This window comes from Aotus nancymaae, unplaced genomic scaffold (assembly GCF_030222135.1).
Source record: "Aotus nancymaae isolate 86718 unplaced genomic scaffold, 86718_ANA_hifiasm-v0.15.2.pri h1tg000004l, whole genome shotgun sequence".
NCBI classification, from domain to species: Eukaryota; Metazoa; Chordata; class Mammalia; order Primates; family Aotidae; genus Aotus; species Aotus nancymaae.
In genome coordinates this window covers 64152174-64224262 of record NW_026988415.1, presented here as the reverse complement: position 1 = coordinate 64224262, position 72089 = coordinate 64152174, and the positions used below count along the sequence as shown (strand labels likewise).

General features: G+C 37.9%; 1 protein-coding gene across 2 annotated transcripts; it reads left to right on the top strand.

Annotated features, from left to right (window-relative positions):
- The first annotated feature begins 41970 nt into the window (after positions 1 to 41970).
- Positions 41971 to 51288, top strand: TBX22 (T-box transcription factor 22). Of its 2 annotated transcripts, XM_012455725.1 has the most exons (8): positions 41971 to 42106; positions 42694 to 42874; positions 43700 to 43801; positions 45559 to 45733; positions 46669 to 46833; positions 47522 to 47586; positions 47943 to 48028; positions 50035 to 50633. In XM_012455725.1, the coding sequence occupies exons 1-8, from the start codon at positions 41971 to 41973 to the stop codon at positions 50631 to 50633; spliced, it is 1509 nt and encodes a 502-aa protein (XP_012311148.1). The 2 variants fall into 2 exon arrangements, with proteins under 2 accessions (XP_012311148.1, XP_012311149.1); XM_012455726.2 differs by lacking the exon at positions 41971 to 42106 and having other exon boundaries at positions 42694 to 42937; positions 50035 to 51288.
- Positions 51289 to 72089: the final 20801 nt, after the last annotated feature.

Below are 72089 nucleotides of genomic sequence, written 5' to 3'. Positions count from 1 at the left end.
ATAAATTATGAATAAACTATGGCTCATCCATACAATGGATTAATATACATATGGAAAAATAAAAGAATAAGAGATTTTTCTAGGCACCAATTCAGAAAGATCTCAGGAATATATTAAGTAAAAAATGCAAGGTCGGGAAATGGGTACATTGCACACAAACATTTGTGCAATAAAGAGGCAGGATAAGAATTTAATATATATTCATATTTATTTGTATTTGCATACAGAAAATCTTAAGAGAGACATTAAAAACAAACACAATAATTTACCAACTATGAGGTAGGTATGGGATTTGTGGAAATTGATGAACAGAAATATGAAGAGAAAATTTGTAAGGCAAAGAAGACAATGCAATCTAATCACACTGAGGGTACTTAAAGGTTGGACTGCACATATACATTTATGATTTGTGAAAAAGTAACTTATCAACCCTTTAGAAAACACTCACAAAAACCAATTACATATTTCAAACATAGTATTGACACCTAAATGTAACTGCAGTATTACAGTCAAGTTAATCTACCAGCTTAACAATAAGTGGTTGCAGTATTTAACTGTTTTAGAAAAAAGTCTGACCAAAGAAATAGCATTGTATTTGAAAGTCTTGGGATTTTTGCTTGGAAGGTCTTAAATCCCAAATTGGAAATTGTTCCAAACATGTATTACCAAGACAAGAAGGTAGTGAATAAAACAAAGAAAATCGAAAAAGTGAGAGTAAAAATACGGTCACGGCAAATTTACCATCGATTTTGTTTTACAACTGGCCACTGGTGAGTAGAATAATCATACTTTTTATAATTTTAACATTTTATGAACATGAGATACTATTTAGGAACACCTTCAGCCATTTGAACCTTACGGATCTCATTTTACAAATCAACCAGATAAGAGGCTCATGCTGTGTTTACCCTGGACAGTAGAACAAAAGACATCATTTAATGCAACTGCCACATTTTCCCTTGCAGAGAAATTTAGATTTAAGTGTGACTGTAGATAAGACAAAAATTGGGACTTACACTTATGCACCTACAACTTACCACTAAAATATGTGGCAAATCATAACACCAACTAGATATTATTATTATTATTATTATTATTATTATTATTATTATTATTGAGACGTAGTCTCATTCCGTCGCCCAGGCTTTGGTGCAGTGGCGCGATCTTGGCTCAGTGCAACCTCCGCCACCTGGATTCAAATCATTCTCCTGCCTCTGCCTCCAGAGTAGCTGGGACTACAGGCATGTGCCACAATGCCTGACTCATTTTTTTGTATTTTTAGTAGAGATGGGGTTTCACGATGTTGATCTCGACCTCCTGACCTCAAATGATCTGCCCACTTCGGTTTCCCAAAGTACTGGGATTACAGGTGTGAGCCACCATGCCCAGCCTCTTGTTTCTTTTAAATCAAGATAATTTTGTTTTCATTTTGATACAAATCCAAACAAAACACCTCGTTAGTCTTTGGTATGAAGTGGAGTTCTGGTCATTCTTGAAATATCTGGATAATTATTATGTGTCATTGTCAGTGTATCATCAAAATGCTGCTTGGGAGCTTGTTTAGTAATGTCAGTCTTATTAGTGGGAGTAACTCTGGTTTCATTATACAGCTAGATGATTAAAGTGAATAGGTATTATTATTTATTAAATTAAATAATATATCTCAGTTGGGTCAATTTGAGTAGATTACTTTAATTGGAGAGAAGTGGTGAGCTGTTCTTTTTGATGTTTTTGCCTGTCCTTCACTGATGATTAAAGATCAAACAATATATCAGTATTTTCAGTGAAAACTCCTCTGCTAACTGCTTAAACTGAGATTTTTTTTCTTTTCTTCTCTTCATATAGTCTTTGCACTTCTTGTTAGTTATGCCATTTTGCTACTGAGCACTTTAAAGACATGCCTGTTCTATCAGAAAATTGCGTGAATAGAACAGGTATCATAGGTGCTCAATATATGTTTGTTGAAATCAGTTAAACTTACTACAAATAATGATTTACACATCAGGTAGAAGAAACTCTAAACCTTGATAATTATTGTTTTTGCTAATAGACTCAACAGACGATGAGTGCCAAAGATAAGCTTCAATTAATTCACTTTTGTAAGGTGCATGATCACAAGCCCTACATAAAAACTATTCAGAATAGGTCCCTAGAGAACAATAATGAATCTGGCAATGGTAAGAAGACAATCTAGTGAATAAAAACAAAACAATGACAACACAAAATCAATAGCAGTAAAATAAATGGGTAAGTCATCTACCAAGAGTGGAGGAGCAAGAAGTTGGCATAATTTGAAGGGATGGTTTGAAATAATGCTGTGGGAAAAAAAAGTAAAATAATTCCAGCATTATAAATATAAAAGCATTTCTATGAAGACTTTAGAAGACCAGGTCTTCTAAAAGTCAGTGCCTTGAAAGAAGAAGGTGGTGAAAGTCTTAAATATTAAAATATCCTAAAGAATCATAATAATCAACAAAATGAACTAAAACAAAATATGACAAGTGAGACCTAAGTAAACTAAGGAGCTTCTGTACACCAAAATAAACTATCAACAGTGTCTACCAACAGAACACCTACAGAATAGAATAAAATATTTGCAAAGTATGCATTTAACAAAGATCTAATATTCAGAATCTACAAGAAACTTAACCAATTTAACAAGCAAAAACAAACAACCCTTTAAAAATGAGCGGAATACATCAACAGACACTTATCAAAAGACATACAAGAGGTCCACAAATGCTTTGATTTTTATGATCATTAGCAAACTCCTTGATGATGCTTAGTGATGTTAAAAATCACTAATCATCAGAAAAATTCACATCAAAGCTATAATCTGATACCATCTTCACACCAGTCAGAATTACTACTATTAATTTTTAGTTTTTTTTATTTCAATAGTTTTTGGTGTACAAGTGGTTTTTATTACATGAAGGAATTGTCCAGTGGTGATGTCTGAAATTTTAGTGCACCCATCACCCAAGTAGTGTACATTGTATCCAATATGTAGTTTTTTAGACCCCACCGGCTTCCACCTTCACTTCTTCTGAGTCTCCTATATTTATTATACCACTCTGTAAGCCTTTTTGTACCCAGAGCTTACTTAGCTCCTACTTGTGAGAACATGTAACATTTTGTTTCACATTTTTAGTTACTTCACTTAGAATCATGGCTTCTAGCTCCATCCAATTTGCTAGAAAAGACATCATTTTGTTCTTTTTTATACCTGAGTAGTATTCCATGGTGTATGCATACCATATATTTTTTATTAACTCATCCATTGATAGGCACTTAGGTTGCATCTATACATTTACAATTATAAATTGTGCTGTGATAAACATACGTATGCAGGGGTCTTTTTGATATAATGACTTATTTTCCTTTAGGTAGCTACCCACTAGTAGACTAGTGGGACTACTGGATTGAATGGTAGGTCTACTTTTATTTCTTTGAGAAATCCCTGTGTTGTTTTGCATAAAGGTTATACTTATTTACATTTCAACCAGCAGTGTATCAGTGTTCCCTTTTCACTATGTCCATGCCAACATCTATTGTTTATTGAATTTTTAATTATGGTCTTTTAATTCTCACTGGGTTAAGGTGATATCTCACTGTGACTTTAATTTGCATTTCCCTGATGATTAGTGAGGTTGGCCATTTCTATATCTTCTTTGGAGAAATGTGTTATTTGCCCACTCTTTGATAGAATTGTGTGTTTTATTCTTGCTTATTTATTTGGGTTTCTTGTAGACTCCTGATATTAGTTATTTGCCAGATGCATAGCTAGGCCAATGTCCAAAAGTGTTTTTCCTAGTTTCTCTTCTAAAATTTGTATTGTTTTGTGCCTTAGATTTAAGTCTTTAATTCATGTTGAGTTGATTTTTGTAGATGTAAGAGATTGGAATCAAGTTTCATTCTTCTACATGTGGCTATCCAGTTTTTCCAGAACTGTTTATGGAATAGCATGTCCTTTATCCAATATATATTTTTGTATGTTTTGTCAAAGATCAGTTGGTTATAAGTATTTGGCTTTATTTCTGAATTATGTCTTCTATTACATTGGTCTATGTATCTACATTTATACCAGTACCATAGTGTTTTGGATACTCTAGCCTTGTAGTATAATTTGAAGTTGGGCAATGTGATGCTTTTAGATTTGTTCTTTTTGCTTAGGATTGCTTTGGCTATTCAGGCTTTTTTGTTTGTTTGTTTCATATCGTGTTAGTCCTTTTTCGAACACCTATAAAGAAATACCTGAAACGAAAGAAAGAGTTTTAATTGTCTTACAGTTCTGCAGGCTGTACAGGCTTCTGCTTTGGGAGAGGCCTCAGAAAACTACAATAATGGCAGAAGGTAAAGGGGAACCCTGCACATCTTTACATGGCCACTAGGAGAGACAGCCAAGGGAGAAGTGCTACATGCTTTCAAACGATATTTTTGAGAACACATTCACTATCACAAAAACAACAAGGGGAAAATCTGACTTTATGATCCAATCACCTCCCACCAGGTCCCTCCCCCAACATTGGAGATTACAAGGTAACATGAGATTTGGGTGAGGCCACTTAGCCAAACCATATTATAGAATTTTAGAATTTTTTTTTGAATTCCATAAAAAAAATGATATTGGTGTTTTGATAGAAATTGCATTGAACTTATGGATTGCTTTGGGCAGTATGCTCTTTTTGACAATTTTGATTCTTCCAGTTAATGAGCATGGGATGTATTTCTATTTGTTTATGTCATCTATGATTTATTTCTATAGTATTTTGTAGTTCTCCATGTAGATTCACCTCCTTAGTTAAGTATATTTCTAGCTATCTTATTTTTCTTGCAGTTATGGTAAAAGTAATTGAGTTCTTGATTTGATTTGCAACTTGGACATTGGTGGTGTATAGTGCATTTTGTGTACATTGATTTTGTAACCTGAGACTTTACTGAACATATTTATCAATTCTAGTCATCTTTTGGTGGAGTCTTTAGGGTTTTCTAGGTATATAATCATTCCATCAGCAAAAAGAGGTAGTTTAAATTCCTTTTTTCTAATATGGAGGCTCTTAATTTCTTTCTCTTGCCTGAATGTTTTGGCTAGGACTTCCAGTACTTTGTTGAATACAAGTAGTAAAAGTGCACATTGTAGTCTTTTTTCGAGGTCTTAGGGCTAATTCTTTCAACTTTTCCCCATTGGGTATGATGTTGACTGTGTGTTTGTCACAACAGCTTTAATATTTTGAGCAATGTCCTTCATATGCCTAGTTTATTGAAGGTTTTTATTACAAAAGGGATGCTGGATTTTATTGAATGTTTTCCTGCATCTATTGAGATAATCATATGGCTTTAGTTTATAATTCTGTTAATGTTATGATGACATTTATTGACCTGCACATGTTGAGCCATCTCTGCTTCCTTGGGATAAAACCCACTCAATCATGGTGAATCATCTTTTTGATGCGCTGTTGGATTTGGTTTGCCAGTATTTGGTTGGCTTTTTTATTTTTAGCATCTATAGTCATCGGAGATATTGGTCTGTAGTTCTTTTGTTTGTTATGTTTTTCCTTGTTTTGGTATTAGACAAATACTGGATTCTTAGAATAAATTAGAGACCATTCCCTCTTTCTCTATCTTTTGGAATACGTTCATCAGGATTGGTATCAACTCTTTAAATGTCTGATAGAATACCAACTGTGCATCTCTCTGACCTTGGGCTCTATTTGGTTGGCATTTTTTATTACTGATTGAATTTTACTGCTTTTTATTGTTCTGTCCAAGATTGCTGTTTAACGCTGATTTGAGCTTCAGGAGTTGTGTGTTTCCAGAAATTCATTCATTTTCTCTAAATTTTTAGTTTGTGGGCATAGAAGTGTTAATAGTAATATCAAATAATTTTTTGTATTTTAGTGATATCAGTTGTCACGTCTCCATTTAATCTCTAATTGAACTAATTTGAATCTTATCCCTTCTTTTCTTGGTTAATTTAGCTAATGATCTATTGATTTTATTTATGTTTTCAAAAAACCAACTTTTTGTTTTATTGCTCTTCTGTATTTTTTGTTTCAATTTTATTTAGTTCTGCTGTGATTTCTGTTATTTCTTCCTCTGCTAGCACAGGGTTTAGTTTGTTTTTGTTTTTTTAGTTCTTGAGGTGTGATGTTAGGCTGTCAATATGAGATATTTTACACTTGTTGATGTAGGCATTTAGTGCTACAAATTTTCATCTTAGCACTGATTTTTCTGTGTCCCAGAGTTTTGTGTTTTTTTTTGCATTTTAGGTTTTGGGGTACATGTGAAGAACATGCAGAATTGTTGCATAGGTACATATATGGCAGTATGGTTTGCTGCCTTCCTCCCCATCACCTATATCTGGCATTTCTCCCCATGTCTTTAGGATATTGTCCCAGAGATTTTGATAACTTGTATCACTATTATTCACTTTGATAATTTTTTAAATTTTCATCTTGATATTATGATTAACTCAAAAATTATTTAGGAGAAGATTGTTTAATTTCCATGTATGTGTCATTTTAAAGAATCCTTTTGAAATTAATTTTGGAGAGAGATCCAAGATGGCTGATCACTAGCAGTTCACGCACATAGCTCCCAGTGAAAGCGCAAAGAACGAGAGGACGCCACACTTTCAGACAAATATTTGTTGCTCACGGACCAGGAGATTCCCAGTGGAGGAGCCCCACGGGTCGCCAGAGTGACTCTTGTGGCCGGCGCGGCGGTTTTGCTGGCGCCTTAGCGCAGCAGTTCTAGGTGCAGGGTCCGGAGATTCCCGGGCAGAAAAGCACCATCAATCTTAACACCGCTGTTTTGGCCGGCTCAGTGGATTGTTCAGATTTCGGCGCTGGGAATCAACAAGTTGGACGTGCGCTCAGAGACCTAGTTAGAAAGTCAGTAATTACAAAGACGACAGAGGGATAAATATATAATGAAGAGAAGAACCCAGCCTAAAAAGACAGAGAATACTCAAAATCAGAATGCCTCTCCCTCTACAGGGGATCGCAATTCCTCATCAGTAACGGAACAAGGCTTAATGGAGAACGAGTGTGTTCCAATAACAGAAGCAGGTTTCAAAATGTGGGTGATAAGAAACTTCTGTGAATTAAAAGAACTTGTTCTAACCCAATGCAAAGAAACTAAGAACCTTGAAAAAAGGTTTGACGAAATGCTAACGAGAATGGACAATTTAGAGAGGAATATAAGTGAATTGATGGAGCTGAAAAACACAACATGAGAACTTCGCGAAGCATGCACAAGTTTAAACAGTCGAATTGATCAAGCAGAAGAAAGGATATCAGAAGTCGAGGACCAGCTCAGTGAAATGAAACGAGAAGACAAGATTGGAGAAAAAAGGATAAAAAGGAATGAGCAAAGTCTCCAGGAAATATGGGACTATGTGAAAAGACCTAATTTACGTTTGATAGGTGTACCTGAACGTGACGAAGAGAATGAATCCAAGTTGGAAAATACTCTTCAGGATATCATTCAGGAAAACTTTCCCAAGCTGGCAAGGCAGGGTAATATTCAACTCCAGGTAATACAGAGAACACCACAAAGATATTCTTCAAGAAGACCAACCCCAAGGCACCTAATTGCCAGATTTATTAGGGTTGGAATGAAGGAGAAAATACTAAGGGCAGCCAGAGAGAAAGGTCAGGTTACCCATAAAGGGAAACCTATCAGACTTACAGTAGATCTCTCAGCAGAAACCCTGCAAGCCAGAAAAGAGTGGGGACCAATATTTAATATCCTTAAAGAACTTTCAACCTAGAATTTCATATCCAGCCAAACTAAGCTTTATGAGCGAAGGAAAAATTAAATCTTTTGTGAACAAACAAGTACTTAGAGACTTCACCACCACCAGACCTGCTTTACAAGAGCTTCTGAAAGAAGCACTATACATATAAAGGAACAACCAATATCAGCCTTTCCAAAAATATGTCAAAAAGCAAAGAGCATTAACACAATGAGAAATGTACACGAACCAATGGGCAAAACAGCCAGCTAGCATCAAATGGCAGTATTAAACTTATATATATTCTAATTGGATAAAAAGCCAAAACCCATCGGTATGCTGCATCCAGACCCATCTCACATGCAACAATACACAAAGACTCAAAACAAAGAGAAGGAGGAAGATTTACCATCCAAATAGAGAGTAAAAATAAACAAATAAACAAAAAAGCAGGAGATGCAATTCTCGCCTCTGATAAAGTAGACTTTAAAGCAACAAAGATCAAAAGAGGCAAAGAAGGACATTACATAATGGCAAAAGGATCAATGTAACAAGAAGAGCTAACGATTCTATAGATCAACCAGACAGAAAATTAACAAGGACATCCAGGACTTGAACTCAGACCCGGAACAAGTAAACTTAATAAACATTTATAGAACTCTTCACTTCAAATACACAAAACATACATTACCACCTCACACCTAAACCAAAAGTGACTACATAATTGGAAGTAAATCACTCCTCAGTAATCGCATAGCATTTCATAGGTTTAAATGAAATATTGGTTGGCTGCTTGTTTGGTATTTTCTTCCCTTATTCCTTCCTGTCTACATCATTAAGTATAATTATTGGTATAAAAGTGGTTTTCAATACCCATTACTAAATTGCATTCTAGCCTGGGAAAGAAAGCAATACTCCCATTCTCTCTCTCTCTTTCTTCCTTTTTCTTCCCCTTCTTCATTCTTTTTTTTTCTTTCTTTCTAAAAACAAAAACAAAAACAAAAAAAATAATAATTCAGGAAAAAAGACCTATTAAAAAAAGAAATTAATTTTTAGTTTAATTTCACTTTGGTCTAAGAATATACATGATATAATTTTGATTTTTAAAAATATATTGAAACTGGTTTTGTCGCCTATTATATGGTCTATTTTGAAGAATGTTCCATGAATTGATGAGAAGAATTTATATTCTGCAGTTTTCCATTAAAATGTTCTGTAAATGCCGTTCAGGCACATATTTTCCAGAGTGCAGTTTAAGTCTAGTATTTCTTTATTGACTTTCTGCCTCAATGACATGTCTAGTGCTGTCAGTGGAGTGTCGAATTTTCCCCCTCCCCATTATTATTTTGCTTTACATTTCTTTTCTTATGTCTGGTAGTAATTGTTTTATGATTCGGGGAGCTTCAGAATTGGGTCCATCTGTATTTAAAATTATAATACCTTATTGTCATATTGATCCAGTCACATTTCCAACCCATCTTTCCAGCAACCCAGATCAGACAGGCCCCTGCTTTAATTTGCAGAAATGCGAATGTTTCATGTAGAAAGGGATGGTGAATATACTCTTCACTCAAGCCTGAACCTGAAAGGTACTTCTCCTGTGGGGATCTGGTCACCCTGAAGTGTTTTAAAAGGCTGTGTAGAGGGGCACCAATGTCTATCCCCCAGGAAAGAAGCCCTAGTGTTGTCTGCAGTGATGAATGAGGGGAAAATAAGCCCCTTATACCATGTACTTCATGAACACCAGGACTGCCTGACTGTTGGAGTGGAGGCAGAATCTTCCCACTGAACCTAGCACTGCACCTGTGCCTCTGCGGAAAGAAACTTCCACATATGGAACATTCTGGGACTCAAATCCTTCCATATGGATAATTTTGTCCCATGGACTACTTACTTGATGTGGTGCCCACCCCTTCCCTCAGGTTTAATAGTTCCTGAGGGTCAGACTACAATGAATGCTACTGGCCCTCTGTGTCTAGTCACAAAGTGAGGCTGCTACAGTTCAAACTGGTGCTGTGGAATGTCTGCAAGGGGTCCAGTGATGTTAATCGTCCTCAAAACTCCCAGCAGTGGCTACAAGTACCAGTTCTGATGGGAGTGACATAGACTGTGAGAATTCTTGGTTATAAATAGCTTTAGTGGGTTGGCTTTCTCAAATGCCAGATGTAGTAATAATGAACTTGTCACAAAAACTCAGGACCTCATGGTTATCCAGGGTGATGCAGGCAATTCAGATAACTAAGTTTACACACGTTTTCTCTTCGCTGCACCCTGTTATTGTGCCTGTAGATGTTGTAATAGACTATGTCAGATGGCGTCCTGCCAAAAAGTGACACTTGAAAAAGAGCACAAGATGCACTGATAGTCATATAATTCTGGCTTGCCTTATGTTATCGGGGAGGCATTCTGGTTACTCAGGCAATGGACGGGGCATAAATTTCAAAAAAGTTTCTGTGTTTTGGGTTAAGCTATCAGGGTGGGTAGAGGGGCATAGCTAGGTAGGGGCTAGGTTAAGTAAGCCCATGCTCTGACTCTCCATGTGTGGGCAAAACAGAAGCCCCAGTGAGAACCAGAGTGTGAGTTTCCTGCTGCAGGGGTAATGTTCCAGGGAGGAGCAGAGTGCACCCTCTAAACCAAAAGTATATGAGACAGGTTTCAGTCAGTTTATAAATTTATTCTGCCAAGGTTAGGGACATACCCATGACATAGCCTCAGGAGGTCCTGAGAAGATATGACCAAGGTTGTTGGGCTACAGCTTGGTTTTATATGTTTTAGAGAGACATAAGAAATCAATCAACACATGTATAATGCACATTGGTTTGGTCCAGAAGGTAGGACAACCCCAAGTGGGGGCTTCCTGGTCACAGGTGCGTTCAAAGATTTTCTGATTTGTAATTGGTTGAAATAGTGTATTTAAAGGCCTAGAATGAATAGAAGAATGTCTGAATTAAGATAAGGGATTGTGGAGATTAGGATTTTTATTTTACAGGCAAAGCCTCCAGGTAGCAGGGTTCAGAGCAAATAGACTGTCTGAAGGTCTTTGTTCTAATTTTAAAGTTAGCTGGTTGTTCCTAAATTCCAAAGGGAGAAGAGCATAATGAGGGATGTCCTACTACTCATTCCCATCATGCCCTGAACATGTTTCAGATTAATTTTGGAATGCTCTTGGTTGAGAGGAGGGGTTTAAAAGAGAGAATGAGAGTTGTTTGAGGGGGCTTAGAATTATACTTTTAGTGTACACTCTGCTTCAAAGAAGCGCCGGCATGAGGAGTGGAGAGTAGCAGGTTCCAGAAAGCCCCACCCAGCTTCCATGCATTTGACAATGCAGGACTCACATCCACAGTGTTTGACTGGCAGCAGGTAACCATGTTCTAGAAAGTCTGTTGCTCAGAACTATAAACTGCCCCAGCCTTCCCACTGGGGAAAGCATCTCTGGCTTTCTTACCACACCCTTCCCAATCTGTGCATGAAGCAGGGTCACCCAGTTTCTGCACCTGTTACTGCAGCACACTTCTCCCTCACCTCTCAGTTCTTACCAAGGGGGTTTATCTCCAGTAAATATTATGTTACTAATCTCAGGTGGGAGCTTCTGTCAACCTGTAACTGCCATTTGAGTTAGCTGGCAGATTTCTACAATGTCCCCTGTGAATTAGAATCAGAAATGACTTCCCTCTGTCTCTGCTGGAGTCTGGGGATGTACACAAAGTCTGTCCTGATGCCGCTTCTTCTCATATACTCCCCATCACTCACTAAATCAGTTTCAGGGCTGAGTGAGGTTTAACGCCTTCCCCTGTAGCCAGGATTGCCAGGTTACCTGCTGGGAGTATGTATCCTGGAGGCAGTTTATCCCCCTTTCACTCTATGAGGACTGACAGTTTTCCACCTGTCTCACAGTGTAGGCTGTAGCCCAATGCTTTTTTTCAGAGGGTCTGTTATTTCTTTCGGTTTTCCTGTTAAGTTCCCGTGTTGCTTCTTGAAAACAAAGTTAACCATGTGAATCTCTATGCAGTATTTTTTTTTCCAAGAGAAAGAAGCATGCCAATAATGCCTCCAATCCTCCATCTTTGAAAAAATAATGGCAACTACTAAAAGTCAAAAGCAGCAAATATTGGCAAGGGTGCATAGAAAGGAAACATTTTATATGTTGTGGACTACTTGGTGGAAATATTTCCAATTGCTGTGGAAAGCAGTCTGGACATTTAGCAAAAGAATTAAAACAGAGCTACCATTCAACCCATCAGTCCCATTTGTGAGTATGTACCTAGAGGAAAATAAATTATTCTATGAAAAGGCATATGCACTTGTATGTTCATTGCTGTGCTAGTCACAATAGCAAAAACATGTAATCGACCCAACTCTCATCAACTCTGGATTGAATAAAGAAAATGTGGTACATATACACCCCAGAATACTACACAGCCATGAAAATGAATGAAATCACTTCTTTTGCAGCAACATGGCTTCAGTGAAAGGCCATAATTCTAAACAAATTAATGTAGGGACAGAAAACCAAATACCACATGCTTTCGCTTATAAGTGGGAACCAAGCACTGAATACACATAAACATAAGTAGAAGAACAACAGACATTGTGGACTCCTAGTACTGTGCTCACTACCTGGGTGGAAGGATCCATACACCAAACCTCAGCATCACACAATATCCTCATGTGAGAAACTTGTACACATACCCCCTGTATCTAAAATAAATTTGAAATTTAAAAGATTGCAGAGACATGAAATCAACACAAGTGTCCATTAATGGTGAGCTGGAAAAAAAATGTGGTACATATACACTATGGAATACTATGCAACCATAAGGAAGAATAAAGCCATGTCTTTTTGCAGCAACATGGATGCAAGTGAATTATTCTAAGCAAATTAATGCAGAAACAGAAAACAAAACATCATATGTTCTCATTTTAAGTGAAAATTAAACATTGGGTACTTGTGGACATGAAGATGGCAACAATAAACCCTGTGACTAATAGAAGTAGGAGATAGCAAGGGAGGCAGGAGTTGAAAAACTAGCTGTTGGCTACTATTATCAGTACTTGGTTGGCAGAATCAGTTGTACCCCAAACTTCAGTGACATGTAATATACCCATGTAACTAACCTGTAAATGTACCCCCAAATATAAAATAAAAGATGAAATTATATTTAAAAAATTAATTTGATGTGCAATCCATGATTGAATCATAGATCCAAAGTTATACATAAAAGACACTGAGGGAACAAATAGAGTTTTTTTAATATAAGCTGAATATTGAATAATATAGTAAATTGTTAATTTTGTTAGGATCAATTATTATACTTTGGTTGTATGGGAGAAAGATGTCATTCTTAGGAATTGAATGTTGATGTATTCAGTGCTAAAGTGTGATGATATCTTTAACTTATTTTCAAAATAGTCTGAACATGACAACAAATCAAAACAATAACAGGCTGGGCGGGTGGCTCTCACCAGTAATCCCAGCACTTTGGGAGGCTGAGGAGGGCAGATCACACGAGGTCAGGAATTTGAGACAAGCTGGACAACATGATGAAACCTTGTCTATACTAAAAATACAAAAATTAGCTGGGCGTGGTGGCATGCCTGTAATCCCACCTACTCAGGAGCCTGAGGCAGGAGAATCCTTTGAACTTGGCTGCAGTGAGCCAAGATCACACCACTACACTCCAGACTGGGTGACAGAGTGAGACTCTGTCTCAAAAAAAAAATATGTAGCAACAAAAGTAAACAATTCCTCTCTCTCTCTGCCTCCACACATCACACTTACATACACCCATATGCATTTATACATTTATGCATGAAGCAAATCTAACAATATTTTAGCAATTGTTTAATCTGTATCACTGATATTCAGATGGTTATTATATTATTTTCAATCTTTCTATATGTTTGGATATTTTTATAATAAAAAGTTGAAAAAAAAAAACTAACCTTAAACATCAAACCAATAGTGGAATGGACAAATAGATAGTATTAATGTGGCAACTGTTATGGCAGTTGAACACTTAACAATGGGTTGAAAGAAAGCTTATTATTTCATACAACAAATATCACTACTATGTAACAGAGATTTTGCCACATGTAACAGTGAACTGGGTAGATAGGTTCCCGTCCTTTTTATAACAGTAATTATTGAGATATATTTCATATGCAAAGAACTGCACATATTTATTGTGTCCAATTTGATGATTTCCCTTGGGCTCCTTTTATTTGGTGTGGTAGGAACACTTAACAAAATGTCTCCCTTCTTAGTAAATTTTGAAGTTCAAAATACCATATTGTTAACTGTAGGCATGATTACCCATTAAGCAACAATGACTCATTTTCCACACCCCCTAGTACCTGGCAAACACTATAGTATTCTCTGTTGCTATGAGTTTGACTATGTTAGATACATCATATAAGTGGAATTATATAGTATTTGTCCTGTTATTGGCTTATGTCACTTAGCATAATGTCTTTCAGGTTTATGCATGTTATTGCAAGTGCTAGGAATTTCTTCTTTTTAAAAAACAAATAGTATTCCATTGTATGTATATATCATATTTTCTTTATTCATACATTGGTCAGTGGACCTTTGGGTTGTTTCCGTATCTTAGCTATTGTGAATGGTGCTGCAATAAACATTGGAGTGCAGATATCTCTTCAACATCCTAGTTCCAATAATTTTGGATGTATACCCAGAAGTGAAATTGCTAATCAGGTGACAGTTCTACTTTTAATTTTTTGTGGCATTTCCACACAGTTTTCCGTAATGTCTGCACCAATTAACATTTCCATCATCAGTGTACAAAAATTCCAATTTTTCTGCCATCTTTTTTTTAATAGTCATCCTAACAAGTAGGAGGTTATATCTCATTGAAGTTTTGAATTGCATTTTTATGAAAATTAAAGCATCTTTTCATATGCCTGTTACTATTTGTATATCTTCTTTGGAGAAATAGTTAAGCCCTTTGCTCATTTTTAATAGGATTGTTATTACTATTTCCTATTAAGTTGTAGGCCATCTTCGCATATTTTGGAAATAAATCTCTTTTCAAATATGTGTTACAAATATTTTCTTTGTTTCTGTAGGTTGTATTTTTATTCTGTTATTTCCTTTGCTGTCCAGAAGCTTTTAGTTTGACACATATTCACTTATTTCTTTTTTAACTTTAATCTTCAGAGGTGCATGTGGAGGATGTGCAGGTTTGTTTCATAGGTAAAGATGTGTCATGGGGGTTTGTTGTAGAGATTATTTCATCAGCCAGTGTTAACTCTAGTATCCATTAGTTATTTTTTATTATCTTTTGCCTCCACCCACACTGTACCCTCCCATAGGCCCCAGTGTGTGTTGTTACCCTCTATGTGTCCATGTGTTCTCATCATTCAGCTCCCACTTATAAGTGAGAACATATGGTATTTGGATTTCTGTTCCTAGATTAGTTTGCTAAAGATAATGGCCTCCAGCTCAACCCATGTCCCTGCATAAAAAACATGATCTCAATTTTTTATGGATACATAGTATTCCATGGTGTATATATACCATATTTTCTTTATCCAATATGTCATGTATGGGCATTTAGGTTGATTTCTTGTCTTTGCTATTGTGAATCATGCTGCAATAAACATACACATGCATGTATCTTCATAATAGAATGATTTATAAACTTTTATATTTTCATATCTTTATTTTTGTTTTTGTTAACTATGCTTTTGGTGTCATAGCCAATAAATCATTGTCAATATCAATGCCAAGTCTTTCTTCTATGTTTCCTTCTGGAGTTTTAAAGGTTCAGGTCTTAAGTTTCAGACCTTTATCACTTTGAGTTGAGTCTTGTTTATGGTGTAAGGTAGGGGTCCAGTTTTACTATTTTTCACATACATACCCAATTTTCCCAACAACATTTGTTAAAGAGATAATTGTTTCCCCATTGTGCTTCTTGGCACATTTTTCCTTTAACACCTCTTTCAGATTCAGTCGGTACATGTGCAAGTTTGTTACATGGGTAACCTGCATGTCAGTGAGGTTTGGTGTATAGATTATTTTATCACTCTGATAGTGAGCACAGTACTTGACAGATAGTTTTTGGTCTTTACTCTCCTCCCACCTTCCACCCTAAAGTAAGTCCCAGTGTTTATTGTTAGCTTTTAGGTGTCCATGTGTACTCAATGTTTGGTGCCCCTTTATGAGTGAGAACATGTGTCATCCAGTTCTGTCGCTGCAGTAATTTCTTTAGGATAATGTCCTCCAAATCTTGTTGAAAAGAACATGATTTCATGTTTCATGGCTTGTGTAGTATTCCATGGTGTATATGTACCACGTTTTCTCTGTCTAGTCTGTTATTGATGAGCATCTACGCTATGTTGATACCTTGTCTCTGCTATCATGAATAGTGCTGTGATAAACATATGAATGCATGTATCATTATGGTAAAATAAGTTATATTGTTTTGTGTGTATATTTAGTAACGGCATTGCTGGGTCAAGTGGTAGTTCTGTGTTAAGTTCTTTTAGAAATTTCCAAATCTGCTTTCACAGTGGGTGAACTAACTTACATTCTAACAAGCAATGTATGAGTATTCCCTTTTCTCTGCAATCTCATCAGCATACATTATTTTTTGACTTTTTAATAATTCTCTTTTTTTTCAGATGGTTTCATTCTTGTCACCCAGGCTGCAGTGCAGTGGCACCATCTCAGCTCACTACAACCTTCACCTCCTGGGTTCAAGCAATTCTTCTGCCTCAGCCTCTCAAGTATCTGGGATAACAGTCACCTGCCACCAAGACTGGCCAATTTTTTTTTTTTATTTTTAGTAGAGACAGGGTTTCACCATGTTTGCTGGGCTGGTCTTGAATTCCTGACCTCAGGTGATCTGCCTGCCTTGGCCTCCCAAAGTGCTGGGGAGGGATTACAGGCATAAGCCACTGCACCCAACCAATAATAGTCATTCTGACTGGTGTGAGATTGTATACCATTGTGGTTTTAACTTGCATTTCTGTAATGATTAGTAATGCTGAGCATATTTTCATATGCTTGTTGGCTGCTTGTATTTCTTCTTTTCAGAAGTGTCTGTTCATATCCTTCACTCATTTTTTTCATGAGGCTGTTTGGTTTTTTGTTTTTTGGTTTTTGGTTTTTTTTTTTTTTTTTTTTTTTTTTTGCTTCTTAATTTAAGTTCTCTAGGATATTGGAACATTTTCAGATGCATAGTTTGCAAAGGTGTTCTCCAATTCTGTAGGTTGCCTGTTTACTCTGTGGATAGTTTCTTCTTTTGCTTTGCAGAAGCTCTTTGCTTTAATTAGGTCCCATTAGTCAGGTTTCCTTTTTGTTGCATTTTGGAGTCTTCATCATGAAGTCTTTGCCAGGGCCTATGTCCAGAATGGTATTTCTTAAGTTTTCTTTTAGGATTTCTATAGCTTTTGGTTTTGCATTTAAGTCTTTAATCCACATTGAGTTGTCTTTTGTATATGGTGAAAGAAAGGGGTCCAATTTCCATCTTATGCATCTAAGTGGCCAGTTATTCTAGCACCATTTATTGAATAGGGATCCATTTTCTTATTGCTTGTTATTGTCAACCTTGAGAAAGGTAAGATGGATGTAGGTGTGTGGCTTTATTTCTGGATTCTCTAACATGTCCTATTGGTCTATGCATCTGTTTTTGTGCCAGTACCATCCTGTATAGGTTGCTGTCATTCTTTTTATTATCAGAATTAATTTATTATAAATTATAAATTAAATTATTATCCTATTTATTTGTGACCTACAAGGTTTCTTGCCTGTTTTTGGAGGCTTCAAATTCTTGGCTGGATTTTAGAGTTCCTACAAAGTTACTTTCATCAGTCTGTTTTGGCTTACTTGATGTTTCAGGGGGTAGCAAGGGCCTGGGGCTTTTTTAACATGCCATATTATTTATGCGACTGGGTATTAACTTTGCTCTTTATTTCCCCAAAACTGGAAAGAGCTCAAATGTTCTTCAATAGATGAATATCAAATAAACTGTTACACAATATTATAAGACACTATTCAGCAAAAAAAGAAAAAGAATAAACAATTATAACAACTTGACTTATGGTGAGTGAAAAAAAAAAAGTCAATCCTCAAAGTTTACATAGTTTATAATTCCACTTATTGAGCATGGAAGAAACAGGTGTTATTAAAAGCAACAGAAATGATCCTTTTGGTTATATAACTACTCTGTATTTTGACTGTGGTGCTCAAATACACATGTGATAAAATTGCATAGAACAAAATACACACATACATGATAACATATAAAAATTATCACATGTAAAACTGGTGAAAATGAAAAAGATTGGTGAGTTGATATTTATTGTAACATGGTTTTTCAGGATTTAACCATTGGAGAAAATTAGGTAAATGGCACACAAAATTTTTTAGTATTATTTTTCACAAATGTAGATAAAAGTACATTTACCTCCAAATAAAGGCTTCATTCAGTTATCTTCACAAATGTCACTTGTTCATATTAGCCTACATCAATTTTCAGTGCATTACCCTGCTTTATTTTGCTTCAAGCATTTACCACTATCTGACATTGTGTTGTGTTGTGTTGTGTTATGTTGTATTGTATCTGACATTTGTTTCTCTGTTTACCCATTTAGAATGCATTAACTCTGAGATAAGGTCCACTCTTTTTGTTAATGGTTTTTTTTCCAATTTACGACTCTCACCAGTGCCTAAAACGGTGTTTTGCAAGGGTAGGTACAATTAAGTACAGAGTAAGTATTGGTCTTTACAACACTTTACCATATTAAATTATGTAAAGAGATAATTAATTGATATTAGCATAAAATTGACTCAAGAATTATTTTAATTCTATCATTTTAATAGTGAAAAAACTGAGGTTCAGAGAATTTAAGGATTTTGGCCTAGTCTCCAGTCACTCAAAAAAAATCCAGACTAAAACCAAGTTATACTGACAGCTGATTCATTTTTTTGTGACATCATCACAATTACCTTTGTGTGTGGCAGTGGGGGAGGTGAGATAAGACTTGTACTAAACAAAATGTTTACACTGTAATTATCCAAATAGATTGGAATAATAATAGAAACCTCTAAAGTCAAAATTCTTACTATTCCCATAGCCCTCCTGTTACTATATAGAAATAATTTCCTGACTGTGATATGAAAATCCTAATACATTAGGACTCATAATGCAATAGTGGTTAAAATCTGATACATTCACTGTTAGTGACTTGTAAATGTTAGACATTTACAGAGCATTTGGGGTATTAATTTGAGAGGAAATAGTATAAATACTATAGTTTGATTAAGTTCTTTTTGTAATTTCTCCTTCCAGGAAAAGCCAAGTCTTTTATTTACATGTTTAGACAGTTTTGTTTAATGCATATACAGTTTTCACAAAATAGAGCCCACAAATTATATTGCATATAAAATACTTCATCTTTTAAGTGTTTAAATATAAGCTCTTATTATTTAAAAAAACTGAAAATGTCTTAATTTCAAAACAGATATGTATCTTAAGCTCAGAATATTCTTATATGTCCATTAATTAATAAACTCTTTTCTTGAACACTTACCAAGTAACCAACACTATGCAAAGTGCTAGATAGAAAGAGAAATAGAACTTCATTTCTGCTTTCAAAAAGGTGGCAGTTTATTGGGGTGTTTAATAAATACATACTGAGTAAATGTATAAATAAATGATCTGATATATTACATGTAAACTTTATATCTACGACATAAGTTGTAATCCTTATTTTTCTTTATTTTTGAAGGAGCTTAATGCTTTAATTAGAGTATATAATTAATCATAACCTTGTCTCTAGAATCTATCTTGCCTTATTTTTTGTAATTTTAAGTTCTGGGACACATGTGCAGGATGTGTGGGTTTGTTATATAGGTTGATGTTTACCATGGTTGTTTGCTGCACCTATCAACTCATCACCTAGATATTAAGCTGAGCACTAATTACATATTTTTCCTGATGCTCTTCCTCCCCTGATCACCCAGATAGGCCCCAGTGTGTGTTTTTCCCCTCCCTGTGTTCATGTGTTCTCATCATTCAGCTTCCACTTATAAGTGAGAACACATGGTGATTGGTTTTCTGTTCCTTCACTAGTTTGCTGAGAATAATGGCTTCCAACTCCATCCATGTCCCTTTAAAGGACATGAGCTCATTCATTTTCATGGCTGAATAGTATTCCATAGTGTATATGTACCACATTTTTAAAATTCACTCTATCATTGATGGGCATTTGGATTGATTCCTTGTCTTTGCTATTTTGAATACTGCTGCAATGAACATGCAAGTGCATTTATCTTTATAATAGAAGATTTATATCTCTTGATCAGTGTTACCCAAAATGTGATCTGAATACTAGTGTCAGTAGGCTTACTACTGCTTGTTACTGATCCACAAGTTAATATCAAAATTGAAAAAAATTTGAAAATTTGTGTAGTAATTTGATATTGCTGCAACATTGAAAAGTGGAACTACTATTCTAAGTGATTTTTATTGTGTTTTACAAAAGTATCAGTCCCCAAAGGGTTAAAAATATTAATATAAATAAGTAAACAGTTTATTCATCACTGGTAGTTTCAAATGCACTGCCCTAGACTTCTAGTATTATTATAAAAGTAGCTTTGTTCCTGCCCATATTTCTTACCTCTGATCTACTACCATGTTTATAGTTTCAAAAACAGAAATGCTATTCCCAAATAATCTGTCCTTAGTAATAACACATTCAACTTATTTCCTGATTAAAGGTATATTTAGCCCCCCAAAAAATATACTGAGAGAGCAAATAACCTGGAACATTATTTGAATTACCTTACAACTCATGCTTATTTTTCTGCTAATTTGGATAGGAACTGTATCTGACATTTTCCACAGCTGTGTCCCCAGTGCCTAATTCAGTGATTGATGCATAACATGTTCTCAAAAGCATTAATTGAGTTACTAAATTAATAAATGGAATTGCAATAGTATACTAGTTTTAAATACAAAATCTGGGTTTGAAATAAGTAGTTTAATGGATCGATCCAAGATGGCGGCTTAGGAGGAAGTCGGGATTGCAGCTCCGAGAGAAGGCGCAGAGGGTGAGTGGACGCCGCATTTCCAGACGGACTTTTACTGCCCACAGACCAGGAGATTCACAGGAGGAAAAGCCCCACGGGTCTCCAGCACCGCTGGTTTGAGCGGAGTGGCCGCTCAGCCTACGCCCTGGAGCGGGGGGCAGTGGCTTCTTGCGCAGAGCGAGAGAGACAGAGTTCCCTCTGAGCCAGAAAGGGGAGCTGAAGCAGGGAGTCAAGCCAGGAGACCCCCGGGCAAGGGAGTGCCACGAATCTCAGAGCCGCTGCTTCGGCTGACGCAGCGGCACACAGGGCAGCGGATTTTAATTGCGCGGAGAAGCTCCCCGCATTCCCAGCGCCGCTGGTTGGACCGGAGCAGCCGCTCGGCCTGCACGGGGGGCGGGGAGCAGCGGCTCCTTGAACAAAGTGAACGAGACTGTGTCCCCTCTGGGCCAGCAAGGGGAACTGTGGCAAGGAGGCAAGCCAAGAGATTACAGGACAAAGAGGGCCCCTCTAGAAACACGGCTGAACCCGGGACGGTTCAGCTCTGTGGGGGAGGGGCGTCCTCCATCGGGAAACACCCTGCAGTTCCCGGGGCAATTTTCCGTAACCAAGACAACCCGCCACTACAGAGACTCCGTCACTACAGGGGCGGGCCAGCATAGCGGAAGCAGTTCTAACTACACCCACAGGACTGCAGGGAAGCTCACACGGAAGCTGGGCGGAGCCCACAGCAGCTCAGCGAAGCCTCTGCAGGCTGAGTGTGACTAGACTGCCCCCTTGTGGGCAGGGAAAACGGTAGCAACACAGCTGAAAAACATAAAGTGCTAAACCCCTGGGCCAGAACACCTGGGGAGAAGAAAAGGGGGTTTATGAGTTCAGCTGCTGCAGACTTAAAATTACCAAAATCAGAAAGACAGCAACTACAAAGTCAATAGGCGGATAAATCCACAAAGATGGGAAGAAACCAGCGCAAAAAGGATGAAAACACCCAAAACCAGAACACCTCTCCCCCTACAAGGCAGCATAACTCCTCACCAGCACGGGAACAAGACTGGACGGAGAATGAGTGTGATGAAATGACAGAATCAGCTTTCAGAAAATGGATAATAAGAAACTTCTGTGAGCTAAAAGAACATGTTCTAACCCAATGCAAAGAAACTAAGAACCTTGAAAAAAGACTTGATGAAATGCTAACGAGAATGGACAACTTAGAGAGGAATATGAGCGAATTGATGGAGCTGAAAAACACAACACGAGAACTTCGCGAAGCATGTACAAGTTTCAACAGCAGAATTGACCAAGCAGAAGAAAGGATATCAGAAGTTGAAGATCAACTCAATGAAATAAAACGAGAAGGGAAGATTAGAGAAAACAAGGTAAAAAGGAATGAACAGAGTCAACAAGAAATATGGGACTACGTGAAAAGACCTAATCTACGTTTGATAGGTGTACCTGAATGTGACGAAGAGAATGCATCCAAGCTGGAAAATACTCTTCAGGATATTATCCAGGAAAACTTCCCCAACCTAGCAAGGCAGGCCAAGATTCAAGTCCAAGAAATACAGAGAACACCACAAAGATATTCCTCTAGAAGAGCAACCCCAAGGCACATAATCATCAGATTCACCAGGGTTGAAATGAAGGAGAAAATACTAAGGGCAGCCAGAGAGAAAGGTCGGGTTACCCACAAAGGGAAACCCATCAGACTCACAGCAGATCTCTCAGCAGAAACCCTACAGGCCAGAAGAGAGTGGGGGCCAATATTCAACATCCTTAAAGAAAAGAACTTTCAACCTAGAATTTCATATCCAGCCAAACTAAGCTTCATAAGTGAAGGAAAAATAAAATCCTTTGTGAACAAGCAAGTACTCACAGATTTCATCACCACCAGACCAGCTTTACAAGAGCTCCTGAAGGAGACACTACACATAGAAAAAAACAACCAGCACCAGCCACTCCAAAAACGCACGAAATGGTAAAGAGCAGCAACACAATGAAGAATCTCCATCAACCAATGGGCAAAACAGCGAGCTAGCATCAAAATGACAGGACCAAACTCACACATAACAATATTAACCCTAAATGTAAATGGACTAAATGCCCCAATCAAAAGACACAGACTGGCAAATTGGATAAAAAGCCAAAACCCATCAGTGTGCTGTATCCAGGAAACCCACCTCACATGCAAGGACACACAAAGGCTCAAAATAAAGGAATGGAGGAAGATTTACCAAGCAAATGGAGAGCAAAAAAAAGCAGGAGTTGCAATTCTCATCTCTGATAAAATAGACTTTAAAGCAACAAAGATCAAAAGAGACAAAGAAGGACATTACATAATGGTAAAAGGATCAATACAACAAGAAGAGCTAACGATCCTAAATATATATGCACCTAATGCAGGAGCACCCAGATACATAAGGCAAGTTCTTAAAGACTTACAAAGAGACATAGACTCCCACACATTAATACTGGGAGACTTCAACACACCGTTGTCAATATTAGACAGATCAACGAGACAGAAAATTAATAAGGATATCCAGGACTTGAACTCAGACCTGGAACAAGCAAACCTAATAGATATTTACAGAACTCTCCAGCCCAAATCCAGAGAATATACATTCTTCTCAGCACCACATCACACCTACTCTAAAATTGACCACGTAATTGGAAGTAAATCACTCCTCAGCAAATGCAAAAGAACAGAAACCATAACAAACAGTCTCTCAGACCACAGTGCAATCAAGTTAGAACTCAGAATTCAGAAGCCCACCCAGAACCGCACATCCTCATGGAAATTGAACAACTTTCTCCTGAATGTTGACTGGATAAACAATGAAATGAAGGCAGAAATAAAGATGTTCTTCGAAACCAACGAGAATGAAGACACCACATACCAGAATCTCTGGGACACATTTAAAGCAGTCTCCAGAGGAAAATATATAGCAATAAGTGCCCACATGAGAAGAAAGGAGAGAACTAAAATTGACACCCTATCATCAAAATTGAAAGAGCTAGAGGAGCAAGATCAAAAAAACTCAAAACCTAGCAGAAGACAAGAAATAACTAAGATCAAAGCAGAAATGAAGGAGATAGAGACACGAAAAACCCTACAAAAAATCAATAAATCCAGGAGCTGGTTTTTTGAAAAGATCAACAAAATAGACAGACCACTAGCCAAACTAATAAAAAAGAAAAGAGAGAATAACCAAATAGATGCAATAAAAAATGATAAAGGGGATATCACCACAGATGCCACAGAAATTCAAACCATCATCAGAGATTATTACAAACAACTCTATGCACATAAATTAGAAAACCTGGAAGAAATGGATAAATTCCTGGACAGTAGTCTCCTCCCATGCCTAAACCAGGAAGAAGTTGAAACCCTGAATAGACCAATAACAAGGTCTGAAGTCGAGGCAGCAATTAAGAGCCTACCACCCAAAAAAAGCCCAGGCCCAGATGGTCTCACAGCCGAATTCTACCAGACATACAAAGAGGAACTGGTACCATTCCTACTGAAACTATTCCAAATAATCCAAAAAGAGGGAATCCTTCCCAAATCATTTTACAAGACCAACATCATCCTAATACCAAAACCCGGCAGAGACTCAACAAGAAAAGAAAACTACAGGCCAATATCCATGATGAACATAGATGCAAAAATCTTCAATAAAATACTGGCAAGCCGATTACAACAGCACATCAAAAAGCTTATCCACCATGATCAAGTAGGATTCATCCCGGGGATGCAAGGCTGGTTCAATATACGCAAGTCTATAAATGTAATTCACCACATAAACAGAACCAAAGACAAAAACCACATGATTATCTCAATTGATGCAGAGAAGGCCTTCGACAAAATTCAACAGCCCTTTATGCTAAAAACCCTCAATAAACTAGGTATCGACGGAACGTATCTCAAAATAATAAAAGCTATTTATGACAAACCGACAGCCAATATCATACTGAATGGGCAAAAACTGGAAGCATTCCCTTTGAAATCCGGCACTAGACAAGGATGCCCTCTCTCACCACTCCTATTCAATATAGTACTGGAAGTTCTAGCCAGAGCAATCAGGCAAGAAAAAGAAATAAAAGGTATTTAATTAGGAAAGGAGGAAGTCAAATTGTCTCTATTTGCAGACGACATGATTGTATATCTAGAAGACCCTATCACCTCAGCCCAAAATCTCCTGAAACTGAGAAGCAACTTCAGCAAAGTCTCAGGATACAAAATCAATGTGCAAAAATCACAAGCATTCCTATACACCAATAACAGACTTAAAGAGAGCCAAATCAAGAACGAACTGCCATTCACAATTGCTACAAAGAGAATAAAATACCTAGGAATACAACTAACAAGGAACGTAAAGGACCTCTTCAAGGAGAACTACAAATCACTGCTCAACGAAATAAGAGAGGACACAAACAGATGGAGAAACATTCCATGTTCATGGTTAGGAAGAATTAATATCGTGAAAATGGCCATACTGCCCAAAGTAATTTACAGATTCAACGCTATCCCCATCAAGCTACCAATGACCTTCCTCACAGAACTGGAAAAAATCACCTTAAACTTCATATGGAACCAAAAGAGAGCCCGCATAGCCAAGTCAATTCTAAGCAAAAAGAACAAAGCAGGAGGCATCACACTACCGGACTTCAAACTCTACTACAAGGCTACAGTAATCAAAACAGCATGGTACTGGTACCAAAACAGAGATATAGACCAATGGAACAGAACAGAGGCCTCGGAGGCGACACAACATATCTACAACCATCCAATCTTTGACAAACCTGGTAAAAACAAGCAATGGGGAAAGGATTCCCTGTTTAATAAGTGGTGTTGGGTAACTGGCTAGCCATATGCAGAAAGCAGAAACTGGACCCCTTCCTGACACCTTACACTAAAATTGACTCCAGATGGATTAAAGACTTAAACATAAGACCTAACACCATAAAAACCCTAGAAGGAAACCTAGGCAAAACCATTCAGGACATAGGCGTAGGCAAGGACTTTATGACCAAAACACCAAAAGCATTGGCAACAAAAGCCAAAATAGAGAAATGGGACCTAATCAAACTCCACAGCTTTTGCACGGCAAAAGAAACAGTCAATAGAGTGAATCGGCAACCAACAGAATGGGAAAAAATTTTTGCAGCCTACCCGTCTGACAAAGGGCTGATATCCAGAATTTACAACTAGCTAAAAAAGATTTACAAGAAAAAAACAAACAAGCCCATTCAAAAATGGGCGAAGGATATGAACAGATACTTTACAAAAGAAGACATACATGAGGCCAACAAACATATGAAAAAATGCTCATCATCACTGGTCATTAGAGAAATGCAAATCAAAACTACATTGAGATACCATCTCACGCCAGTTAGAATGGCGATCATTAAAAAATCTGGAGACAACAGATGCTGGAGAGGATGTGGAGAAATAGGAACACTTTTACACTGTTGGTGGGAGTGTAAATTAGTTCAACCACTGTGGAAAACAGTGTGGCGATTCCTCAAGGACCTAGAAATAGAAATTCCATTTGACCCAGCAATCCCATTACTGGGCATATATCCAAAGGATTATAAATCGTTCTACTATAAGGACACATGCACACGAATGTTCATTGCAGCACAGTTTACAATAGCAAAGACCTGGAACCAGCCCAAATGCCCATCGATGATAGACTGGACAGGAAAAATGTGGCACATATACACCATGGAATATTATGCAGCCATTAAAAAGGAGGAGTTCACATCCTTCGTAGGGACATGGATGAACCTGGAAAACATCATTCTCAGCAAACTGACACAAGAACACAAAATCAAACACCACATGTTCTCACTCATAGGCGGGTGTTGAACAAGGAGAACACATGGACACAGGGAGGGGAGCACTATACACGGGGGTCTGTTGGGGGGAGGGGGGATAGTGGGGGGGTGGGGAGTTGGGGAGGGATAGCATGGGGAGAAATGCCAGATATAGGTGAAGGGGAGGGAGGCAGCAAATCATACTGCCAGGTGTGCACCTGTGCAACAACCTTGCATGTTCTTCACATGTACCCCAAAACCTAAAATGCAATAAAAAAAAAAAAAAAAGAAAGAAAATATTGGATGTAAGTCATTGAGCATTGTTGTTTTTGAATGAGTGTTCGATGAAAGTTAGCAAGGTGCTGAGCATGAATTATCTCATTCTTAGAGAAAACCTATGAGATAAGTGTGGCTCTTATCCACATTTTATAGATGAAAAAAAACTGAGGCTCTGAAAAGCTGAGTAATTTGTTCAAGTTTATCAGGTAATGAGTGGCAAATTCAAAATTATGACCTATTCTGCATCTGGTCCTCTTAACTATCATGCTTTAATGTTACTTCTATACTTTACTCACTGGAAGACTTTCTAAATAAAACAATTGTTCTGTTTTATAATTAAGTATATAAAGTATAAAATCTAATGACACGGTAAGGGAAAAATATAATTTTGTCAGTTGTTCACCAATTTTGTGTTCTATCTTGTAAATATTCAAATATGGATTGCATTAATGACAATACATTTTATAATAGAGAATCTGTTAGCATCAAATTCATAACTATAACACTGTAGAAAGCCAAAAGCTTTTCAGATAATCAGATGAAAACATAAAAAATAATATCAGTCACTAAATTAAATATAGGTAATGTTTCAAAATAAACTATTACCTGAAAGCAAGACACCAGTTTTTTGTTATTGCCTGAATGAAACAGTTAGTAGAACCACAAAAAATTCAATTGCCTCCCAGCTGAGTTTAGTTATCTTGTAGCCCCTAGTTTGGAATTAATCTTTGAGCATTTGAAAAATTAATACGTAATGAGAATATTGCTTACACTCACAAGTATGAAAATAAGATGTTTCCTTTAAAGGCATATAAATCAGTTTCTAACAAACTTATTTAATATTGGGCTTTATTTCTTTTGCTTACTGACAAGAGTGTACCACATAACCTAAAACTAGTTTTTTGGAATTCAATAAGATTACAAAATGCAATAATTATCTGACCCAATCTGTAACAAATAAACATTCCCCCAATTCAACAGAAAATGTTATCCAACATACCATATAAAGCTACATCCACTTCAAAAATATTTCTGATTATATTATTTTAATTCTTTTTTTGTTCATTTCATTTTTCATCACAGAAAATTTCAATGATTTGGTTGATCTTTTTCCAAGTTTTTGAAACATGCTATAATAAAGAAATAAAACATTATTTGATATGCTTTAAAATAGTATGTCATCTGATTAGAAATAAAGTTATCTCAGCTGCATTCTATCAGTACCAATAAAAAGAGAAAAATCAATTTACGAATAAAATATAGAAAATTTCACAGATTTTCCTACTATTAAATTTGTAATTTAATGCCACTATGACAGACACATTTACTATATGTGACTTAGTTTTATCTTTGGGGAGGGGGAATCTCATTGATCTAGAAACTGTAAATAAAGATGGACATTGGAATTATGTAATTAAAAACTTCCTCACTTATTTTCATGCTGAAATTTTATTTTCATACAAAATAAAATAAAATTTCATACTAAAATTTTATTTTCATACAAAAATAAAGCCATATAAATAATTGTAATGAAACTACAGCAACTCACCAAACAATCGGAAACTAAGAATTAGGGGAAGATGAACTGGAGCTTCATCTGGTTGTGGTGTGTATCAATAGTTTATTCCTTTTTACTGTGGTACAGATGTGCACAATTTGTTTAATCATTTACCTGTTGAAGGACAGTGGGTTATCAGTTTCTAGCAATTATAAATAACTATTATCAGATCAGGCACTAAAATAAATATACAGTAAGATTATTTAGTAATAGTACAATTAACATTATCATCAAATACCACCTGTTATCTAAGAAAGTCTTTATACCTTAATCAGAGATCCTCCATGCACATTAATAACCCTTTTGAAGTATGGCTTTTTAAATCCTTTCGTTAGGTCCAGGGAACATGTGCAGATTTGTTTTATAAGTAAATTTCATGTCACAGGGGTTCGTGTATAGATGATTTCATCCCACAGGTAATAATCAAAATACTCAATAGGTAGTTTTTCAATAATCTCCTATTGTTCATCCTCCATTCTCAAGTAGGTCCTGGTGTCTGTTATTCCCTTTGTTGTGTGCATATGTACTCAATGTGTAGCTACCATTTATAATTGGGAACATGCTGTGTTTAATTTTTCTGTCCCTGCATTAGTTCACTTAGGATAATGACCTCCAGCTCCATTCATGTTGCTGCAAAAGACATGATCTCATTTCTTTTTATGGCTGCATAGTATTTGGTCATGTATATGTACCACATTTTCTTTATCTAGTCTACTGTTGATGGGCATTTAGGTTTATTGCATGTCTTTGCTATTGTAAATAGTGTTGTGATGAACATATTCATGCATGTGCCTTTATAGTAGAACAATTTATATTCCTTTGGATATATACCCAATAAAGAGATTGCTGGGTTGAATGGTAATTCTATTTTGAGTTCTTTGAGAAATCACCACACTGCTTTCTACAATGGCAGGACTAATTTACATTCCCACCAGCATTGTATAAGCATTCCCTTCTCTTTACAACCTTGCCAGTATCTTTTTTTTTTTTTACTTTTTAATAATAAACATTCTGACTGGTGTGCGATGGTATCTCATTGTGGTTTTGATTTGCATTCCTCTAATTATTAGTGATGTTGAGCATTTTTTATATGTTTGTTGGCTGCATTTATATCTTCTTTTGAAAAGTGTCTGTTCATGTCCTTTGCCCATTTTTTAATGTTGTGGTTTGTCTTTTCTTTGTTGATTCAAGTTCCTTATAGATTCTGAATATTAGAACTCTGTCAGATGCATAGTTTGTAAATATATTCTCTCATTCTGTAGGTCGTCTGTTTACTCTGTTGATATTTATTTTTGTTGTGCAGAAGCTCATTAGTTTAATTAGGTCCCACTTGTCAGGTTTTGTTTTTGTTGCAATTGCTTTTGGCATCTTCATAATGAAATCTTCGCTGGGTCTTATGTCCAGAATGGTATTTCTTAGGTTATCTCCACCATGTTTTTATAGTTTTAGTTTCTACATTTGAATCTTTAATTCACCTTAAGTTGATTTTTGCATATGGTGTAAGAAAAGGGTCCAGTTTCAGTCTTCTGCATATAGTTAGCCATAAGGCACTGTTTATTAAATAGGGAGTTCTTTCTTCATTGCTTGTTTTTGTGGGCATTATCAAAGATCAGATGGCTGTAAGTGTGTGGCATTGTTTCTGGGATCTGTATTCTGTTCCATTGGTCTATGTATCTGTTTTTGTAGCAATACCATGCTGTTCGGTTACTATGGCCTTGTATTATAGTTTGAAGTTGGGTAACATGATGCTTCCAGCTTTGTTCTTCTGTTCTTTGTTCATAGTCTTTGTTCAATTGTCTTGGCCATTCAAGCTCTGTTTTGATTCCATATGACTTTTAAAATAGTTTTTTCCCTAATCATGAGAAGAATGTCATTGGTAATTTGACAGGAATAGCATTGAATCTGTAGATTGCTTTGGGAAGTATGGCCATTTTAACAATATTAATCCTTCCTATTTTGTGTCAACTCTGATTTCTTTGAATGCTGTTTTGTAGCTCTTGTTGTAGAGATCTTTTACCTCCCTGGTTAGCTGTATTCCTAGGTATTTTATTATTTTTGTGGATACTAGAAATGTGATTACATTCTTGATTCACCTTTCAGCTTGGACGTTGTCAATGTATAAAAGTGCTACTGATTTTTGTACATTTATTTTGTGTCCTGAAACTCTGCTGAATTCGTGTATCAGATCAAGGAGCTTCTGGGCCAAGACCATGGAGTTTTCTAGGTACAGAATCATATTGTCTGCATATAGTTTGACTTCCTCTCTCCCTATTTTGATGCCTTTTATTTCTTTCTCTTGTGAAGTATGGCTAACATTTGTATACTTAAATCTATTTTCCATTTTATCTTTTTCTGAATTTTTTAACCCCATATTTCCCCAGTTTGTTCTAATAAAGTTTCCTTCACTTGAGTAACAAGGTCTAATTTATTTTTTTTTCTTTTGATAAGTTGATTTTGTGGCAATAATCCCTGCGATCAAATTTGCTCAATCAATTAGATGTGCTGTTCGACCTACTTCAGTTGTTGAGATGACACTAAGCAAGAAATCAGTCATTTTTCAATGCATCTTTTAATTAAATAGACATGGCTTTAAAACATTATAAATAAGTTCACCAATGTGAAATATACATTTGCATCATTGTGTTAAAAGTTTTAATTAAAAATTTGAATCCAGCATTGTATTTTTTTTTCTAGAGAATAAAGCCTAAATTTCATTAAAACATAATTATTGCAACTGGTTAATAGATTATACTTAGGCTAACGCATGTGTGCAAATTCATTAAAATCATAAATGTTTACAAGTTAATCTTCAAAGTTATCTCATTGGACTCCTTAGGTGATGATGTGATGATTGTCCCTGAAATTGACCACTTGTATTTTTTTAAATAGAATTAAGTGGCAAATCTGAACACAGTTAAGCAATTATGCTAAGTAAAAAAGAGAATGCTATCTGAAATTCTAGCCAATAATTATCCATTAATCATGTTCAATTTTTTTTTTTCTAAAGATGGTAAAAAATAGCTCTCCCAATTTAAAAATAGTAGTGGCATTTTGTTACATTCTGGCAAGAGAAATAACATCTGAAACGTCTTGGCTTCTCACAAAATAGGTTTTTTTTAAGACAGAGTCTTCCTCTGTCACCAAACGGGAGTGCAGTGGCACGATCTCAGCTCACTGCAACCTCTGCCTCCTAGGTTCAAGTGATTCTCCTGCATCAGCCTCTCGAGTAGCTGGGACTAGAGGCACGCGCCACCACGCCCGGTTAATTTTTAGTAGAGAGGGATTTCACCATGTTGCCTAGGATGGTCTGCATCTCTTGGTTTTGTGATCCGCCCGCCTGGGCCTCCCAAAGTGCTGAGATTACAGGCCTGAGCCACAGTGCCCAGCCACAAATCAGTCTTTTTAATAAATCCATGGCGTCATGCATCATGGTCTTTCAAAGATCGTGTTGGTCCAGGAAGGCAGTGGGAAGCTGAATCACAGCTCAGATGATATAACTGCGTAGTAAGGATTCAGAGGAGCACACCAGAAAATGGCACTTGTGCTTCGACTTTCAAAAGTGTTTGTAAAGAGGCCTGTTTGACCCAGACACAGATTTACTATCGCAGGAAAGGGCTTTTGGAGTCCCTAATGAGTGCAGCAACCTCTCCCCAAACTTCTGAGGACATCTTGGCGCGCAGAGCAGCCACTGGCGACCGAATTTACTAAGTCAAAATTCAAGCTCTACAACAGCAAATGTCCTGTGAGGTAGACTTGGCTGGAAGAAAGCTAGGTTTCCGGCCGCGCGCGCAACAGGTGCCGGCTCCGCGAACTGCTGGGAAGTGCAGGCTTGCTCCCGGAGCAGCACCAAGGAGTCAAAGGATCATGCAAAATAGGATAGCTTATGCTGGCTGCAAGACGCTGCAGCTGGATTTTGCCCTTGGGTCCTCTGGGAATCACTGCAGGGACTTGGGGCAGGAGCAAGCTACTAGAATGATGGCAGACGGTTTAAAATTCATTACTTGCTGATCCCTAAGCAGTGGTCTCCTAGAGTCACCGTAGCGGTGGAGAGTGGCAGCTGGATCCACCATTAATGTAATCTCTTAAATTTCGATTACTTCAGGTGTATAATGGGAGAATGAAGTTACCTACCTGATTTATTGTTGTGCTGCGTCTACCCAGACAGTATACATCTAGCGCTTCACATGTAAGCATGTTTAATTGTTTTTTTGACAAACACTTGTCCCCTGGCTAACTACCTGATTCTACAGAGCGTCAGAGCCCGGTTTCCCAAAAACCCTCACCCTAAAGGCCATAGGTAAAGTATCCCCTGGCTGCCAGGGCCCTGAAAGCAAGCACTGCAGAGCTCACAGGGGGGAGTGGAGGTGGGAAGGAAGACACGGTTTTCTGAGTTGCCAGAGTAGGATTATTTATGACGTAGCGACAAGCCTTTTCTACAGCAGGCAGAGACCTTGCAACCTCAGGATTACGCTGGCAGTTGCACTCAGCCTCCTTTCCCATATACACACACAGCGACGTAAAAAGGGCACTCTCATCCTGAGTTTGGAGATGACCTTTTGTGATGATAGTCTAGTCCCGGTGGCTCACTCCGTACTGTCTGTCGCTCGCCAGCACGAAAATCCCTCTTTCATTCATAAATAATTGCCTTGCTCATCACTGTAGAAGAATAAAAATTCCTTTGTTTTGCTTGGGAAGTTACCAGATTTGATTAGTAATTGCCTGCCTGATCAAAAGCCATTTCCTTCGTGGTTAACCAAACATCAACTCGACTCTGTTGGGGCCGTTTTAAATATCACCAAAAGTGAATAGCCCCAATTACGACAGGAAACACATTTCCCGACATTAAATGAGGACCAGAAACAGATTTGTCGTGTTTAAAAATACACGTAGTTCTATGGATGGGCTCACATGCTGTTCTTATTTGCAACCCTCTCTCCCTAAACAAATACACAGGAGTGCGAAGACACAAACACATTCATTCTTCTTTCAGGGGGTGTGGAAGGATTCTTGGAAAATCCTGTCTCTGAGTTTTCTTCAAAAATGACTGAAACTTATTACTGTGGCATTATTTAGCTGAAAAATCGAGATAAAGTGAAGGGGAAAGTCAAAAACAAAAACAACAACAAAAAAAAAACCATAAAATAAAATCACTCTTTTACTTTTCTTGAGAGAAGGGAAAATATTTGCCGGGAAAAATACTTTAGAGAGCCTGTAGTCCTCTTCAGACATTAAAGCTTTCACATGAAGTAGTAAAATAAAATAAAATAAAAAATAAACCCTTGAGTTTATGCGTGGTTGACTGTGAGTTGGAAAGCTCAGGAATAACGGAATGGATTTATAAACCCATCAGAGATCTCACTCTCACTATTTGGCATTCAATATTGATAAGAAATCCGTGGCTCTCCTTGGCCTCTGATTTTTCAGGCAGGGGTCGAACAGGTATTATCTGCTTCAGGGGTTTTATTTGGGAAATCCTCTGGGTCCTTCCTAGTTACCCAGGACACTGCAGTGCCGTAGCCCAATGTAGGGTAGCTAGGTTTCCTGTATTACTTGAAAGGTGTGGTGCTCTCTGCAATGGAGAAAATAAATTTAAAAGCTATAGAATTGGTCCAATTAAACCACACTGATCTGGAATCTGTCTTCTCTGGGAGCCTCTCCACTGGAGGATAAAATGAGCATTGATTTTTCAAGTACCTATGGATCACTTATTAGTAGTAAAGTCATCTGGCTTAGGGCCTTAAGCCCTTTTCAGTTCTCTGTGAGCTGCCCTGGAGAAATAAACCAACAATTAAAAATCACGTGTTCTATTTTGTAGCAGAAAAATGTGTCAGCCAAGGCATTTCTAGGATTTGCTGTGGATTAAATTGTGTGTGTGGGTGTGTGTGTGTGTGTAGGTGTGTGTGTTGGATCTTTCCATTGGGAGGTGTAAAGTTTTGTTTATGTGGTGCTTGAGAACTGAGAGAGGGATCCTGGCCACTGAGAGTCTCTACACTGCCTAGAAATCACTGCCTGAGGCTGAATAGGTCCCTTAGTGGATGACTCCAGAGCTGAGTCCCTTGGGGGGAGCTTCTGAGCTGCTATTGTTGATTGAGGATTGAAAAGTATTCTCCAACTGCAAGTGCTCCTGCTGGGCATGGAAATGAGCTGACTAGACTTGTAAAGTCAACCCATTCTTGGTTCAAAGGCATTTTTCCCAAGTGCATTAGTCTGTATCTCAGAGCAGGATGCAGCCAGGCTTGCTTGCACAGGGAGGCTGAGGTAGGATGGAGGGTGCCTGCAGCCTTGAGGCTCTGAAAGCTGAAATCACAGACTGTCTTTGTGACTTCATGGCCAACCTTGAGTAAAAGTAGGTCTTCCGTGGGAGAAGTTGCTGGAGTCCAATCTAGAAAGTAGCAAGTGTCTCTCCCACAGCTGAGGGCCAGAACACCACGTTCGTTTGTGCTCTGGCTCTAGGCCACTCTTCTCTTGGCCCTTGGGAGGAGCTGCTGCAGGCATTTATAAAGTGAACGAGCTCTGACTGAGACTTGACTTCAGAACCACTGGAGTGACCTGGTCTTTTGACACAGCAACGAACTGCTTCTTGCCTTCCAGGTAAATACCTCTGTTTTATTGGCCATGTTATGGGTTTTAGGGGGACATCAGCACAAGGATTCTCCTCAGCCTCTGCCTCCTCTGTTAGCTATCACTAACCAAGTCCCTAACATTAGGAAACTCCAGCTGATAATTGTCAGTTTCATCTTTCTTCAACTAGGAATTTTGTGACAGAGATCTTGCAATCACTATTTCTTGGGGGAGTAGAAGTAGAATGTTAGTGCTCCTTAAAATGAATGAAGGCTAGACTTGTCCTGTTTGTTGAAAGTATGCTGTAATACCCAAATAAGCTAGTAATAGTCCCTCTCCTAGGCAGCAATGCTACCAGAAGGCTCCCAGGCCCAGGTTAGTATGCATTAGGGCTCACAGATCTAGTTTAGAGAGCTATGGAGTAAGCGGAAGGGACGGAAGTGCATCCTGGAAGGTGAGGACTGCAGCCAACATGGAAGCCACTGAGCTGAGAGGCAAGTGTCTAGCACTGAAAAGTGGCCCTAGCCAAGGGCTCTAAGCAGTGGTACTTTCTTTTTTTTTTTTTGAGACTGAGTTTCACTCTTGTTACCCAGGCTGGAGTGCAATGGCGCAATCTTGGCTCACCGCAACCTCCGCCTCCTGGGTTCAAGCAATTCTCCTGCCTCAGCCTCCCGAGTAGCTGGGACTATAGGCATAAGCCACCATGCCCAGCTAATTTTTGTATTTTTAGTAGAGACGGGGTTTCACCATGTTGACCAGGATGGTCTTGATCTCTTGACCTCGTGATCCACCTGCCTCGGCCTCCCAAAGTGCTGAGATTATAGGCGTGAGCCACTGCGCCCGGCCCCGCAGTGGTACTTTCTAATGAGGCTCTTCCCCAAGGAGCTCTAGATCACAGAGGCAGAAGGATTATTGGATCCTCTTTGCACTCACTTGATTTCAGGAGGAGGTCTGAAGTCCCAATGCATGGGCATTGGGATGAGAGAGGGAACATCAAAATGTGCCAAAAGACTTTATTTCTTCTTACTTATTCCTGATTTTTCTCACCAGCGCTTGAGTTCATATACTGAATGGTTACACAAACACACAAGCACACATATCACACACACACACGCCTTAAAATTAGAGAAGGAGACTACAGAAAGCACTTGGCCATAAAAGGGATGTCAAGGAGTTTGCTGTAGGGTGGTGTGGTTGCTTTGCTTCAGTTCAGCAGACTTATCCCCATGAATGCCTTACTGTTTTCTGTAATTTCTCTTTTGTATTTTTTAAAATTTATCTTTATTTCTTAATGATTAAAGCCTTCCCTTTTGCCCCTTGGAGTATTGATCAGGGCTTACTAACTCTATAAAAATTTACTTCATGAAGGAGCAGCTTTTTGTCTAGTAATGTTAATGTGGGGACCCTGGGAAAGAAGATAGTGTATGAAAGAAGGCATAGATTGGCTTTAAGCACAGGCAATATAGGTGTTTTCCTGTATTTGGTGTTTTGATAGACTTAGGGAAAATCCCTCAGCCTACTACCAAATATTTTCGACTGTCAGTACATTTGTGGCTGTTAGGTATTGAAAAGCCCTGATTAAATACAGATCATTATGATAACATGGAAAGAAGCCTTTAGTACCTTATTCATATGCCCTAGGGATGATGAAGTAGGGTGCCAATGTAAGGAGAGGAAAATATATTGTAAACACCCAGGAGTAAGTAAATAGCAAAAAGATTAGCATGAGATTTGGTGGGCCCAGTGGAGTTCAGGATGCTTTCTTTCTTAACAGAAGGATCTCCTTCTGTTGGGCTCATGGCTCCCAAATTAGGCAGAACCAGATGATGATGACTCACTGATCTGAGGACTGCATGGAGAGTCATTTGGTGAGAAAGCATGTGTAGAGGAAGAGGGTGTAAAGCAAGCATTTTTCTGGTTTTAGGGAGAAAAAATCATTCTTCATAAAGAGTATTTTTTTCAACAATTCATTGATGTAATAAACTTGGCATATCTCCGTTCAAGTGATCTGTGCCAGTGATATTTTGCTACATGTCTGAATTATCTATTTTAGAATATCAAACTGGCACCTGCAGTCATTTTTCAAATCCTAGCCCACTTTGTTTGGGGTTGATGCATATAGCATATTTGGAGGCAACTCTGACTCTCATCCTCATTTTTAAAAAGGTGGCATAAAAAAGAAGAGAGAAAAGGAAAGATGGGAGTGGAGTAAGTAAAAGAAACATATGGCTGGGCATGGTGGCTCAAGCCTGTAATCCCTATCCAAGGGCTCTAAGCAGTGATACTTTCTAATGGGGCTCTAGCCTTTCGGGAGGCTAGAGGTGGGTGGATTGCCTGAGGTCAAGAGATCAAGACCAGCCTGGCCAATATGGTGAAACCCCACCTTTACTAAAAATACAAAAATTAGCTTGGTGTGGTGGTGGACTCCTGTAATCCCAGCTACTCAGGAGGCTGAGGCAGGAGAATCGCTTGAACCCAGGAGGCGGACTTTGCAGTGAGCTGAGATCGACTCGCTGCACTCCAGTCCCCCCAAAAAAAGGAAAAGAAAAGAAATGTATAAGGCGTAATATCTAAGTTTAAATAACCTAACCTAAAATTTCACATACCACAAACTCAAGCCATGAAAAAATATTATGTCCAGCAATTGTGATTTGGCCGTCAGTTAATATATGACTGTGCAAGTGCCAATGGAGCACCCAAAAGGTAGCATAGAAAAGGATTGGGTTTGACTCTAGTTTGGTGTTTTTTTTTGTTTTTTTTTTTTAATTGTTTGTTATGTTTTGTATAGAAAGGTTCTTGCTATGTTGCCCAGTATGGTCTCGACCTCTTGGACTCAAGCTATCCTTTTCCCTCAGCCTCACAAAGGACTGGGATTACAAGTGTGAGCCCATATACCTGGTCTTAAGATCAATGTTTTAATGGAGAGTGTTTGAGGACTAAAAGAGACAGGATGCATTCACAATTATTTATTATTTACACTGTTCCAGGAAGTAAAAGTCAGCTGAAAGGTGGCCATAGAATGCCTCTTCTGGCAATTACTTGGATCACTGTAGGGTAGAGTTACATCTGGACTTTTAAAAAGTTTTTTCTTCTTTTATTCATTTAGCTTGCTCAAAAATAGCCAAGTACAAAATTTTCTCCATAATTCTGGGAGCAAATCTCCTAGGAAATTTTTTAAAATTCTACCAACCTTAAGTTATGAATTAAGTCAAGAAATAAGAAAAGGTAGTTGTATGCCTTTGAAATAGTTCAGTTAGAATGAGAAACACAATGAACTCAAGCCTAATGTAATTATTATCTTAGGAAGACCTTCCTTCACCATTTGATAGCAGTATGAACACATGATTAAACTCAACAGAATACATTTTCCTGTAGCTAAAGTTTTGGCAAGCATAAGCATTTAGCTTCCAATCCTCCCCATGAGAAAAACACAATAAGCACAGATAAGAATTTGTATCCCTACTTATTCTTCCTCCATTCTATCTAGGAATGAGGGAAACAAAGTTTGACATGCATAAGTCAATGACTAGATGAATAAAAGCAGACTTCTCGAGAGACTATATTGAATTAAGCTAAACAGAAGTTGAGGGATTCAGTGTGAGAATTACTTTAATATTAATTAGGCCATGTCCCTCAATTTCCTGAAGTGAGAACACAGCTATGACTTAGGGGCTTGTCATTAACACATTTTATCTAATCATATAAGAACATACATTTTCATTGCATTGGTAATACCAAAAGTATATTTCCAAGGATCAAGCTGATAAAAACAGGTTATGTATTCTAGAAGACATGTTTCCTATGGATTTTTGAAATTCAAATACAATCCTTTGGGTTTGCCGAAGCTCACCTAAGCAAACAAAGATAATTTATTTCTTCATATAACTTAGGTAGTGCAGGCAAAGTTGAATTCAGATACTCAAATGATGTTGTGGGGAGGCTGATTACATTTCCTGACTCTGCTTTCTTGAGTGTTCATTCTAAGGAGGTCTTTCCCAAGTAATGGCAAAAAAAAAATGGCCATGGGTAGCTTATTTCAGATTCATGTTCTACAAGCCTGAAACTTTGCCGAAATATCTTAATCAAGGGGAGCAAATAACAAATTCAAAACCAACATTTTACTGTAAGGATTTTCTCATTATCAAATTTAAAACACATATTTTTCTTTCTACTGTGGGCACCTGTGGATCTCAGAGACTTCCTCCACATGTTTCGCTGTCCCTCCATTTGTGAAGAATCTCTTATAAAGGTTTATGTGTGTTCATGGATGAAATAGATAGATGACCCAAAGAAACTTCCAGATGTGGAGAATGAATTGCTGGCTTTAGTGTATGCTCCTCAGGCCCCCAATACCTGACAGCCCAGTGCTTCTACAGCTGATCAGATTGCAAAGCTAGTTATGAGATAAGGCAATATTTTCCCCCTCAGATGCAAGTTAATAGGAACTAACTATACCTTAGTCTAGTACATACAAGAGAGAGCTGAGCTACCTATCTCCCAGTGATGTCAACAGATATATACAGAAATAGGAATGGGAAAAGTTCAGATTACTAAAATAAAAAGTTCTGGATGACTAAATTACATGCATGTAATAAATATTAAGGAAGAAGTTTCTTCTAAGAAAGAAACTTACACCCAAGAAACGCTATTTTCTTGATTTAAAAATACCACATCATGTGTTAGGCAGTCTAAAATACTAGCACAGACATTGCAACAAACATCTTTTGCCTTATTTTTACAGAAATCTGTTTTTTACAAAAAGATACCAAGCAAAGTCTTCCCTTTCTATACAAGGTGATGTTCTGCCTTTTGACAATAAAGTGAGCTAAGGTTCAAAGACAAGAAAACGCCTACATTAGAAGATACGAACACAAATAGTATATGGTAATTTGCATTCTAAAATTGACAAATAAGCTCGAGTTTTCTGTTTTTGAGTTGTGTCTTTTAGGTAAGAGCATGCGATGAATAAAATATATATATATGTATGCATATATAAGTGTGTGTGTGTATATATATCTAGATATCTATATCTATATATATCTAGATATCTATATCTATATGTATCTATATGTATTTATATATATATATCTTCTGAGTAAGAGAAAATAAACTCTCCCCCCAATTCAATAGCTGCAAAAAGAAACAAATGCTCTAAGAGATGTGGCAAAGATCACAGGCAGATGTGGCTGTTTTCCAGCCCAAGTTCCTTCTATGAAATTGGCCTTGCCCTGTGAGGTTCACTTTGCCTGTCTAGGATAGGGACAGTCTTTCTGCATGATGAGCAGTGGATAAATAATTATTGAGCCAAACCCTTCAGTAGCATCAAGCTTTGCCATATTACCTGAGATTTTTAGTGTGTTTAAAGTCATACCCAGTTGCCTGAAGATCTCCTCCCTATGGCTAAATATCACCCTGCCACCAACAGTACCACTGACATCACATTAGCAGGGCACATTTGTACCTAAGTAGCTTAAATTAAAAGGACACATGGGTCTTTTACTCTCAGATTCCAGTACTGAGATATTATAAGTTAATTCAAGTTCCATCTCATTTTAAATGAATTTGGATCACCTTCACATGCCATTGGTACAAATGTGTCAGAGGAGAATAATGTAAATTTTCTGGAAATATGCAAATGCCATTAGTTAAGATGCACCAGCAGAAGAGTCCAGGGCACTTGATTTCTTATTTCTGATGAAAGATAGGCGACCAAATCATATGCGCACAGGCAGACATCTCATATCTGAACCTATAAACATGCTCTTTGGACGTTGTAGACAAGTCTCTTCCTGGAAAAAAAGAAACTTCTTTATCCATTTTAAGGAAAAGTAAAATCAAGCCCAAGAATATATTCCAGGAGACACTGAAATCAATTATTTAATCTGAACATTTTGAGTTGTGCACATTTTGGAGAGCAAAGGCCCTTTTGTTGCCCTGCTGGTGGCCCTGGAGTTTTTAGGCTGTGTTTGCTGATTAAGTCCTGTGAGAAAAAACAAAGGCTATGTATGGGAATATTGGGCTCCAGCAGAGGCGGGGCTTGAAGATTTTCTCTAATGCTTGACAGTGGCATCTGGGAGACTCCTGCCTGCCCTCATCTCACTACCAAAAGAGAGAGGATAAACTGGCACAACTGCTTCTCACCTAGTTTGAGACTTCAACTGCAGAGTCAACTGGCCCAAAAATCTTGTACTCCTTTCTGTTTCCCAGTGCCTTCACTGGAGAGCAAAAGACCCTGATACACCTCTCTGGATCTGCTTGAATAAAAGCGGCCCCTCGTGGACAATTATTTCGCATGTCTTTCAGTTTTACAATTTAATATAAAACCTTAACCTGTGTCTCCCTTTTCTTCTCTCTCCACCTCCCTATCTGTAGCTCTTTTTCAACAGGTCCTCAATCCCCCTCCCTGTCAGACTCTGAAGTGTCACTCACTGTGTTTTTTATGCTTCCAATAGTTTCCAAAACAAACAGTGGAGGCAGTGACCGGCTGGGTATTCACTGGATGCAACAGTAACTCCCAATCCGAGCAACCTGAGCCGCAATTGGCGGCAGGTCTGCTCCCTAAAAGGCCGGCGCTTGCCAATCTCTGTGCTCTGCCAGGTTCTGGAATCAGGGATTTGAGACTAATGGTCTGCACATGTCCGCTGGGAGGAAGGGAGACTAGACTCTGAAGGACATATACACTAGTTTGATCTTCCTCTCCTTTCATTTTGTCTATTCAAACAAAAAAAAATGTATATATAAAAATTACACACACACACACATGGACACACAATTATTTTCTTTGAATACAGATACAGAAATTGTTTTTTCAGATTCGGGTTTTGGGTTTTGGGTTTTGTTTTGTTTTTTCCCGCTTTCCCTCCTTCCTTTACTTTCTGTGCCCTCCATCTGTCTCTCCCCTCCTTCCCTAACCCAGTTCAGGTTGAAACTTTGCTGCAAAGAATCCCTTCACCCCCTCCAGGGATGGCTCTGAGCTCTCGGGCGCATGCCTTCTCCGTAGAAGCCTTAGTGGGGAGACCCAGCAAAAGAAGACTCCAAGAGGGAGGAGAGGAAGAGGAGGAGAGAAGGAGAAGCGCTGCAGGGAAAAGCGAGCAGCCGGGTAAGTACTCCCATTGCCCTGAGCCGGTTGCCCGAGCTTACTGGATCCGCATCTCTCCGCCTGGCTCGCGTCCTGACTCAGTCATCAGCCACGTTCCGGGCCGGCTGGACACCTCGACCACCTGGTGGTGTAGGAGAAGTTTCAGCGCCTCCGAATCCCTCCGGGAGTACAGCAGTTTCTTTGCGGTAAAGGGTAGGGTCCCTACATGATTGCGAAGTGAGTCTCTCCTACATCCTCCTCCCACCTTCGTTGAAAGGTCTCAGAACCAGCGGGGTGGCTGTTGTATCCCGGGATGGGAAGCCTGGCGAGTTCCCAAATCCCGAGGGGATCCAGTCTCAGTTATAAACGTCTCCAGGAGAGTGAGAATTGGCAAATCTAAAAAAAGGGAGGGGGGGCCTGCACTTTTCACGGCCGCTCTCTCTCCATTCAGAGGCCATAGAAGGTGTTATGCGGAGCTTGGGGAATCTGCCGCCAAAGTTCCTGGGGAAGGGACAAGGCCTGTCTGCTCCAAGATAGGCAGCAGCGAGAAGTGGGCATGTGAACTGTCATGTTCTCTCAAACCCTGAGCGCGTTTCTGTGTCCATCAGAAAAACAACCTAAGACAGAGCCCTCAACAACTGCTTCCTCTGCCTGCGGCAGCGACAGTGGCGACCGCAACAGCCCTGAAAGTCTGGAAGAGAAAGATATTCAAATGGAGCTTCAAGGATCTGAATTGTGGAAGAAATTCCATGACATTGGGACTGAGATGATCATTACTAAAGTGGGCAGGTTCGGTTCTGCCCAAGCTGTTTACAAGGGTCGCACACATTAGGCACTTAATTTACCGCTCTGGTAAGATGCGGAGTCTCCAGTTTTTTGCTCTGGCACTCCTCCGTCCCTTTTCCCCAACTCCCTGGCATATATTAGAAAGCCGTGGCCCCTCAATTAATAGGGCTAGGACTTACCTGGCCCCATGTTGGTGGCTCATTCTTCTTTTTCTGTACACTGTGACTCCAATAACTCACCTCCCCATCTCCTGCCTGTGTAATATGAGACAAAAATCAGATTTTGGTCTCAGACTGTGACCAGACCTCTCACATAGGGCCTGCAAGATACCCATGGACAATATCCTATGTCACAGTTCTTCCAGCCCGCCAGCCTTGGCCCAGGCTATTTTGAGGTGAACCATTCCCATAGCCACTTTTTGGCATGGGACAGCCACTTCACTGCAGCTGGTTACTTTGTGAGTCTTATTAATTTCGGTCTTCTACAAATCTGCCTCAAAGAAAGTATCCTTGAAAAGGAGGTTGGGACACAGCTTTTTCTTTCATACTTTCTCTTCCGTAAGCTTTTTATTATGTTTGGGAGGGACAGAACAAGGCCTTGTGGTAATAATATTCTGCTCCACCTAGAAATTCAGTAGTTGTTGAATCAAGTACACAACCAACAATCTTTCCTCATGCAGCAAATGCTATTCCTTGAACTTATTTTGAAATGGGAAGAGCATTGTTGAGTCCCTTCACTTTTCACTGCAGTCAACATTTGTCAAGAACCACTCCCTCTTCCAAACATTTCTGAAAGCACTTGAGTCAGTCCTTATTTTCTTTCTTACAGGCGGATGTTCCCCTCTGTTCGGGTCAAGGTGAAAGGGTTGGATCCCGGGAAGCAGTACTATATGGTCATCGACGTGGTGCCAGTGGATTCCAAACGCTATAAGTAATGGGCCCCATAGGATGGTACCCATGCCCAGGCTAGGGCAAAGGATTTGGACCTTCAGATCTGCAACCTGACAGCAGGACTTTGAAAACTCTAGCATGGGGGTGGGGGGGGTGGGGTGGAGGATTGCCCTCCTGTGGGCTCTGGGTGTTGAATTTTCTTATTCAAATTGGGGTTCCCAGTGAAAGAAGAGCAGGCTTCTACCTCTCTCTGCCCGCATTCCCTCTTCGAATGCAGTGAATGCGGGACACTAATTGAGCTTCAAATGTACCCCAAGCCTCTCCCTACCCACTGCTCTGGCCTTGGTTGTGTAAACTGAAGAGGGTGTGGGCTCTGGAGACCAGAAGGGAAGCAGGTTAAAGGAACTGGGGGAGAAATCCCCAGTCTTTATGGGGTCCTGGGCTTCTGGGGACATGCTGGGCTCTGAGTGGTCCTGCTTTGGCAGCAGGAGCCCGGAAGGATGACAGATTTGCCACTCAAGGTCAATCAAGCAGTTCCTGTGTCTAGACCTTTTTATTCATCTTTAACCTTTCCCCTGAAGCAATGTGTGGGTCTTAGTGGGTACAAGTATCCTTTTCCCTTTATTTAAGCCCTCAAATTACAACAGATTGAAAGTGCCCCAATTGTTCCAAAGCCAAAAAGCCTTTCTGGGATACACCCTAGAAACACCAGCTTGCCATCACTTTGACTCAGGGGCTTGGGGTCCAGTTCAGGGTTGGAGGGGTTGAGGAGGTGAGAGCTGTTTACACTGGGACTGTGAACATTTGACCCAGAGGTGGGTCCCTGGTCCTCCAAGGAGAGAGCCCACCTAGGATCCAGGGCTAGTTTTGAAAACAAAGAGAAGGCTCAGATCAGAGGACTGCTGGAGCTGCAGCATGGAAATGGCAGAAAAAGCTGTTTGCTTCTCAAGTTGCAGCTGGCTTGGTAACAGGAGCAAAACTGGGAAGTTGAGATTGGAAACAATGTGATCAGCTGGAGGCTGCACAGGGGTGTGTTCCTAAGGGATGGATTTCTTTTCTTTTCTTTTCTTTTTTTTTTTTTTTTGAGCTGTAGTCTCAGTCTGTCGCCCAGGCTGGAGTGCAGTGGTGCATTCTCAGCTCTCTGCAACCTCTGCCTCCCAGGTTCAACAGCCTCAGCCTCCCGAGTAGCTGGGGCTACAGGAGTGTGCCACCACACCCAGCTGATTTTTTTTTTCTATGTTTTAGAGACGGTTTCACCATGTTGGCCAGGATGGTCTTGATCTCTTGACCTGGTGATCCATCCCCCTCAACCTCCCAAAGTTCTGGGATTATAGGCTCAAGCCACTGCACCTGACCCTTAAGGGTTTTCTTAATGTGAAGCCTTATTGACAAAAGGGCTTCCACAAGGACTGGTGACAGTGGGCTAGACAGAAATCCTTGTCAGCCCTCCACTTCTTCCCAGACTCTTCACACCCAAAGTTAGTGGATTTCTCCATTCTCTCTGTGAGATAAAATAGGTTAGATCAATTTCTATTGTGGTTTCTATAAGAAAATACAAACCAGACTTAGAAATCTCATGACATTTTATTTGCCCTGCACTTCATTGCATTTTTGTGACATATGCTTATTTACAGTTTATTTCTTGCCCCTAAATGTTTGTTAGAAATTAAGTTGAAACTTCTGCTTACTTGCCCTCGGGATCACAGAGCTAATCTGGAGCAAGGTCTTTAGGAACAGAACCCAACAGCTCCCAGTTTTGGCCTGCTGCACCTAATGCCATAGCCTGTGCCTTTTCAGGTATGTGTATCACAGCTCACAGTGGATGGCAGCCGGGAATATGGACCATTTGTGCATCACTCCTAGATTCTATGTTCACCCGGACTCACCCCGCTCAGGAGAGACCTGGATGCGGCAGATCATCTGCTTTGATCGCATGAAACTCACCAACAATGAAATGGATGACAAAGGCCATGTACGTGAGCACAATCCTTTACCCTGACAGGGGAGGTGCCAAGGCTCCTGCCCACTGGTCACTCTGGAGAGGCCAGGGAGGCTTTTCACAGATGCACATGTTGTGTTCTTTAGGAACTGTCCAAGCCCTGCACTTGTAAGTAAAGTAGACAACCTAGGGCTCCTGAAATGTTTGTTTGGCATCTGAGAGTGCTGGCGATTGGGAATGGTGAATCTAGGGAGTTTGAGGACAAAAAGAGACCTGTTTAAGCCAGAATACCTGGTCTGGAAGAGGAGGAGGAAACCATTCAGGGAACTCTCAGAAACGTTGGCCTCCTGGGCAATCACTGTGATCTCTGTGATTGCCTTCCTACAGTCCACGCAGTTGGATGGGCACCTAGGGTGTAGTATGGTGTGATGGAGGGATACAAATGGTGGAATCTCAGAATGCAGCCTGGAAATCTCTCCAACAACCTACCCTCATAGGTCCTATTGATCTTGCACGTTCTTCCTAGGTGCACCCCTGCTTCTGCCCTCTCCAGTCTGGCTCTGTGCCAGCTACAAAAGGAAAGAGGGAAGCTCCCAAGATTAGGAGGTAGGGTATGTCAGAAGGTTGCCCACCATGTCCAAGCCCATCAGTTACTGCCAAGGGAACCTGTAGCAGGCTAGCAGATCCCAGTGCCACTTCTACACCCGATGGTCGCCAATGTTTGAAGAAGGAAAGGGCCCCAATCTGGAAATGGAATCATTACCGCTGAGGTGTCTTTCTCTGGAGATATTTTTAGCCTTGAGGGCCTCTGTTGGAGTCCAAATGGCACAACAAAGGCCGTTGTGTGTAGCTACTTGAGCCTCATCATTGCCTTTTTGTGTGCTTGTGGTGCAGTTGATCAGGAAGGGGCACTAGGGTTGGGGACTGGAAGCCAGTTTTTCTGACAGCATCAATCATTTCTCCTCCAGATCATTCTGCAATCCATGCATAAGTACAAACCCCGAGTGCACGTGATGGAGCAAGACAGCAGTGTTAACCTGTCCCAGATTCAGTTCTTGCCCACTGAAAGGGTTAAAACATTCTCCTTTAAAGAAACTGAGTTCATCACAGTAACGGCTTACCAAAACCAACAGGTAAAGCTGGTCATGTCTGAGGCAAATTGGAATGACTCTGGAGGGATCTTGGGATAGCGGGATAGAGGCTAACTGCAATCAATTGCATTTTCCACAATTCTAAATAAAATTCATAGTGTTATTGCACTGTCATCCATGCAAGTTTGATAATGAATTGTGTAAATCTTAGGTGAGAAGGCAACTCCAGAATGTAATTCATACAAGTGTCGGGCGCAGTGGCTCACGCCTGTAATCCCAGCACTTTGGGAGGCCGAGGCGGGCAGATCATGAGGTCAGGAGTTTGAGACCAGCCTGGCCAATATGGTGAAAACCAGTCTCTATCAAAAAATACAAAAATTAGCCTGGCATGGTGGGGTGTGCCTGTAGTCCCAACTACTCAGGAGGCTGAGGCAGGAGAATTGCTGTAACCTGGGAGGCAGAGTTTGCCGTGAGCCGAGATGGCCCCACTGCACTCCAGCCTGGGTGACAGAGAGATACTTTGTCCCCCCAAAAACAAACAAACAAAAATTAATGATTTACAAATAGGAGCTAACCATTTCAAATTTGACTTGCAATGGTCGTATTTATTTAAATTGTCATATTACATATTGCAATGTCTTTTCTGGTGGTTGTAACCATGATAAGCAATGGTGACAGTGTTCTTACCGAAAGCAATGACTTTATCTTTCTCTCTCTATTGAATCCATAGATAACTAAACTAAAAATAGACAGAAATCCTTTTGCTAAAGGATTTAGAGATCCTGGAAGAAACAGGTAAGCAGCATAGCAATGACATCTAATGTTTATGTAGGTAGCTATTTTCACAAGCATTAACAATAATAATACTGGCTAAGAGACTCAAAAGCTCTAAGTTTTGTAATTAGTAGGTGGTAGAAAAGAAACCCAGATGTTTTGTGTCCAAAATGTTACTTCCTCCCATTCCCTTGCTACTCACTATTAAGATCTTGCTTATTTTTTAATTCTAGGTTTGACTGAATTTTATTTATGTCTATCTATATAAAAGAGAAATATTTAAAATAGTTACATCTTAAAGATATAGCAAAATAACTAAAATCATTATTTTCAGAAATTGCATTCTGGGGATACTGAAAGTTGATTCTCTTTTTTAGGGGTGTATTGGATGGGCTTTTAGACACCTACCCATGGAGGCCTTCTCTCACTCTCAATTATAAAACCTTTGGCGCAGACACACAAAGTAAGAAAACTTGGAACATTTGTTTTATTTTTATATATTAATTAAATAACAACATCCATAACCCTTGTGGCAAATACTACACGAGGGGTAAGTACATGCCAGAAAATGTGTACTTACAGGTAAGTGGGTGTATATTTGCTTGAATGACAAGGTAAGAGGAATAAAGGGAGAGAAGCTGGCATGAAGGAAGAGAGTAGAAATGTGACCATTGTGGACTTATTGACATATGTTAACAAGTTATCTTACACCCTGTGATTTTCAGGTTTCATCTGGATTCTCCAGCCTCTCACTGTGTCACATTCTTTAGGATATGCCTATGGTGCATTTGTAGCCTGATTTGCAAATATGTTAGCTATTGATATGAATAGTTTATGTTTTATGAGAACCTTTCAGCACACGTTAAAATGACTTGCGTTAAATTCATTATTTAGCTCTAATCTTCCTCTTTTTTTTTTGTTGTTCATGGGGAAAGTAAATGTTTAAAATAATACTAAGTCCTCACAATTTAATTGCCACAAGCATTTAAAAATATGTGCAAGATATTTATTCTCAGATGGTATATTACATGACTAAATAATGATAATCAAATAATGTAGGTTTTCTGGTGGAAGAATGCCTTAATTTGCTCTGATAATTAATAATAATTTTTATTTGAAAATGACATGGAATTTTTTTTATCCCTTTTTCTTTACTCCATCAAAGTTGCTTGTCTTTGACCATTAATTCAAGGTTACAATTACCAAGCAAAATCAACATTATAGTTAGGCTCAGTTTTACATGATGCCATATCAACTAAATGAAAGGGGAAGAAGTGAAGTCTTATCATTTGGTGAAATATTTCACTGGAATGACTGTATCGATATTGTTTAGGGAGTTGTTTGAAAAAATGTAAACACTTATTTTACAGTGTCAATTTAACTAATAGCATCTAAGAAGCATACTTTTAAAATATCCAAGTCAAAACAGTGTGCATTAATAAAGAAAAAGTTAAAAATGTTCCTTAAATAATAAAAGTACACAGTTTTCTTAATTATTTAAGAGATCCAGAATGCTCTCAAATTGAAAATAAACGAGTTACTAGTTTAGTATTGAACTTTTAAAATCAATACACTTTGGTCAGAGGAATTTTTACATCAATGTACCTTCTTACAGAGGAATTTTAAGAAATCAATGTACATGAAATCTATACATTCTGTCTAGAAATTAAATCGATATAATCCCAAACAACCAATCGATTTGTTCATCTTATCTACTTATTTTAGTAATTCTTAAGGTTTTAAAATTATAAAACTAGTTTGTGTTTTTAAGCTATAATTGACTCTGAGTCATAATTAGACTTCTTTGTAATTCTTTGGACAAATGTGGCTCAAAAAATAAGTGCCTAGAGCAATATTTGAGCAAATGAATGCTTAATACATGATACATTGGAGCAGTGCTAAAAGTAGTAGTGGCAGTAGTATAGATCAGTGTTCCCCAACCTTTTGGCACCAGGAACCAGTTTTGTGAAAGATGATTCTTCCACAAATGGTGGGGGTTGGGAGGGGATGGTTTCGGGATAAAACTGTTCCACCTCAGATCATTAGGCATTAGTTAGATTATCATTAAGGAGCACTCAACCAAGATCCCTCACATGCACAGTTCACAACAGGATTTGTGCTCCTATGAGAATCTAATACTGCCACTGATCTGACAGGAGGCAGAGCTCAGGCAGTCAGTTAATGCTCACTGGCCAGCTGTTCACCTCCTGCTGTGCATCCAGATTCCTAACAGGTTACAAACCTGTACCAGTGGGTAACCCAGGCGTTAGAGATCCCTGGTATAGATACTATATTCAACTTTGGTCAGAAGAATGAGCACGTCCTTTCTCAAAGAAGCTAAAAGAGCTGTGAACTTACAAGGAAATTTAATCTAAGGATTAAGCAAGGATAGTGATGGAAATTATTAGTAATACAGCAGGAACATCAAATGTCAAGTTCATTATTCATTGAGTGAATTGTCATTCACAGGTGGAAGCAGTGGCTCATCTCCAGTGGCCTCTAGTGGAGGGGCCCCCTCTCCTTTGAATTCCTTACTTTCTCCGCCTTGCTTTTCACCTATGTTTCATTTACCTACAAGCTTCCTTGGAATGCCCTTGCACAATGTCAACCTGCCTCTTTGCTGCAAGATTTGTCCAACTAATTTTTGGCAACAGCAACCTCTTGTTTTACCTGCTCCTGAAAGACCAGCAAGCAGCAACAGTTCTCAGACTTTTGCCCCACTCATGATGGAAGTGCCTGTGTTATCTTCCCTGGGGATCACCAATTCAAAAAGTGATTCATCTGCAGACTCCAGTGATCAGGGTCTACAAGCACCTATTTCTACCGGTCAAATGTTATATGGATTACAGGCACCTGCAAGTATTTTTCTGCCAAACCCCATCACCCAGGAAGCACTTAGTTGCTCCTTTCATCCTTCCTATGGCTTTTATAGACACAATTCCTTTATGCCATCTAGACTGATAAATGCTTCCAACCATCTTAAAGTGAATGACAACAGTCAAGTTTCTTTTAGAGAAGGCACATGTAATGATGTTTGTCAGTATCCAGCAATTAACCATTACCTTTAGTGAAACAATAGCATTTCTAGAACAGTTACATGTAAGAAAATATTTTCTTTATTTGTAGCCAAAGAAACTTCAACAGCTATTGGGCTTAAAAAGCATCATTACAATATGGTATTTCTTTGTTATGCATTTAAAGATTTAAAGTGCCTTATCAAATAAATAGTCATGAGCTGTTTATAACGTCAAAGATAACTGATAGGAATCTCTGATTACAGTGGCCTTGAGCTTCAAAATGAGATATGCAATAAATATTATTTGATGACATTCCACCAGTGAAAACTGATGCAAGGTGATGGGATTTTCAATTAAGTGAAGCTAGTTTACCATGATAACTGCATTTTACACATTGACAATGACCAAAAGAAGTTGGATGTCATTCTTATGAAAGCAGTGAAACAATTTCAGTTTTAACCATGAAGATTGACTTTAGTGTAATTATCTAGTAGTTGTAGAAGAAAATTTAATTATTTGTTTGCTTTATATCTTTATACTTTGCTGTTGAATAAACTACTAATCTCACTTTATGATGCAAATAAGAACACAAATTTTCAAGTATTATATTTTATATATCTTTGCAGCGTAAAGATCATTTAATCTTGAAGAAACACAATGATCAAATAAAAAATAAAACACTCTAATTAAATTTGCTTTTATTTTCTTTTATTTTTGGATAATTCCCTGATAAAACTTGTTCTCTTATTCCTTTAACACACCTGGTATTTTATACACTATTAGCCAAAATATATTGTTATAGTTTTCTAAGAAGATAAAGACATGATTATAAAAGAGAGAATACATTTGAATCCATAAATATGAAAATATCATTATTCTGTTATGATTTAACTCGACTCTTGTGTGTCAATCATAGTAAATTAAACTAGACAAAAGTAGAATAATACTTTAAGTTTATGAAGTTGAAAAGTTTCCTTTCACCAGGCCCTAAATTTCTGAAAATAATTATGATGTATAACCTATATATAGCCTGCATATCTTTATGATAAATCAGATTTTTATTTTTATGCCAATAACTCTAGGCATTTTATAAGCCAAGCCCTTTAATATCACAATGGAATGACTTTTGACAAACTAAGCAAACGGCTAAACTGATTTTTCTAATTTTTCCAACACATATAAAGAAGAGCATACTAATAATTTATTTTGCCCAAAGTGATTATAAATTTGTGCCTTATAAATTTATCTTCCTATATATGTATTAAAATTACGTGCCCTTCCCTCCTGGGAGTAAGGACAGAACAGCAAATGATTGCACTCAAATTAAGTATTCCAGTCAAGATGAAGTATTATTTGTGATCTAATGTAATTAAATGCTGTTGCAAAAGTCTTTAAGGAATAAAATGTATACTACTCAGGTTTATTAAACCAGAAATTAAAACAAGAAAACACATTTTATTTTTGTTTACTCCAAAACAGGAAATCTATAGGCTAACTTTGATTAGTAAAATGGGTTGTTACTTTCTAAGCAGAAACCTTTATGTCAGATTATAAATGAAGCATTCTGATATCTACATGGAAGAACCTCAGTAATTGGCAAGAGAAAGTATTCAACTGAAAAATCAAAGAAATAGCTGGGTAACTTTTTAGTGATTATTTAAAAGAAGGCATTAATTTTGGAGCTTCTCCAGAATGCATATACCCTATTCTGTATGCTTCAGATAATATGACTGTATATTACCTACATAAAATTAATAATATGTAATTACATTGACAATGGTGATTAATATAAAGGGGAAAATGTTTACATACAAGAAGGTAAACATTTATCTTAAGCCACATTCTATAATATTCATAAATTGACACTTTGCACTTTTAATTGGAGAAGTAACCAAGGTAAAGCCTTCATAGATAATTAGACATGGAAGAAACTGTAAGAGATTCAGTAAGCAGTCCCCTGCTTCTAAGTAGGTGACTCATTTGCAGAAATCTTCTAATAGCCCTAATTCATGCAGAGTAAATATTTAGTGCCTTCACTGTTTTCTGTTCAATAAATTGTTACTCCTCAATGGATGGTGCAAAACTCGAGTAACTGGGTAAATTGAAGCTATGGTTATAAAATGAAAAACAAAATGCTATGTAATTCTATCACTTTCACCTGCATCAACTAAAACTTAGACTTGCTTTAGAAACCTACAAACATCCAAAGCTACTCTTGCTGGAGAAACTGTGAAACAGTTGATGGAAGTGGTCAAATGATACTTGATAAACCCCCAAGTCTAATAATTAAAACTTTGATTTCCATCTGATTCATCCATACGTATATGGGGATCACTTCTTCCTTTTATGTTCCTCCTTAATTCAGGTCTCTAAATTTATAAAATCTGATTCTTAACCTGACCTGGTTATAAGACTTACCACAAATAAATATAGGGAAAGTAAGCATTTCATTAACTCTGGGAAATTTGTATGCTGAGTTAGAAAATAAATAAATGTTACTTTACCCTTGCACAGTCCCCAGTCAAGCTCAGACATGTAGTCAGATTCCCTGGTCAGAAAGGTATTATTTTGTGGAACAATCAGTCAAGCTGAAATCAAGGACCTAAAGTATGAGCCTGGTTACAGAACACATAGCTAAGTAGATAAATTCTATATTCATTACACTTTAAAGACCAATATATAGCTTTAGGTAATATAATTTACAACATCAAACTCTAATACTATTATTCCTTTTCACCATACAGAGGGGTTAAGCCCTCTGGAAATTACATTTTAAAATATCATATATAATTTTACATTACATAATTTTAGAGCCTTCAAACTCACTTATCATTGCTCCTATTCTCTCTGCTTGAAAACGACAAGGTTAATTTTCCTCAAGCTATGAAGATAGATATTCATGATATTTCACTGCTATTAAACATGGGTTGTACATATAGTCTGGGAATTGACATGACTTCATCCTTTTATGAGGTCGAAGCATATCTGTGGCATGAAAAGAGACAAACAAATCAACAAGTGATGATTCAGTGAACCATTCTTTGAACTACCAGAGTCCTATGTGATGTCAACTTGACAAGGTGCCAAATGTGAATAAGGACAAGCAACTGCATTGGACATTATGGAAGATTTCCCTTTTATTGTCCTAATCACTTTTTATTATGCACCCTGGGGGTAAACCATGGCTCACATAAACCAGGTAATTTGTATCTTTTAAGTGTTACTAGTGTAATTCTGAGCAAGAACATGATTGAAATAAATGTTTTGTATAAGCATTTAAAATATATTTAACAAAAAATTAAAATAAAAATAGATATTTATTTTACAAATGTCTATAAATGTGCTAATGACAAAATTTAGATGCTTTAAGATAATCAAATTATACGTATACAGTAGAGTAGTATGCAGTCATTATCTCTTTACTAAATCTCACTAACAAATATTTTCCTTATCTGACTATGCAGTTTTATAAATTCCAGATGTCACACTATAACATGTGTGTGTATATACACACACACATACACACACATAAAATCAGTGATGTTTTAATTTTGTTTTGTTGTTAAATAATTTACAGTGTGCTTCTTTTTCTCCCTCCTCTCCCTAATAAGAGATGCTACAAAGGACACCTAGTCATTACATACTTATACTATTAGTTATAGATACTTTTGGGGAAAGGAAGATTTAAACACACTTAGAAATGTGCAACTGTATGTACTGTACTTTGTGAATTGAATTGACAGGGTGAAAGTACAATATTTTTACTCAGATTTAGAGATATGTTGCATATGTGATGAAAAATTTTTAATTAGCCAACATAACAATAATATTGTGTTATACAGCACAACAGTTTACCAGTTGATTTCACTAGAATTTAACATGTTTATTGGAGCAGTTTAAAACAAACCAAATACATAGCTTAGGCAGTTGCTTTGATATAAATGCCTTGGTATACATTTAATCTTCTTAAGTTTGGTCTGCAATTAAACGATAATTTGTATTAAAACTGTGCAAATAAACATGAGTTGGTTGACAGCATAAAACAGAAGAAAAAGATATGCAGAACACTGGAAACATATTCAGTATTAAAACTATTTACATATGTGGTGCTGGCCAACTTTTGACATGCTGTTTCAATAAAATACTGAGAGGAAAAAGACTAGTATAATTTCCTTTCAAAGTTTCAAATGTTCATGTTTACAAATTTGTACTGCACATTGATATGTATACATATATTATAGTCAGCAGATGTACAGAAAATAGTTACAGGATCTTTCTTCTTAGCTTAAATGTATCTACATGTCAATTGGCTTTATTTTTTAAATTGCCTTAGAGTCACACATTTTAAAGTTAAATAAAATAGAAAACCTTGAAATCATAGTACTTTTTCAAGTTATTATATTTTAATTGCTGTTAAAGATGGCAGAATTTTGATTTTGCATTGAAGACCACATACTTATGCATATGATAGAGTATAATGTAATATCTTGGTTGCAGAGAATGGTATAAATAGTTCAAATTTTTACTAGAACTGAAAAGAAATAAAATCATAAGTTTACAATGATTGAAAGTTAATGTATTTAAGAATTTTTTATTGAATATATAATATAATCTATCGTTCATTTTTGTGGTCATTTTTAAGAACATGTTGATGTTTTAGAACTTTACCATTATTTCAATTTTGCCTGAAATTGCATTTTCACCATTTCTTTTGTGATATAAAGATTTTGTGAACTTTATACCAATTATACTGTCTAATCATACTGGTTTTCTACTTTATCAATAATTATAAATTATAGAAAAAGTTACATAATAAAAACACCAACAAATAGATTACTTTTTGGAAGAGTCATTGGTTTCTCAGTAAGACCCAGGTTGAAGTAGAAAAGTTACTTACTGCTGTACCTATGCTAACATTGTATTTGGTTTGCTTTAAATTGAACCCATACACAAGCCAAACAATGTTTGTTACATTAATAGTTATGTTTGGCAAAACTCAGATTGGATCTTCAAATCATGAGAAAGAATTGTTTCGCAAAAGTATAATGATTTTGCAATCTGTCACCATGATGCTTTTCTATAGTTGTACATTAATGAGGCAATGGTGAAGACAGGGCATTACATTTCTAAAGGCTCTGGCACCACATATATATAGCATTAGGATAAACCAATCCACTGTTTGCACTCAAGTGTTATAGCCAAATTCAGCAGTTCTCTGGGTATGATTAATCAAGGCTGTTGCCCCTAGCCCTTGGGTAGGCAAGATACAGTGTATTCCAGTGGGTAGTTGGGGGTGAATATCCCAGCTGATGCTAACAAAGGCCTGACACTTCACACACACACACACACACACACACACCCCTATTATGCTATATTTTAGTTTAGTTATTCATATGCATGTCTCTTCTACTAGATTGTGAGTGAAGGAGGAATGGTAACTTTTTAAATTTTTATTTATTTTTTAAAAATAATTTCAACTTTAATTTTAGATTCAGTGGGGGTACAGGTATAGGTTTGTTATCTGGATATATTACATAATGCTGAGGTTTGGGCTATGATTGATCCCATCACACACTTACGGAGCATGCAATAGTTAGTTTCTCAACTCTTGCCTCTTCCTCCTTTAGTAGTCCCCAGTGTCTATTGTTGCCATTTTATGTCCAAAATTACCTATTGTTTAGCTCTCATGTATAAGTGAGTAAATGTAGTATTTAGTATTCCATTTCTATGATAATTTGCTTAGGATGATGACCTCCAGCTGCATACATGTTGCTCCAAAGGACATGATTTCATTCTTTTTATGACTGCATAATATTTCATGGTATATATGTACCACATTTTCTTTATCCAATCCAGATTTGATGGGCATCTGGGTTGCTTCTATCTCTTTGCTATTGTGAACAGCACTGCAATGAACATATAAGTGCATGTGTCTTTTTGGTAGAATGACTTGTTTTCTATTGGATATATACCCAATAATGGAATTACTGGGTCAAATGGTAATTCTGTTTTAAGTTCTTTTTGAAATCTCCAATGTGATTTCCACAGTGGCTAAACTAATTTGCCATTTCCATCAACAGACTACAAGTATTCCCTTTTCTCTGCAGCTTTTCCAGTGATTAATAAAAACCTTTAGCAGAATTAAATTTAAAAGAATTTCATTGAACAGTAAAAAATTCATGAACTGGGCAGCCTTCTAAGACAAAGTAGGCTCAGAGACTCCAGTGCAGCCACGTAGTGGAAGAAGATTTACATACAGAAAAAGGAAAGTGACATGCAGAAACAGCTGGATTGATTACAGCTCAGAGTTTGTCTTATTTGAACATGGTTCAAAGAGTTGGCAACATTTGATTAGCCAAAACTCAGTGACTGGGACAAATGTAGGCTATAGTCTGTTTACTCCTCTACTTGTTATATAGTTCACAATGTACAGAAAAACTTTTAGGCAGAACATAAAATGTGTAAGGAGGCAGCTATATGCTAAACGTGATTTAACAATTCCCCCTTTTGGTCATCTTCTCAATTTTGAGAGATTGACCAAAACTTTAGTCATCGATGTCCAAGAGTGTGAAGGGGCCTTTCTCAGTTATGAGATTATAAACAGAGTGGGTTTTGCAAGGTAGGAGCAAAGACTGAGAAGAAGGTAACTTCTTATGCTCGAAAACCCTGTTTACAGGAGAAAAACAAAACTCAATATGTTTTAGGATCTATGCGTTTTCTTAAAGTCTTAGTTTGATTATGTAACACTTAACATGAATGACTCCATTTTTGTTCGGTCTGATCTGTTGGGGCATAGTGCATGAGCTTAGTCCAAAACAACGGCTTCCCATAATTTTGTTTAAAAATTTCCCCTTTTTGGTCACGTTCTCACTTAGGTGAGAGTGTGACCAAAATTTAGGGCCATTCTTATTTACCATTATTTTGGGTTTCTGGCTTCAGTAACACCTCTCCTGTTTTTGTCAAGGAGTCCCAAACTGTTAGAAGATACTTTAGGTTCTCTTATGTGTGCATCAAGAGTGACAAGAAGACAAAATAAAGAAAAATAATTCTGTTGACTGAAAAGAAAAAAAAACTTAATAAAATACAAGATTAAAAAAGATCAAAAACCATAAAGACCTTTAAAATATACCTATAGCTTGAATATCTGCTTTTAATTAAGCTGACTTTTAACCAAATATTTATTAACAGATGCTAGTCTGAACAAACAGCAAATATTTCTGGATTTTGAACTTTACCAAAGGTATCCTCTCAGGTACTCAGAGAAAGGAAAATACAAGAAGTGAATTCAGAAGTTTTTCATGGAAGGGAAGAGAATCAACAAATAGCAAAAGTCACATATATGTTGTACCATTAAATGACTAATTTCTTAAGCCTGGAACTGAACCCTAAACCCAGGCTACCATTGTGAAAAGACAAAGCCTTAGCTAATAAGCTACAGCACTGTGCAGTTTTCAATGCTCTTGCTCTTCCAATGCTCTGATATTTACTCACTATTTCTTCTATACATGAGAGTGGTGTGCACTAGTTGCTTTTAGTCCTAGATGGTTATTATTTTGAGATATGTTTCTTTGATGCCTATTTTGTTGAGGGTTTTTGTCATGAAGGTTTTTGTCATGTTGAATTTTATCAAAACCTTTTTTTCATCTATTGAGATGGTTATGTAGTTTTTGTTTTTCATCCTGTTTATGTGGTGAATCAAATGTATTGATTTGCATATCTTGAACCTATGTTCCATTCCAGGAATAAAGCTTACTTGATCTTGGTGAATTAACTTTTTTATATGCTGCTGGATTTGATTTGCAAGTATTTTGTTTAAAACTTTTGCATTCAAGTTAATCAGGGATACTGGTCTGATGTTTCCTTTCTACATTGTGTCTCCAGGTTTTGGATTCTGGCTTCATAGAATGGATTAGGGGTTAGTCCCTCCTCAATTTTTTGGAATAGTTTTAATATGATGGGTACCAGCTCCTCTCTATATGTCTGGTATGATTTGGTTCTGAATCCATCTGGCCCAGGGCTTTTTTTGATTGGTAGATTTTTTCATTACTGATTCAGTTTCAGACCTCTTTATCAGTATCTGACGAGTTTCAATTTCTTCATGGTTCAGTTTGAAAGACTGTGTATTTTCAGGAATTTATCCATTTCTTCTAAATTATTTAAGTTTGTGTGCACAGAGGTGTTTTGTAATAGTCTCTGAAGATTTTTGTTGTTTCTGTCAATTGGCTGTATGGTGAAAACATCAAAAGCAATTGCAACAAAAATAAAAATTGACATGTCGGACCTAATTAAACTAAATAGTTTATGCACAGCAAGACAAGCTATCAAGGGAGTAAACAGATACTCTACAGATAGAAGAAAATATTCACAAGTGATGTATCTGACAAAAGCCTAATATCAAGAATCTATAAGGAACATAAGCAAATCAACATGCAGAAAACAACCCCATTAAAAAGTGGGCAAAGAACATGAACAGACACTTCCCAAAAAAACATATTCAAGTGTTCCACAAATATGAACAAATGCTCATCATCACTAATCATCAGAGAAATGGAAATCAAAACTACAATGAGATACTATCTCACACCAGTGAGAAGAGTTATTATCAAAAAGATTAACTACAACAGATGCTGGTGAGGCTGCAGAGAAAGCAGAACACTTATACATTGCTGGTGGGAATGTAAATTAGTTCAGCCAGTGTGGAGAGCTGTTTGAAGATTTCTCAGGGAATTAAGAGTTAAACTACCATTCAATCCAGAAATTCTATCACTGGGTGTATACTCAAAGGAAAATAAGTTGACTTATAAAAAAGACACATATACATGTATGTTTATCACAGTGCTATTCGCAATAGCAAATATATTATATTAACCCAGATGCTTGTCAATTCTGAATTGAATAAAGAAAATGTAGCACATATACACCATGGTATACCATGTAGCCATAAAAAAAATAAAATTATGTCTTTTGCAGTAACTTGGATCCAGTTGTAGGCCATTATTTTAAGTGAACTAACACAGAAACAGAAAATCAAATATTGTATGTTCTCACTTTATAAATGGTAGCTAAACTTTAAGTTTGCATGGACATAAACATGAAAACAATAGACACTAGGGAATATATAAAGGAAGTGGGAGGAAGGGGCCAAAGGCTGAAAAAAATACTTATTGGGTACTATACTGACTACCTGGGAAAAGGATTCATTTACACTGTAAACCTCAACATCATACAATATGCCTTTGTAAGAAACCTGCATATGTAACCACTGAACGTAAAATAAAATTTGGGAAAAAAACTCAAAAACAAAAATGCATTTATATATTGTTTAATATTCAACATGTATAGTTATCTGTACTAGTGCTCTTTACTTTCTTGCGTATGGATTTGAGTTATTGTCTATTGTCCTTTGTTTCAACCTAAAGGACTCCCTTTAGAATTTTTTATAAGACAGTTATTATTTTTATTTATTTATTTACTTTTGTGACAAAGTCTTGCTCTGTTACCCAGGCTGGAGTGCAGTGGTGAAATCTCAGCTCAAGCCTCAGCCTCTGAAATAGCTGGGATTACAGGCTCCTGCCACCATGCCCAGATAATTTTTGTATTTTTAGTAGACACGGGGTTTCACCATGTGGGCCAGGCTGGTCTCTAACTCCAGACCTCAAGCAATCTGTCCTCTTTGGCCTCCCAGATTGCAGGGGTTGTAGGCATAAGCCACCACACATGGCCAAGACAGTTGTATCAATGACAATTTATCTCCTTTTTTATCTGAAAATGTCTTTACTTTTCCTTCATTCTTCACATTTTCTTTTATTTTCTTGTTCATTCTTGAAGGACAATTTTGCTGGGTATAGAATCATTGATAACATTTTGCTTTGTGCACTTTATTTTTTTTTTCTTTTTTCTTCTTTTTTTTTCTTTTTTTTTTCTTTTTTTATTGCATTTTAGGTTTTTGGGTACATGTGAAAAACATGCATGATTGTTGAATAGGTGCATATGTGGCAGTGTGATTTGCTGCCTTCCTCCCCTTCAACTACATGTGGCATTTCTCCCCATGCTATCTCTCCCCAACTCCCCACCTCCCACTGTCCCTCCCCTATTTCCCCCCAACAGACCCCAGTGTATAGTGCTCCCCTCCCTGTGTCCATGTGTTCCCATTGTTCAACACCCGTCTATGAGTGAGAACATGTGATGTTTGATTTTGTGTTCTTGTGTCAGTTTGCTGAGAATGATGGTTTCCAGGTTCATCCATGTCCCTACAAAGGACACGAACTCATCGTTTTTGATGGCTGCATAGTATTCCATGGTGTATATGTGCCACATTTTCCCTGTCCAGTCTATCATCGATGGGCATTTGGGTTGGTTCCAGGTCTTTCCTATTGTGAACTGTGCTGCAATGAACATTCGTGTGCATGTGTCCTTATAGTAGAACGATTTATAATCCTTTGGATATATACCCAGTAATGGTATTGCTGGGTCAAATGGAATTTCTATTTCTAGGTCCTTGAGGAATCGCCACACTGTCTTCCACTATGAGTGAACTAATTTACACTCCCACCAACAGTGTAAAAGTGTTCCTATTTCTCCACATCCTCTCCAGCAACTGTTGTCTCCAGATTTTTTAATGATCGCCATTCTAACTGGCGTGAGATGGTATCACAATGTAGTTTTGATTTGCATTTCTCTAATGACCAGTGATGATGAACATTTTTTCATATGCTTGTTGGCATCATGTATGTCTTCTTTTGTAAAGTATCTGTTCAAAAATATCCTTCGCCCATTTTTGAATGGGCTTGTTTGTTTTTTTCTTGTAAATCTGTTTCAGTTCATTGTAAATGCTGGATATCAGCCCTTTGTCAGATGGGTATATTGAAAAAATTTTTTCCCATTCTATTGGTTGCCGATTCACTCTATTGACTGTTTCTTTTGCCGTGCAGAAGCTGTGGAGTTTGATTAGGTCCCATTTGTCTATTTTGGCTTTTGTTGCCAATGCTTTTGGTGTTCTGGTCATGAAGTCCTTGCCTACGCCTATGTCCTGAATGGTTTTGCCTAGGTTTCCTTCTAGGGTTTTTATGGTATTAGGTCTTATGTTTAAGTCTTTAATCCATCTGGAGTTAATTTTAGTGTAAGGTGTCAGGAAGGGGTCCAGTTTCTGCTTTCTGCATATGGCTAGCCAGTTTTCCCAACACCACTTATTAAACAGGGAATCCTTTCTCCATTGCTTGTTTTTATCAGGTCTGTCAAAGATCAGATGGTTGTAGATATGTTCTGTTGCCTCCGAGGCCTCATTTCTGTTCCATTGGTCTATATCTCTGTTTTGGTACAAGTACCATGCTGTTTTGATTACTGTATCCTTGTAGTAGAGTTTGATGTCCGGTAGTGTGATGCCTCCCGCATTGTTCTTTTTGCTTAGAATTGACTTGGCTATGCGGGCTCTCTTTTGGTTCCATATGAAGTTTAAGGTGGTTTTTTCCAGTTCTGTGAAGAAGGTCATTGGGAGCTTGATGGGGATAGTGTTGAATCTGTAAATTACTTTGGGCAGTACGGCCATTTTCACGATATTGATTCTTCCTAATCCTGAACATGGAATGTTTCTCCATCTGTTTGTGTCCTCTCTTATTTCGTTGAGCAGTGGTTTGTAGTTCTCCTTGAAGAGGTCCTTTACATTCCTTGTTAGTTGTATTCCTAGGTATTTTATTATCTTTGTAGCAATTGTGAATGGCAGTTTATTCTTGATTCGGCTCTCTTTAAGTCTGTTATTGGTGTATAGGAATGCTTGTGATTTTTGCACATTGATTTTGTATCCTGAGACTTTGCTGAAGTTGCTTATCAGTTTCAGGAGATTTTGGACTGAGATGATGGGGTCTTCTAGATATACCATCATGTGGTCTGCAAATAGAGACAATTTGATTTCCTCCTTTCCTAATTGAATACCCTTTATTTCTTTTTCTTGCCTGATTGCTCTGGCTAGAACTTCCAGTACTATATTGAATAGGAGTGGTGAGAGAGGACATCCTTGTCTAGTGCCAGATTTCAAAGGGAATGCTTCCAATTTTTGCCCATTCAGTATGGTATTGGCTGTTGGTTTGTCGTAAATAGCTTTTATTACTTTGAGATACATTCCGTTGATACCTAGTTTATTGAGGGTTTTTAGCATAAAGGGCTGTTGAATTTTGTCGAAGGCCTTCTCTGCATCAATTGAGATAATCATGTGGTTTTTGTCTTTGGTTCTGTTTATGTGGTGAATTACATTTATAGACTTGCGTATATTGAACCAGTCTTGCATCCCCAGGATGAATCCTACTTGATCACGGTGGATAAGCTTTTTGATGTGCTGTTGTAATCAGCTTGCCAGTATTTTATTGAAGATTTTTGCATCTATATTCATCATAGATATTTGCCTGTAGTTTTCTTTTCTTGTTGAGTCTCTGCCAGGTTTTGGTATCAGGATGATGTTGGTCTCATAAAATGATTTGGGAAGGATTTCCCCTTTTTGGATTATTTGGAATAGTTTCAGAAGGAATGGTACCAGTTCCTCTTTGTATGTCTGGTAGAATTCAGCTGTGAAACCATCTGGACCTGGGCTTTTTTTGGGGGGTAGGCTCTTAATTGCTGCCTCGACTTCAGATCTTGTTATTGGTCTATTCAGGGTTTCGACCTCTTCCTGGTTTAGGCATGGGAGGAGGCAACTGTCCAGGAATTTATCCATTTCTTCCAGGTTTTCTAGTTTATGTGCATAGAGTTGTTTGTAATAATCTCTGATGATGGTTTGAATTTCTGTGGAATCTCTGGTGATATCCCCTTTATCATTTTTTATTGCATCTATCTGGTTATTTTCTCTTTTCTTTTTTATTAATCTGGCTAGTGGTCTGTCTATTTTGCTGATCTTTTCACAAAACCAGCTCCTGGATTTATTGATTTTTTGTAGGGTTTTTCGTGTCTCTATCTCCTTCAATTCTGCTTTGATCTTAGTTATTTCTTGTCTTCTGCTAGGTTTTGAGTTTTTTTGATCTTGCTCCTCTAGCTCTTTCAATTTTGACGATAGGGTGTCAATTTTAGATCTCTCCTTTCTTCTCATATCGGCACTTATTGCTATATATTTTCCTCTAGAGACTGCTTTAAATGTGTCCCAGACATTCTGGTATGTAGAGTCTTCGTTCTAGTTGGTTTTGAAGAACATCTTTATTTCTGCCTTCATTTCATTGTTTATCCAGTCAACATTCAAGAGAAAGTTGTTCCGTTTCTATGAAGCTGTGCGGTTCTGGGTTGGTTTCTGAATTCTGAGTTCTAACTTGATTGCACTGTGGTCTGAGAGACTGTTTGTTATGGTTTCCGTTCTTTTCCATTTGCTGAGAAGTGATTTACTTCCAATTATGTCATCAGTTTTAGAGTAGGTGTGATGTGGTGCTGAGAAGAATGTATATTCTGTGGATTTGGGGTGGAGAGTTCTGTAAATGTCTATCAGGTTTGCTTGGTCCAGGTCTGAGTTCAAGTCCTGGATATCCTTGTTAATTTTCTGTCTCATTGATCTGTCTAATATTGACAATGGTGTGCTAAAGTCTCCCACTGTTATTGTGTGGTAGTCTAAGTCTCTTTGTAAGTCATTAAGAACTTGCCTTATATATCTGGGTGCTCCTGTATTAGGTGCATATATATTTAGGATCCTTAGCTCTTCTTGTTGCCATAATCCTTTTACCATTATGTAATGTCCTTCTTTGTCTCTTTTGACCTTTGTTGCTTTAAAGTCTATTTTATCAGAGATGAGAATTGCAACTCCTGCTTGTTTTTGCTCTCTGTTTGCTTGGTAAATCTTCCTCCATCCCTTTATTTTGAGCCTTTGTATATCCTTGCATGTGAGATGGGTTTCCTGGATACAGCACACTGATGGGTTTTGGCTTTTTATCCAATTTGCCAGTCTGTGTCTTTTGATTGGGGCATTTAGTCCATTTACATTTAGAGTTAATATTGTTATGTGTGAATTTGATCCTGCCATTTTGATGCTAGCTGGCTGTTTTGCCCATTGGTTGATGCAGATTCTTCATTGTATTGATGCTCTTTACCATTTCGTGTGTTTTTGGAGTGGATGGTACTGGTTGTTCTTTTCTATGTGTAGTGCCTCTTTCAGGAGCTCTTGTAAAGCCAGTCTGGTGGTGATGAAATCTCTGAGTACTTGCTTATTCACAAAGGATTTTATTTTTCCTTCACTTATGAAGCTTAGTTTGACTGGATATGAAATTCTGGGTTGAAAGTTCTTTTCTTTAAGGATGTTGAATATCGGCCCCCCCTCTCTTCGGGCTTGTAGGGTTTCTGCTGAGAGATCTGCTGTGAGTCTGATGGGCTTCCCTTTGTGGGTAACCCGACCTTTCTCTCTGGCTGCCCTTAGTATTTTCTCCTTCATTTCAACCCTGGTGAATCTGACGATTATGTGTCTTGGGGTTGCTCTTCTTGAGGAATATCTTTGTGGTGTTCTCTGTATTTCCTGGACTAGAATATTGGCCTGCCTTGCTAGGTTGGGGAAGTTTTCCTGGATAATATCCTGAAGAATATTTTCCAGATTGGATTCATTCTCTTCATCACATTCAGGTACACTTATCAAACGTAGATTAGGTCTTTTCACATAGTCCCATATTTCTTGTTGACTTTGTTCATTCCTTTTTATCCTGTTTTTTCTAATCTTGCCTTCTCATTTTAATTCATTGAGTTGATCTTAGACCTCTGATAACCTTTCTTCTGCTTAGTCAATTTGGCTGTTGAAACTTGTGCATGCTTTGCGAAGTTCTCATGTTGTGTTTTTCAGCTCCATCAATTTACTTATATTCCTCACTAAGTTGTCCATTCTCATTAGCATTTCATCAAATCTTTTTTCAAGGTTCTTAGTTTCTTTGCATTGCATTAGAACATGTTCTTTTAGCTCACAGAAGTATCTTATTACCCACTTTCTGAAGGCTGAGTCTGTCATTTCATCACAGTCATTCTCCATCCAGTCTTGTTCCCTTGTTGGTGAGGAGTTGTGATCCCTTGTAGGAGGAGAGGTGTTCTGGTTTTGGGTGTTTTCATCATTTTTGTGCTGGTTTCTTCCCATCTTTGTGGATTTATCCACCTGTCGACTTTGTATTTGTTGACTTTCTGATTGGGTCTCTGAGTGGCCTTCCTGTTTGTTGATGATGAAGTTATTTCTGTTCTTAGTTTTCCTTTTAACTGTCTGGGCTCTCTGCTGTAGGACTGCTGAGGTCCACTCCAGGCCCTGCTTGCCTGGGGATCACTTGCAACAGCTGCCGAACAGTAAAGGTTGCTACCAGTTTCTTCTTCTGCTTTGTCCCAGAAGGATACCTGCCAAATGTCAGTCTGAGCTCTCCTTTATGAGGTGACTCTTTGTATATACGGGGGTCGGGAGCTGCTTGAGGAGACAGCCCTTTATATTAGCTCAGTTGCTGAGCTGTGAGCCCTGTTGTTCATTCAGAACTGCTGGGCTGGTAAATTTAAGTCTGCAGCAGCAGAACTCATAAATCCCCTTTTTTTCTCCCAGGTGTTCTGTCCCAGGGAGTTAGGGCTTTATGAGTTTCCGCTGTGCTGCTGCCTTTTTTTTTTCTTCAGGGCTGCCCTGCCCACAAGGAGGCAGCCTAGTCACTCTCAGGCTGCAGAGGCTTTGCTGAGCTGCTGTGGGCTCCACCCAGCGGCCGTGTGAACTTCCCTGCAGTCCTGTTTATATGGGTGTAGTTAGAGCTGCTTCTGCAATGTTGGCCCGCCTCTGTAATCACGGACTTTCTCTGTAATGGCAGGTTGCCGCAGCAATGGCATGCTGCCTCAGTAATGGCAGATGCCCCTCCCCCACTGAGCTGGACCATCCCGGGTTTGGCTGTGCTTGCTTTGAAACTCTCAACCCAGAGCATTTCCAATTGCTGTTTTTTTGTTTTAGTTTTGGTTTTTGTGGGGGTGGGACCAGCCGGGCCTGATCTCCTGGCTCCCTGCCTCAGAGCCTTTTATTTTTTCATTGAACGGTCGGCCCTCTCCCAGGTGTCCTGGTCGCCTGTTGAATAGGCACCGGGATCTGTGTGATTTCCCGTGTGGCGACCCACTGCACCGCTGAAACTGCGGCTCTGAGATTCGTGGCTCTTTTTTTGCCCGGGAATCTCCTGGCCTGGCTCCCTGTTTCAGCTCCCCTTGCTGGCTAAGTGGGGACACAGTCCCATTTAGTCTGCACTGGGAGCCACTGCACTGGGGCGCAGGCAAAACAGCCGCACCGGCCAAAACAGCCATGCTGGCAACCTGTGGGGCTCCTCCACCTGCGAATCTCCTGGTCTGTGGGCAATAAAAATCCGTCTGGAAATGTGGCGTCCACTCACCCTCTGCACTTTCACTCAGAGCTGCAGTCCTGAGCTGGATCTAACCGGCCATCTTGGAACTCCTCTCCGCTTTCTGCACTTTAAATATATCATTACATAGTGTTTTCATTTCTGTGGTTTCTGATGACAAGTCTTTAATTGTATTGAAGAGTTTTTTTATATGATGAGTTGCTTCTCTGCTTATGCTTTCAAAATCACTATTTGTCTTTCAAAAATCTGACTATGATGTGTCCAGGTGTGGATCTTTTTGTGTTTATGCTACCTGGAGTTCATTGAGAATCTTCGATATGTAAACTAATGTGTGTGTGTGTGTGCGCGCGCGCGCGCGTGCATGTGTGTGTGTATGTTAATTTGGATAGTTTTGAGCCATTATTTTTTAAAATATTACTTTGTTTCTACCCTGTCTCCTCTCTTTTTGGAACTTTCATTATGCACATGTTGATACAATTGATAATAATCCACAGGTTTCTAAGGCTGTGTTCATTTCTCTTCCGTCTTTTTTTCTTTATGTTTCTTAGACCGTTATTCTCAATTGTTCTGTCTTTGAGTTTTCTGATTCTTTCTTCTGCCAGTTAAATCTTCTGTTCAACCTCTAGTAATATTTTCATTTTAGTTATTTTGCTTTTTAACTCCATAATTTCTTTTTGGTTCATTTTTAATGACTACAGTAGCTGATTTAAAGTCTTTAGTAAATCCCACATGTTGTCCACCTCAGAGGCAATTTCTTTGGATTTCTTCTTTTACTTGTGTATGGGACATAATTTCCCATTTCTTCAAATTTGTCATAATTTTTGTTAATTACCGAACCTTTTAAACAACATAATGTGCCAACTCTGATGATCAGATTTCCTCCCTCTCCCAGGGCTTGTTGTTTCTGTTAGTTGTTGTAGTTGTTTCTTCTGCTGCTCTTGCACTCATTTTAGTGATTTTTAGACGAATTTGTAAAGTCCATATTTTTTGTGTGTGTTGCCATTGAAGTCTCTGCTCAGTTAGCGTAGTGATCAGTTAATGATAGACAATTATTTCCTTAAAATCTTTGAACCATTAAGTCTCCCAGCCTTTGCAGGTGGCTCTCTGTGTGTGTCAGGGCATGCCTTCAATGTCCCAGCAGGCAGTTTACATCTCTGCCTTAAATTTCACTTCATCTTTGCATAGAGTCTCAAAGTTAGCCATAGGTAAGAGATTAGGTCCTTCTCAGGTCTTTCCTGGACATAAATGCAGAACTAGGCATATATGTGGTCTTCCAGATTCCTAGGACTATGTTGGAGCTTTTCAAAACCTGCTATGGATATCTCATTCTCCAGAGTTTTAAAAACTTGTTTTGGTCAGTGTCTTGTTATGGTGTTAAGGAATGATTGCTGATTATTTTTGGTAAAAGCTCTATGGAAAGGGCTCTTCCCAAAGAGTCATCTCTGAGTCAGTACAAATAAAGATAATCCCTGACAGTATAGCTTTGTAGGTAAGTGCCTATTACATCAAAAAGTGATGATAATCTGGGGATTACACTTTTGAGGAACTCCAAACCTGTTTTTCTTCTTCAATGTGTGTCAGGCTGTTAATTTTCACAGATATAATACTTGAGAGACCATTATAAAGTTTACCTCTGAACTTCAGAGGATGATGGGAATAAGGCAGGGTAAATAATATTTCAAGCCTTGTTGTTCTGACATATATTTAGCTATATTTCCACAATAAAACTTTTTTGATTATTGCCAAATGTTGGGTTATTTTCTAGCATTCTGAAAAAGTTGATTTTGACAAATTTTTGTCTGTTTACTTATCACTTTATGAAGGAGTGGATTTTTGGAAGTCTTTATCATTATAAAATTGTTTCTTATTGTGATCTTTTAAACCAAAAAAATTTCTGTTATGGTTATATAATTTTCTTATCCATTTTATTTCAGTTTAATTTTTTTTATATTTTATGGTTTAAAGGTATTTGTTCATTTCTTTCAAACTGTTAAATTTATAAATCTAAAATTGTTTTTAGTATCCCATCACTGTATTATTAATGGCAGCAAGATCTGTAGTGCTATACTCCTTATTCCTAATATTGGTGATTTGTGTCATTTCTCTTTTTATCTTTATCAGTCTTACTAGAAGTCTCTGAATTCCTTTGTCTTTTAAACAAATCAACTTTGGTTTTATTGCTTTTCTTTGCTTTTTAAAATTCTCTATTTAATTTATTTTCAGTCATCTTTATCACATCCTTTATTGTGCATACTTCGGATTTATGTTGCTTTTTGTTTTCTAGTTTCTTAATGTTGGAATTTATATTATTAATTTTCAAACTTTCTTCATTCCTAATGTAAGCATTTAGTGCTATAAATTTTCCTCTCAGTTCTAATTTACTGCATCCAATATATTTTGATATATTTTACTTTCATTTTCATTCAGTTCTACACATTTTTTCTTTGCTTTGAGATGTCCTCTTTGACTCATGGATTGAACAAGTATGAATGTGCATCACTTCTGTAGATGGCCTAATAAATCAATTTTAAAATGTCATTTCTAGAAAAGATTTTGAAGTTTTTTTACCAAAGTTCTTTTACAAGACATGTGATTTTCTAACTCAACTTTATCATATCATTCCAAAAATTTAAAGCAATTTTTTCACGTTACATATAAACATCTTTTATAAACAACTAATAAATCTTCCCCCAAAGTTCTGTGCACTTCATGTTGCTCAAGCATAGTATGAAATTCTATTATTTTTCTTTAGCAATATCAATGTCTGGTACAATGAAGACAAACTGTCAGATGGCTGATAGCCCCTAAATGCTCCATCTATGTTCTTCAGGGGCTCGACTCCCCTTCCACCCATTGAGGCCTTTATCCATCAATGCTGACACAGGGTGATATTACGTGCAATTGGGACACAGTGTTTGTCCCAGTTCACATATCTGTGGAGCATGGTGGCCAGAGGCCATTATTCTTTTTGCCTCATCCATCTTGCTGCTAAATTAACCAGAATAAAATCAGATCCAGTGGGGCAAGAGGTGTCTTCTATTTATTCACAGTAAGGGAACACCTTTGAATAGAACCCTGGGCCAAGTTGATGAATTGCTGAGGGGAGGAATCAAAGTCTCGGTATGACAGGGTTCCTTGCATTTCCTGCTCCCCACCCCCAGATCACTGGTAGGCTTGAGGCCAGTATGGCCTCAGAGGTATGAAGTGGGATCCACTTCTCACTGTGGTATCTACCAGAATTTAATGGTACCATTTTTATCCGTATCAATCACAGAATCTTGCACACAGTTGGTACTCAATCAATGCTCATTGAGTACATTAATAAATGGATAGTAAGAAAAAAATGAAGTGACACATAGTATGATTTGCACTGAAACCAGTCTTTGCTAGGAATGTTTCTTGATAGTAGGCCATACAACTGTTGAACTGAACAAGACTCAAAGACTATTGCACACAGTAATACAACAAAATGAATGCCATATCTGGGTTTACACGTTCTTGTCACATCTTCCTTGTTTTACATTGAAAGTTACAGATTAAAGTGCTTCATGTTGCAAAAGTAGCAGAATTCCTCAAGTGATGTGTGTGCTGTGAACGGATTACAAGTATGCTGAGATTTGTATTTTTGCAGCACTCAGAGTAGTAGCCCAGGACCTGAAGTGGTCAGAGTTCTTCAGAATAAAGTGACAAGAGTCCTAGAACCAATTACCCCTGACTTGAGAAATTCTCTTTGCTTACCTCAGTGTGACATGTAAGCATTATCACCATTCTCTACACGTGTCATAATGAGAAGTGGTTTATAATTCCTGGACCATTGTAATTTTGACTATGTTTGTGAACATTTTAATATGTAATATTTAATCAAGTCCTGTTCTGTGGGCCCCTAACTGCATTAGATGTCTTATACTTACTTATGACATATCTTAGAGAACTTTCCTGGAAATTTTATTTTGCTGTTTCATTTCTATATTTTCTTCAAGAAAATACGTGAAACTGTTTATAATCTTAGCTCAGATTTGAACACTGAATAGCTACTCTCCCTTTAGGAAATGTTTTGCCATGGTTGAAATGCCTTTTCTTTAAAAGAGACTGGGAGCCTATAATTAGAATATAAGGTTACTCTCTTTTTAGAGTAAAACCATAACCACTAGCACTTACTGCTGCTATAATTGGGAGAAGGAGAAATACTCATTTCTTTCTTGTAGTTAAGATGTTTGAGTCTAGAGTGAAATCTGCGACCTGTGATAACTAGTTAATTAATTAATTTATTTTTTATGCAGCCATCAAAAACGATGAGTTCGTGTCCTTTGTAGGGACATGGATAAACCTGGAAACCACCATTCTCAGCAAACTGACACAAGAACACAAAATCAAACATCGCATGTTCTCACTCATAGACGGGTATTGAACAATAGGAACACATGGACACAGGGAGGGGAGCACTATACACTGGGGTCTGTTGGGGGGAGTGGGGGGACAGTGGGGGGTGGGAAGTTGGGGAGAGATAGCATGGGGAGAAATGCCACATATAGGTGAAGGGGAGGAAGGCAGCAAATCACACTGCCACGTATGCACCTGTGCAACAACCTTGCATGTTTTTCACATGTACCCCAAAACCTAAAATGCAATAAAAAATATATATACACTAACTTTAAAAAAAATATTCATTGAGTGTCTATTCTATGCAGTGATATGTTTAGAGGGAAAATAAATGCATAAGGCATGGCTCCTGTTCTCAAGTTTACAGTCTATTTGAAGAAACAAGACATAAACACATTTAAAAAGACAGTTTAAAATACAGTTGTGTGCTGCATAATGATGTTTCAGTCAGTGACAGACTAAATATATTATGGTGGACCCATAAGATTATAATGGAGCTGAAAAGTTCTTATTGCCTATTGATGTCATTATCATTTCTATGTTTATATATGATTATATACACAACTATCATTGTATTATACAATTGTCTACACTATTCAGTACATTCACATGCTATACAGATTTACAGCCTAGTAGCAACAGGCTACACTATATACCCTAAATGTGTAGGAGGCTATACCATCCAGGTTTGTGTAAGTATATTCTATGATGGTTTCACAGTGATGAAATAACCTAACAATTCATTTCTCAGGATGTATCCTCATTGTTAAGACCCATGTCTGTAATGTTTGTGGATTATTTTCTATGGTGACATAAAATT

Coding starts and splice junctions, on each gene's coding strand:
- TBX22 (XM_012455725.1), top strand. CDS start 41,971: ATGGCTCTGAGCTCTCGGGCGCATGCCTTCTCCGTAGAAGCCTTAGTG. Junction 42,875..43,699: donor ATCATTACTAAAGTGGGCAG/GTTCGGTTCTGC, acceptor TCTTTCTTACAG/GCGGATGTTCCCCTCTGTTC. Junction 48,029..50,034: donor CTTTGGCGCAGACACACAAA/GTAAGAAAACTT, acceptor TGTCATTCACAG/GTGGAAGCAGTGGCTCATCT.